Source organism: Sciurus vulgaris (assembly GCF_902686455.1).
Source record: "Sciurus vulgaris genome assembly, chromosome: 3".
Classification (NCBI taxonomy): domain Eukaryota; kingdom Metazoa; phylum Chordata; class Mammalia; order Rodentia; family Sciuridae; genus Sciurus; species Sciurus vulgaris.
In genome coordinates, this window is record NC_136463.1 from 70701331 (window position 1) to 70773419 (window position 72089).

Genomic DNA, 72089 nt, shown 5'->3' on the forward strand with positions numbered 1-72089 from the left:
GCCAATGTTTCACCTCCATGGTTTGAACACCACTACCGCTGTCAACACTGCAAATACTGCTGGGGAGGGAATCCACCTGCTCCTGTTACCAAAAGCTTGGTCCTTGTCCCTGAAGCCAATTCAATAAGGAGGACACAGTTTTAAGCAAAAAGGGAAAAAAGTTTTATTGCTTTGTTAGCAAAGAAGAAACACAGGGGTTTTTAAAGAGGTGTCTCAAGGGCTACATTCCAGGTGTGCCCTGACACAGGATGGAGGGAGAGGGAGGTTATAATTTACTTGCTAATTTGGAAAAAGGAGAAGAGTATGAAACATGTCCTTTTAAAAACAATCCTCAGAGCAGTAAGGACTATAGAGTGTGGTACCACTACTATATTTTCCCCATTGTCAATTTCTTGTTTCCTTTGCTGTGGAAAAATGGGCAGCAACATCTTCATTCTTCTTCCTGCTGAGTGTGGGTGAAGTCAGGGGAAGTTACCTAAAGTACTTGTTCTCTCAGGTGGGGCATGGACAATTAAGGGTATTTAGCATCAGAGATCAATGGTGGCAGTTTGTGGGTGACTGAACAAGGCATATGTATGGTAGGGATATTGTTATGACAAAAATAAACAAGAGAGCAAAGTATTACTTTTTGTAAACAATGAGTTAAAAAATAAAAAAGGAAATTAATATTTGAACCAGTCTCTGAAAATCATGAGGTCAATAATTCATTAAAGCTTAAGATGGAATCCAACATGCCATTGATTTGCTAATGAAGAAAATTTAATGCTTTAGAAACATTAATAGAATTGCTAGAAACACGCCGGGGTCCAGCCGGAGCAGGAGTCCATGGGTTCCACACTGGTAAATGGGGCACGGGGAGACAGCGTCGGCAATGGATGGAGAATGAAAGACACAGACTCTAGTTCTGGTGCAATCAATTCCACTTTATTCTGGGGAAGGCTGGGTTTATATATATTTTTCTTCAGGCTTTGATGACAGGTTTGTGATTAATAAAATCAAAGAAGTTTCCAAAGCATAGGCAGAAATTATTTTTACCGAAAGATTATGAGAAAACAGTAACCTTACAGATTATCCTTACCTAATCACAATTGTATTAAGAATATCTATGTCAATGAGCTAATACAATGATTATTTCCTTAATATCTAAACTCTATATGACCTAAGACTATTCTTATTATTTTTGCGGTAAAGTGATAGACAAATAATGCCATGTGACCATCTCTACTAGGTCCATCTGATTAATATCTAAATTGCTGAGTTAAGGGCTACAGGAGGGCAGCAGTCACAGTGGTTTCTCGTAGCCAAGTTTTTTTTACTGAATAAATTGCATTGTCTTATGTAGCTCTTTTTCCCAGAACAGGGAATTGTGTACCAACGTTTATTATAGGGGTGACCTATTCTTTGTAGGAAGGAAGGAATGTTGTGAAACCTTATTTTTTACCTTACCACCACACATAAACAAAACCATCATCTGGATTAAACCACCCTGTAGGAGACAGGGGGAGATCTATATCTACCTTCTCTAAGGGCTTGCCTTTAGGGGGGTACCAGGGCTTGCCATTGATAAAATAAGCTGGTCCATATCTAGTAGCTACTGTGGGAGGTGCTTTGTGCTTAGAACTTGGGGAAACTTTGTTATATATAAATTTCTGTGCCCCAACAGGTTCTGGCTGTGCCAGTAAATGCAATGTTTTGATTTTTAACATAATAAAAACATTCTTCTGTAGTGAGGTTAACATCACAGGGTTTCAACATGTGTTTTGTCTCCATGATGTTTTTCTGGAAATTTGTAGAATTATTCCCATTGAAAGAATGGACATTTTTTTAAGCTGTCTGTTTTATCTCAACTCCCTAAGGTCTCCCTCCCAGTGACGGGAACAAAGCCCTTAAAGCTGTTCCAGGAAACAGCCCCAAACAGAGAGTAAAAGAGTAATTGGAGCAAGATAGTATTCAGGCAGTTAAGACACCAGAATCTACTCCCTGTTGTAAAACAATGTGAAACATGTTGTATGTTATCAGCAAACCCAGACACCCTTTGAAATTTCCCAGCAGCTTTGTTCCCCTTTTCCCTTTCATGTGCGACCCCTCCCAATGTGTGGTCTCTGCCTTTATAAACCTACAAGATTTTTTGCTCAGGACTCGACTCCTGGACTCCTGTGTGAGTCACGAGTTGGGTGCCAGCATGCTGGAATAAACACCTCTTGCAGTTTGCATCAAGTGACGCCTCCTGCGGTTGATTGGGGTTGCCATCGATCCATGGGACAGAGTTGGGGTTTCCTTTTGGGGGGCCTTACATTTGGGGGCTCGTCCGGGATAAGACAGCCCCCGCTCATCCGCGGAGTTGACCTTGGAGGTAAGAAGGGGTACCCCGAAGTTGTCTGTCTTTGTTTTGTGTTTTGTTAGTTGTTCTGGTTCTGTGAGAGCGCTTTCGGTTTCGGTTTGGCAGCCCTTCAGTGACTCGTGAGAGTGGCTGAACAGTGGTCAGTAGGCATGCCTGGAGGGCCACAGGTTGCAGCCCTGGGGGACACCCCAAGGGTGGAGGAGAGCCAGGGACGCCTGGTAGTCTCCATCGGTAAGGGCGCTGATCCGGTTAAGATCGCGCCCGTCTGATTCTGTTGTGTGTTTGTGGTGGACAAGGTGGAGGAAGGGTTGGAACAACTGTGGGGTTCCCAGTCCGGGCTACTCTCAGGTGGACCCCAAAGGTTCCTTCTCCGGACTCCCCCTCCTGACAGCCCTGAAGGGTAACTTAGCAAAGTAGCTTCAGTCTCAAAAGTAATGAAAAATAAGGTCTCATAATTTTCTTTAACATCCAACCTGTCCCGATGAGATGGCTAAAATGCCCTAGGCACAAGGTTTCTGTTAAAACCTGTTAGATCCTTCCAGATCTCAGTCAAGGCTTACATTGAAATATAAATAAAAGAAGCCTAAAGGCTCAGTAGGAGACCAGTCTCAAACCCAGGGAAAGAAAAGGTAAAAAGAGTCTTTAAAACTCCAGCAAAGTAAATTTTATGGTACTTTACTAAAGTAATTAACGGCCATATCATTTTTCCAGGACTCTTGTTTTTTTTCTTTTTTTAATTATATGTTTTTTTGAGCTCATGATTTTTTGATCAGTTCTATTTTTATTCAACTAGAGTTTTTGAACATCTGTTACATTGCAATGGAGATTCACCTATAAAGTTACAAGGCCTTTGATTTTGGGTTATTTGTATGTTGTGCTGTCTGATGTCATGTTTTGTCTGTATCAAAACTGAGCGCTCCTAAAATTAAAATTTAAAAATGAATCCAGATACTTTTAATTCACGTGATTTAAAAAGGTTCAAATTGGGTAAACTAATAAAGTAAAATGTCTTTGAAAATAACTCGCAAGTCTCTAGGTGGTCAAGCTAATAAAATATTGATGTTAATAAAGTGTCTAATATCAATTGTTTCTAGGACTTTTCTTCAACAGGAAAGAGACAGCAAATACTGTTCAGGACACTTGTCTGATATCTTGGTTTTTTACAGAATAAGTGAATTAGAGTTAACATGTATGGGATTACTCAAATGTGTTTGTAGAGACATCTGATTAATTTACAAAGTTAAAATGCTAATTGTTAAATAACATCGAGTACTTTTAACTCCTTAAATTCCATGGGATATCATACCTAAACATTATTGGTGTTTTCATAGGTTGGTAAAGAAAAGTGTTTAAAATTGCTTTGTGTCATTACTAAAACCTAGGTTATTAAGAGTTATGTCCTAACAGGTAAAACCCCAACCTAGAGCATTCCATCTGCTAAGCTCCTAGGAGCTCTTAGATTTGGTTTTAGTGTTACCATCTCACTTCTCACAGTGTTTCAGATAGAGTACTATAACAACAAAGTATTTTATCTTCCTAAAATGGAGTAATTTATCTAAATTCAAAAATTTCATGAGAGTTGTTTCGGAATGTAAACAAAAAGGTGTCGACAGAAAGGAAAAAAGAAAATAAAAGGTTCTGGGTATGGAAATATATTTAGTAAAAGGAAAAAGGAAATGTTTCTGGGTAAGAAAGTGCTTGTGTGATGAAATACATGAGGGTCTAAGTAAGTACTAAGAAAGTCTATGTGTAAGTAAATGGCAAATTTCAACAAGTTTGCGTGTAACTAAATTGGTTATATGTATGTGAGACAGCTAAAACTATTTAAATGTTTTCCTAGGTAAAATACTAATGTTCTGATATAAACCAAAGTTTAATCTATATGGTAAAATGACAAGGATTTGAAACACTAATTTACTCTTAACTTTGTGTCTATTGTTTTAATCTTTAGAACAATTAGCATTAAAAATTGGGGTGTATACAATTATGGTTAAACAACTGTTGTAGAGTATTGTACAATGTTACAGAGTCTACATTTTTCTTTAAAAACTAAATTTGGTAAGATGAAAGTGTCAGGGTAATTGTGAAATGGTCACTAGTTGTATATTAAATGCGTTCATATTTTTCAGGTACACAAGTTTTTTAAAGCAAGGAATTTATTAAGCTCTGCTATTCTCCAGATTAACCTTGTCTGTAATGGTAATCTTAAACTTACAAAGAGTAAATTTTATTGGGGATTTATTTCTATCATTTAATGTTCTATTATAGCACCTGCTATCAATAGGGTATGTGTAAAATTTGTCACTTTTTACACTGAGATAAAGAATTTCAAATGTAAATGTATTTCTAAACATTAGAGTCTGATTTGTTTAAAGGTTAATATTGTGAAACATGAAAGAAACATGAAAACATTTTGCCACTTTATCACACAAAAGGAAAGTTAAAAGCTCTCTCAGCCTTTCTTTGATTCATGTTTTAGATACTATGTTAAATTGTGTTAATTATAAAGTTTATATAGGCTCAGGAAACAGTATATGTAAGCCACTTAATGATATTTAAGGAAGAAGCAAAGATCAACATCAGAATTAGAACACTTAAGATCTGTAAAGAGCCACGCCTTACCTGAGATACGGCTCTGCCTCCCACCTCGCTGTGTGTAGAATAGCTCCAAAATAAGTAAGACTTCAGCTTATTTAAAGTTATAGTCAAAAAATTGGTTCTTGTTGTAAAAGTACTGTGATCTCAAATAGGGGATAGAATGTGGTTCTCAATCAAAATTCAAGATAGCTATTATACAAACTGAATATATTTTTACTCTTGCTAATTTCATTTTGTAAAACTGTTACCTGCTAATGTTTTGCAGAAGTAGCTGCTTCAAGAACACACAACCTAGGTAACTTGTGATAATAAGCCATCACCTATGGAACAGATAGTGGTAACTTCCAGTACTAATACAGACTCCAGTTAGATAAAAGGGTAAATAACTGTAAAGTTATAGACATTGAAGTTAAAGCCCAGGACTCTTACTTTATGACTGGTGAGACTGGCTTGCTGGATGATAAGATCATACTTAGAGATTGGAGTTAAATACAGAGGTCAAGAAAAGTCCACATTTTTGTCTTGCCCTCAAAGTCAGCCTGAACCCAGGGAATAAGAGAACCTCTCTAAGGAGCATTGCAACGCTGGGTCACACAACCTCCTGATCAAGGAGATTGTTGAGACTAGAGGATGAAAAATCACTCAGTGCATTCGCTGCAGAGTGTCGCTGGCTCTTTGCGGTACAAAATCCGTGGATATTTGTCACCACTTGCAGCAACAACTTGCACGGGTCTTATGGGTGGTGGAGTGGAAACTGAGGCACTTCTATCTTTCTCTTTAGTGCACTGCTTTCTTGCTTGTTTGTTTATAGAGGATAGAGGAAATGACGTTTACTTGCTTTGAGAGGAGAGAGAGAGAGACTTTGCTTATCAAAGAGAAAGAGACTTTGCTTAAGAGAGACTTTGAGAGAAGGACAGGCTTTGATTAGAGCTTAGAGGAAGAGACTTGCTGTGTCTTAAAGTCCTGCATCCTGTGAACTAAGGGTACGTCTACCTAAGGTGCCCTAGTGATGCGTCTCAGTTCTCCGTTCTGCGATCTGCCTTCCGCCGCTGCCCCTACTCGCTGCTGCTGCACGTGTTCTTCTGCTTCTGTGTCCTAGCTGCTTTTCTGCTAATGGCTGCTGTAGCGTGTTTTTCCCTCTGACTGCTGCCGCGCGTGTGTCTTCCTCTACTGCTTTTCTGCTAATGGCTGCTGTCCGTCCCTACTAGCTGCTTCCGCGCGTGTCTTCTGCTGCTGTTTTTCTGCTAATGGCTGTTGCCGCATTTCCTAGCTGCTTTTCCCTGTGTGTGTCTTCTTCTACTGCTTTTCTGCTAATGGCTGCTGTCATGTGTGTGTCCTGCTGCTTCTCTGCTAATGGCTGCTGTGTGTTTTCCCCTCTAGCTGCTGCGTGTGTGTCTTCTTCTCTCTGGCTGCTGCCTCGCGTGTTTTTCTCTCTGGCTGTTTTCTGTTAATGGCTGCTGCGTGCCTGTCTCGCTCCGCCTACGCTTATATCACCTCCAGGAGGTGGAGAGCAGGGCCACGCCTCCCACGCAAAGATTAGGCGAGACGCTCCGAGCAGGCAATTAGTGCTCGAGAACACATGCGCATACATTGTGTGCGTGGACGAGAAAATCACCTGAGTGTGCTTATGTCAATTAACCTCCTCACTGCTGATGTGATCAGGCGCCATCCCAACGCCGCCAGCATGGCACAGCCCCCAACAGCAGAGGAGGGTCATGGAAAAAGGGAAACATCCCTTGATGCTTCCAAAGGAAGTCACCTCATCAAGAGACCCTGCCTAACCAAAGTCACTGGTGGAACTAGGAAGCCGCTCTTAAGTTCTCTATGAGTGACCCCTGTGGGAACTCAGCTGACTCTTTAACAAGACAGGAACCAGGTCAATTTGACCAGCTTGATCTTAGACACCCAGCAAAACAGTTAAAACCAAAATATAGCCATTCTTGGGCATTTAAAGGAAATAATAGTTAAATGTAACTTAAGATGTACACTTGTATTAGCCCACTAGAGTAAAGACAAGAATCTACAAATGAAAGAAAGTTTCTTCAGCAAATGTGCCTGATAACTATCAAGAGAAACTGCCAGAGTCAGAAGTTTTTAGTCAGTTTAAGGCCTGCCGACCTTCCTAAGCTACACAGGTAGACTTAATCTATGTTTGCTAGTATGCTTATCTATTCCTAAGTAACAGAAGTATAGAGATCTCTACTAAACACAGGTTATACCAATAAAGGAATATTTTACAAAATCAGATGACATTAAATAGCTTAGCCATATTTTCTGGGGACATCTATGACATTAAGAGTTAAATGTTGTGTTTACATTCCTGATAACCTGGACAATGTTAAAGTCCCCAAATAAAGGCCTTGTCCTCTCCAGCCTTTGCTAGGCCTAGTTATGGGAACAATTTCTCAGTTCTTCCACCTCCTGGTGAAAGATTAACTTCTGTCATTTTCATGATACTCAGTGGCATGTTTCAGATGCTGCAACATTTACTTTGTACTAATCTCATTTCAGTACTCATGTCTTTTTGTTCTTCTATCATAGAAGCACCCACCCTCAGATGACTTCACAACCTGCTCTTCCCCAACCAGACTTCTTCCTTGGACCCCTCGATTGACCCGATTTTTAAAAAAGGAACTCCAAACTGCTTGCCCCTCGCTGCCCCCTTTCAGCTTTGAAGCAGCCAGAACGACCAACGCCCCTTTTTATTTCCTTAACAAGCAGTTAGGAGTTCCTAAAGTTAAAGGGGGGAATGAAGCCAGAATTGGGAACAGGTAGTTAGTGTAGAAATAGGGGATCGGGTCAAATCAAGGAAATGGAGGCCATAAAGTCATCTGCCTCTGCAAGTTGGAGACTGCCCCTGGAAGAATGGAATGTCAAGGATCTCCGGAGGCCATTGATTACCAAATTTACCTGCCTTTATCAAGGACTGTTTATCAAGGACTGCAAAGAAGGGGCTGCTAATTGGTGCCCCCTGGGCCCTTGCCTGCCTGAAAAGTCAATGGCATCGCCACCTGCATTCACGCTTTGCATGTCAAGCCTTCACCACCACCAGACCCAACGTGGAAAGTGGAAAAATTGGACAACCCCCTCAAGCTCCGCATCCACCGTGTTCCTGCTCCTGTTGACGCACCTCCCGCCAATAAGTAGTCCCAACCCCCATGCCCCCCAACAACTAACATGGCAGGTCCTCTCCTAGACTGGAGATATAATATGGAGCACCACCAGGGAGAAACCCCTTTGGGCTTGGTGGCCGTCCCTAACCCCAGACATCTGCGCCTTAGTAGCTGGGTTAGATAATTGGGATATCCCTACCCTGACTTCTGACGAGGCCCGTAGATGTTGGCCAACATCACCCAGGCCTTTTGGGGGAACAGAATACCGCCTAGATGAAGGGTACAACCCAGAATGTAACTACCCACGCTCCCGTGACAATCTAAAACAGACCCCTTTCTATGTCTGCCCCCGGGATGGGAGGTCACAGAATATGGCAAGGAAGTGCGGAGGTATAGACCATTATTATTGCTCTGCATGGGGGTATGGGACTACTGGCAACACTTATTGGCACCCCACCTCCTCCTGGGATTTAATAACCATACAGCAAAATGTTACGGCAGCCAAATGTAACAACTAAGGGTGGTGTAACCCTCTGAACATCTCCTTCACGGAGTCACCTTCATCAGGGAGAGAGTAAGTGCTGTACAGGTACTAATGCTCAGGCAACAATACCAGTCCCTCCGCCAAGGAAATAGCTTTGGAGAAGAGTATATAGAGACAGAAGTTCCATGATTAGAACTTACCAAAAAAGAAAATGGGGAAATGAAAGAGTGGACATTTTTTTAAGCTGTCTGTTTTATCTCAACTCCCTAAAGTCTTCCTCCCAGTGACGGGAACAAAGCCTTTAAAGCTGTTCCAGGAAACAGCCCCAAACAGAGAGTAAAAGAGTAATTGGGGCAAGATAGTATTCAGGCAGTTAAGACACCAGAATCTGCACCCTGTTGTAAAACATTGTGAAACATGTTGTATGTTTTCAGCAAACCCAGACCCCCTTTGAAATTTCCCAGCAGCTTTGTTCCCCTTTTCCCTTTCATGTGCGACCCCTCCCGATGTGTGGTCTCTGGCTTTATAAACCTACAAGATTTTTTGCTCAGGACTCGACTCCTGGACTCCTGCGTGAGTCACGAGTTGGGTCCTCAGCGCTCTGGAATAAACACCTCTTGCGGTTTGCATCAAGTGATGCCTCCTGTGGTTGATTGGGGTTGCCGTCGATCTATGGGACAGAGTTGGGGTTTCCTTTTTGGGGGCCTTACACCATCACCTCTAGCAAGATCCCCAGACTGAAGTGAGTAATATATTATTAGGAAAACTCCACAGAATAACATCCAAGCTAGGGAAGCATACATCTGACATGCAATCCTTTTAGGATGAGTCTCTACAATCATCCTTCAGTGGAACTCGTCAAGCACTGCAAGGACAGCCAGGCGCCCCCACAGAAACATGTATAACATTTAGGTTTTTTATAAACCAGGTGCCCACTCAAGCTGTTTTTAAGAAATCTGGCTCTTTCTGCTTCCTGAGGGTGTGAGCTGCTTCCCTCTGCCACACCTCTGCCATGATAATCTGCCTTACCTCGAGCCCCAAGGAATGAAATCAGCCTTCTGTGAATTAAGACCTCTGAAACTGACCCGCCAACATGGGCCTGGTTTGCACCAAAACTGTGAAGAAGGCTACCGGGGTTATCATCGAGAAGTACTACACATGCCTGGGCAACGACTTCCATACCAACAAGCGTGTGTGCAAGGAGATTGCCATTATTCCCAGCAAGAAGCTCTGCAACAAGATCGCAGGGTATGTCACACATCTGATGAAGGGGATTCAGAGAGGCCCTGTGAGAGGCATCTCCATTAAGCTGCAGGAAGAGGAGAGCAAAAGTAGAGATAATTATGTTCCTAAGGTCTCTGCCTTGGATCAGATCATTGAAGTAGATCCTGACACTAAGGAAATGCTGAAGCTTTTGGACTTCAGCAGTCTCTCCAACTTGCAGGTCACTCAGCCTACTGTGGAGATGAATTTCAAAACGCCACGTGGAGCTGTCTGAATCTTTCTGCTATGCTGTAATATTTTCAGTAAACCTAGGACAACAACAACAACAAAAAGACATTACTGCCACTAGAGGAATGCTAAATACTTTACCCAGAGACACTGAGAAAGATGGCTGGAGGGCATCTCAGGAGCTGGTAATACCACACCCATCTCAAGCCCCAGGGACGAAAGGTGAAAATTCTCTTGAGAAGAGACCAGTGGGGCACCCTTCTTTCACGAGGGGCCTAGGAAGTTTATTCAATGTGCTCAGCCACCCAGACCCTCCGAGGCTACAGCAGCAAGGGTTCCCAGAGGCTTGGTTACTATTCGAGATGGTGGCAGATCTTGGTTTGAACCATGTAGGGTTGGTTCTGCAGGAATGCAGGATGCTGGAGTTAAGGGATCATGGATGTTTCTACCAAGATTTGAAATGAAGGCCTGGGAGGCCAGGCAAAGTGCAGCAGGGTCAGGGTCCCTGCGGGCACCACCTGAGAAGTCAAAGTGTGGAGAGATGTGGAGGAAGTCGAAGCTTCCGTGGAAACCCCCCAAATAAAGAAATGCCAGTAACATGGGACATCATCCTAGGAAAGCCACAGGAAAGGAGCAGAGGCAAGTCAACAGAAAGGCCACTTGGGCTGCGAGAAACAAGGCAGAGCTACACATGCCATTTGGAGAGAGTATAGTGCAAAAGGACGGGAAGCAGACCTCAACGGATTCAGAGAAGCCTTTCTTCCTTCCCCACTCGGGCACCCTTGGGGCCAATTTTCCAGATGGGAAAATAGCCCTCAGAGGGGATTTTTGATTTTATAGGGTGCAATGATATAATCGTTGGAAGCTGTGTACCTGCAGTTTTGACCATCAGGGGCTAGTCGTACAGGTTAAAATTTTAATTTTAGGAGGGTTCATTTAGGAGGGTAGTTGTAAAAAGGCTGAAACTCACTGGGGAGATAAGAGTCTGGATCCTGAGGGATAAGTACTCAAATCTCACCCATTGTCATTTAGGACTAATTCACCATGGGGGAAGGTCAAGGTTTAAGACCCAGCATTCAGTGTCACCCCTTTCCCCCAGGGCCCATTGTTATCAGGAAAGAATGCTCTGGAAGAGGTTTGCAGTTTGGCCAATTTCTCCTCCCTCCTTCCAAGCCTCACCATCCCTCCCTTTTCTTGGGGAGCTGTGTTATAGAATATTATTTTCCATAACTCTTCAGAGAGAAAATCAAGATGCCACGTGCTTCAGGTACAGGACATGGAGCTACACGTCTTGTTTACCCAGCTGGATTTCGGTCTTGCTTTGGTCCCATCCCTTCTTTCTATGCCCCTATTTTTGTAAATGGAAATGTTTACTCAGTACTTTTATATGTTGGATATTTGTAAATTGCTTTTAATTTTGTAGAAGCTCACAATGTGAAACTGCCTTGAGCCTCAAAGACTTTGGACTTGAACTTTGAGCTATGGGAACTCATGGAACTGTTGAGACTATGGGAACTCATGGACTAAATGTATTTGTATTGTCAGATGGTTGTGAGCTTTTGGGAGACAGGGGCAGAATGTTATGGTTTGGATGTGAGGTGTGCCCCAAAAGCTCACATGAGAGATGATGCAGGAAGGTTCAGAGCAGAAATGATTAGGTCGTATGAGACTTAACCCAATCAGTGAATGAATCCCTGGTGGGATTAATTGAAAAGGTAGGGTGTGGCTGGAGGAGATTGGAATTTGGGCGTGACTTTGGGTATATATATTTGTATCTATTGAGTGGAGACTCTCTGCTTCCTGAGGGTGTGAGCTGCTTCCCTGTGCCACACCTCTGCCATGATATTCTGCCTCACCTCCAGCCCCAAGGAATGGAGTCAGTCTTCTGTGGACTAAGACCTCTGAAACCGTAAGCCCTCAAATAAACTTTTTCTCCTTTAAAAAAAAAAAGAAAAGAAATCTGATGTCATCTGATTTCTGTAAAATAGCTTTCTCTTTAGCATTACCTCTGTTTTGCAGCTGGATTCCTTTAACAGTGTCATTTAGGCCCCTCTTGGTAAAGTTAGTCAGGAGTTTCATGTGCCACATGGCATCTTTTAGACAAATCTGAGGGATAAATATAGGGGCTAGATAATTATACTAGTGAAAAACAGATTTAGTTTGTCTAAGTAGGAGAATAGGAAATTTTTAAGTCTCATATTGACTCAGAACACACTTGTGACTCTGGCAGCATTTTGATAGTTATCAGGCACACCTATATAGGAACACTTCCTTTATAACCTCACAATTTTATTTACTTTTTGAGAGAACTGACATAAGTGTGCATCTCAAGATATATTAAAAGTGCCATTGTCTTTCCTTTTAAGTATGATTATGCTTTGGTTATACTCTCTGACAAGTGTTTAAGAACAAGTCAGTTGAAATTGACCTTGTTCTTATCTATTCTTAGGATCAGCTAAGATTTCTCAGATGTCACTCTTGGGAACCTGTGAGAAGCTTCCTGGCTTCTTAGTCTTATTTTATCAGTTGTGCCATCTAAGGTCACTGTCTTGCTGGCCATATGTGGCTTCCCTTTGAAGCATCAGGGACATTTCCCTCTCCAATGACACTCCTCTTTTCAGAATGTGCACTGGTTGGCTTCCTACTCTCTAGAGTCCTTTTTATCCCTCTGATTGGGAGGTAAGAAAATTCACCAGAGTTCCATGGTCCTTGGAGGGTTCCCATCCTTCCCTGAATCCTAGCTAAACTTCCAGGGCAAAGGCCAAAATGTTGGCAGCTTTTTCCTTGGCCTTTTACCTTCCTTGAATTTGTTCTCCAAGTTTTGTGTTTTAAGCATTCAGTAGACCAGTTTCATCAGTCTTAAAATTGAACTAATCAGTTATAATTTCAATTTTATAATTTTACATTTATAACTGTAAAATTTAATGACCCTTTCACTTAATTGGGGTCAGTATTAGTACTGGAAGTTAGCCTTATATCCTGTCTGTCCTATAGGATTGTCAAATTAACTCAGGTTGTTCTTTTAGAAGCAGTACTTCTGCAAAATTCTAACAGGCAACAGTTACAAAGTTATATGAGGAGAATATAAAATATATAAAAATTTATCTTTGGTATCTATTTACCCTCTACAAAGACCCTAACCCTAACCCTAACCCCCGAGCTTACAGAAAGGATCAACGGTAGCATCAATGGTATTGCCACATCTTAAAGGCCCAGTAACAGATACAAACAAAAACACAGAGGAAGACAAACAGAGAATTTCTGAAGGGTAATGGAAAATAATATCCCTGCAACAGAACCCCCAAAGGAAAATGGAGAGTGCGGCTCTGGAGGAGGGAGGGGAAACTAGCCAAGGAACAATGGGCCCCGGGGGAAGGGGGCAGATACCGAATGCTGGACCCTAAACCATGACCTTCCCCCAAGGTTAATTAGTCCTAAGAAGAAGCACAGCAAATAAATATCAATGGGCAAGATTTGAGTACTCATCCCTGGTATCTGGACTTTTATCTCCCCAGACAACACTGAGTTTCAACCTTTTTTACAGCTACCTTCCTAAATTAGAGTTTTAACCTGTTCAACTAGCCCCTGATGGTCAAAACTGCATGTATACAGCTCCCAATGATTACATCATTGTACCCAAATTCCCCTCTGTAACTGGGACCATTTTCCCATCTGAAAAGTGGACCCCAATAGCATCCAGGTCTGTGAAGGAATAAAGCCTTCTCTGAATCCATGAATATCTGCATCCCATCCTTTCGCACTTACAATTTCTGAAACCATGGCCAACAGATGGGAACTTTCACAACAGAAAGACCAGATGGGGGTAAATTCCCCCACGTTCTCAACTCTTGTTTACTGTGATTTCTACCCTAGTAGCACCACAGATGTCCCCCAAAAGAGGGATCAGATGTTCCCACAAAGAGGAACAAAATGTGTAGAGCCAAGGGTTTTGGTGTGCACACCAAGAGAACTTACCAGATGGCCAAGGTGTCATAACTTTGTGAGTTCAGTTTTCTTTTTCTCAATGTAGACCAAGATTGAGCAATGCATACAGTTCAGGGAGACAAGGTGGGTGTTCCCTGAATCAAAAGTGGCTTAGGAAGCTGCTGGGACAGTCCCTCAGTCCCTCCCTTTACTCACACAAATAGCTACTCTTGTTTGACCCAAGGTAAACTCACCCCTCCTAACTCTACAGCAACTGGAGATCAGCAAGTTCACCTGCAACTTCACATCCTCAGCATGAATGTGAGGTTTCTTGGAGTGCCAATGCTGCCTAAGAAAACCAGAGCAGGGACAGTTCTTGGGTCCCATGTGAGTGAGTTACCAATTTGTTAGAAAAAGCTTTGTCTTTGCCCCCTGTGCCAATCCAATAAGGAGAACACTATTTTTAGAAAAAGGGGGAAAAGTTTTATTGCTTTGTAAGCAAAGGAGAAGCACAGGGGACTCCTATCCCAGAGGCTGCCTACCCCAGAGAACACAGGGTTTTTACAGAAGTGATTAATTCTAGGTGTTCCCTGTGAGGGACTTATGATTCACTTGTTAGTTTGGGAGACAGCCATTCCTTAGATCTTTTGGCACCATCCCTGAAGTCTGAATTACTTGGTTCCTATGGTGGTGTGTGCTCAAAGACAAATAACTCTCAGACTAGGATGAGAAAAAGGAAATCTTGTTATTTTTTCCTCTAGGTTAGGGATGGGGGGACAAAGGGGAGGTGAAGAAAAAAATGTCCATTTTAAAATAAGCCTCGGTGGCAGAGCAGCAAGGGCTATATTCAGAGCATGAGGTGGACCACAGAGAAGATATTCCTGTGAGTAAAGGGAGTGACTGAGGAACTGATACCAGTCTTCAAAATCAGGATCAGGTTCCTGTTCCCCTAGTATTGGAGATTAAACACATGAGAAGTACTAAAGTAAGTATAGAAAGCAAGTTTTATTTAAGGAAAAGAAAGTACAGAGATAGCAAACTTCTCCTGAGAGAAATGTGTGTGTAGAAGGGCCCAGGGCAGGGTGAAGGAGGTGTGTCTTGCCCTTTTATTGATCTCAGATTTCCTCTCCCCCTCTCCACCTCCTCTTTCTACCCTGCATATGTGCCCAGAGGCACAAAAGAGCAGCCCCAGGGGGTAATCTCTTGAGTTGGAAAGTGGAGGTGTTAGCAGCAGTTTGAGTGGGGGAGTGCAAGATGGAGGAGGTAGAAACCCATTTCCTTTTCTCTGATAATTAGCACTCATCTTTCTGACCAGTTTATTATCTGTGCTGACGCCCTGTCATTTTTCCCTGTCAGAATCATTCCAGCAGCAACTGAAGCTCCTTTTGCTTTGGAAAATTCCTGCCATTTCCTCTGAATGTATGAGTTTCTCCATCAATTATTCTACTTTGAGAAAAAGGAAATTGAACAAAATAAAGTCACAACACCTTGGCCATCTGGTAAGCTCCCCTGTGTGCATGCCAAGACCCTTGATTTCACACATTTGGTTCCCTTTTGTGGTAACATCTGGTATCTCTTAATGGGAACATTTGTGCTACTGCTGGTGTAGAAGTCATGGTTAAGTGGAAGTAGGGACCCTAAGGGATTTCCCCCTCTTATCTATCTATCTGTTTTAAAGATTCCCATTTGTAGGCCATGGTTTTGGGAATCCTCTCTGGTTGTCTGTCTGCTTTCGTTTGCATATGTTACTGGCCTTTAAGACAAGTGCAATGTGAGAAATAGAAAGTCTGATGTTCCATTTTCGGAAGATAATGTTTAGCCTTAAACATAAAATTAGGATGTAAGAAAGGCAGCCAGAGGCAAAATAGAGCAGAATGGAAAGTTACACGATAACACAATAGCCTATGAATGTGGCAGAACTGAAATTCATACACCTGATTAGCCTCTTGACAAACAAGGTGGGGGAAGGTGTCAACCTAACCAACAAAGATAGAAATCTTTCTGTTAAGAAATAGCAACTCAGGTCCTGGGATGTAGCTCTGCGGCAAAGCGTTCAAGGGTCTGAGCTGCCTTGGGACCCGAACTGAGCTGCATTTTTCTTACACTGTGTACACAACTGCCCTTGTTGGAGGTTTCTGGCACACTCAGAGTTCTCACTTTGTGAATCCTTGCATTCACAAAGCCCTGGGTTCAACCCTCAGTTGAAAGAAAAAGAAAGAAAGAAAGAAAGAAAGAAAGAAAGAAAGAAAGAAAGAAAGAAAGAAAGAAAGAAAGAAAGAAAGGAAGGAAGGAAGGAAGGAAGGAAGGAAGGAAGGAAGGAAGGAAGGAAGGAAGGAAGGAAGGAACTTAGGTAAAAAATTAAGAGCTGCATATGCATCAGAATGCATTCACCCTAAGGCTTTCCTACTACAAGAGAAAAAGAGGTGGGAATATTTAAAGTTATATTTCTTTAAATAACTCAGTGGGAGACAGTAAAACCTAGGTAACATTCAGGAAGACTGTACACCTCATAGTGGTCAATCAATGAGGAACCAGAGGAGGGACCTTGCACTCTAGGGAATAAAATGCTGGTTGTACCTAATCTGTGTGTCTCTGCCTCCTGCCAACCCCCAGACACCCAGTTTTGCAAGACCATCATTAAAGTAAAGCCTCACTTTTTGCTACACCTTGTGTCTCTCAGTGCATTCTTTAGGTTTGGACAGGTGAGCATGTTTCTGACAACCTGAGGGTGTAAGGAATCTGGCTTCCCCACCGCCTGTCAATCTGCATTCACCCACCTCTCCGGTTACAGAAATTTCCGGCCTCCCCATCACCTGTCAGTCTGCATTCTTCCCGCCTCTCACGTTACAGGAATTTCCGGCTTATGCTGCCGTAATCTTCCTGCCTCCCACATTATGTTCTAATATGTCATTGGTCCATCAGTCAGTCTGTAAGAATTCTCCTCCGCGATTGGTTCCTCTCAGCCCGTGAAATTCCTATGTCTGAGAGAAACCTTGCGTCATGCTCTCTCTTTCCTTCTTCCCTTTCTCCTGAGCAGGCGTGAATCGTCTGCTTAAAATAAAAGTTCCTTGTGTGAGACCTGTATCTTTGGAGCGTTTCTGGGAGCTAGCGACGAACCATAACTGCCCCTAACATCTGGTGCCGAAGACTCGGGGATGGGTTTTTCCACTAACTAAGCAAAAGGAATCCCATCCGATAGCCCCAGTGCCCGTGGATACAGGCTCACCTTCCATTTACCTGGATGCCCAATTTTCTGCATACTACAACACCGGACTCCAGAATTGGTGAGTTCCCCTTAGGCAGGCCCCTGACCACTTAAACACATCTCAGCAGCCACCGGCTTCCGCCGTGGCAATGCCTCCCCTCCCCCCGTATCTGAGAAGCAACCATTCCTGCGGTTCCCTCAGCTACGGCTCGCGGTTTCCTCCCGCCGCCCTGCAGCTTCCTGCCTGCTGCTTCGGCAGCCCGATTGCCGAGGTGTGGGGGTATCTCCTTGGTCCCCATAGCTGGTCCTAGTTGCTGGGTGGACTCCTGATTTTTATGGTGCTGAGATTCTTTCTCAGGGTTTGAAGTTCTTTTATTTCCTGCTGCGTCTCACTCCAAATCCTGATCAGGTCTTCAAATTCTCTCGGTTAATGCCTGGTTAAACATTGGTTTTTTTGATAACCACCAAACCTCTGTTTTAACCTCTCGTTGCCTGGCACCGTGGTCTTGGGACGCCAAAATCACTAGCCAGGTGGGTCTCAGCTTACCATGGGATTCAGGACATCCAGCTCAGCAGACTCGCCCCTGAGATGCTTATTAAATCATCTCAAACCCCTTCACCTATTCCCTGAATCAGAGCTAAATTGTCCTTTAGATAGTAAGTCAGAATGGTCTATTTATGACACCCTAAATTCTAGCTTTGTACTAGGTATAATTATATGCCTAATTGTACTAGTTATAATTAAGTACATATGTGAGCAACCTGGTGAATGGAAAGGAACTTTTCCCCTTCATGTTTTTCCTTTCTTTCTTGCTGCTTCTCCTCCCCCTTTTAATCCTTTCTCTTCTAAGTTTAATCCAGCTGATGAGTCATGTCCTTACAGATCTCCTACTGCAGAAGTTCCTGTTCATTCCTCTCCTTTGCCTCATTCTGTTTCTCCTTCCACTCCTCCATTGAGCCTACCAAGTTCCCCCACCACGCAGTCTCGTACACACATTCTAGCTTCTTTACGGGAGGTAACTAGCGTGGAGGGAGTAAAACCCGAACTCGTTCTCTTGGCTAATTCCTTATTTTCAAATCTTTCTCTCTTAGCTCTCCCTGCAGGCTCAAGAAATTAAAAGGACCTAAGCATCAAGTTTTTGCTAGAACGTATTAGCCCCTTTCAGATTCAGATCTCAGTCAAGGGTTACATTGAAATGTAAATGAAGAAAAGCGCAGTAGGAAACCAGTTTCAAACCCAAGAAATAAAAAAGTGTAAAAGTGTCCATTTTAAATTTCTCCCGGGCTACAACTCAGAATACTTTTCTCCCTTTCAACTTTTCTCTCCTTCTCATTTTCTCATGCTTTAATTAATAACCATTATCATTTTTCTTCCAGGACTTTGTTTTACTTAAATGCTATATTTTTGAGCTCACATTTTTGATCCTACAGACCTAGGTTAATGATTTTTGATCAGTTCTTTTTATCCAACTCGAGTTATTTTTGGACATCCATTATATTGCAATGGAAATAAATATTACAAGGCCTTTGTTTTGTGTTAAATATAAGCGTGCATAAAAATTAAAATTTTAAAAGTGGATCCAAATATTTTTAATTCACGTGATTTAATGAGGTTCAATTTAAATTGGGTAAACTAATAGAATTAACTCACAAGGCTCTAGGTGGTTACACTAATAAAAAATGTTTATAAAATGTCTAACATCAATTTTTCTAGGAATTTTCTTCAACAGGAAAGAGACGGCAAATACTGTTGGTACACTTGTCTGATATTTTGGTTTTTCTACAATAAGATGAGTGAATTGGAGTTGACATATATGGGATTACTCAAATGTGTTTGTTAGAGACATCTGATTAATTTATAAAGCTATTCCATGGAGTAACATACTTAAAAACATTATTCTTTGTATATTAAATGTGTTCATATTTTCCAGGTACACAACCCTTTAAAGCAGAAAATTTATCAAGCTGCTGTTCTCCAAATTAAACTTTGTAATGAAAACCTATCATTTAATGTTCTATTATAGGACCTGTCATCAATAGGGTATATGTAAAATGACATTTAAGAAAGAGTGTAATATACAGTAGCAAAAATGGAACAACAGTGACTAAAATTGGGGTCTCTGATGACCTCATGTGGCATGCCTGGTGCCTGGGAGTGTGCCTGTGCAGGGGCACAAGACACCTAACTGCTGTGGCAGTACATTGATCTCAGGCACACAGCTCTTGGGCAGGAAGGAATTCTTTTGCTAGATAACCAGTGTTTCATCAGCTCCCTTCTCTGGTTCCTGCCCATCTTACAGTAACTTTGGAATTGCTGACATAACACTTTAGAGCCACATTTCCATCAGAGAACAGAGCTCCATCTGATCTCAGTTTAATCTTCAAAATCTGTGTTTATATACTCCTTTGCCCCTCACTGAAAAGCCCACGTTACCTGAGATAAGACTCTGCCTCACCACCCTGCTACACATTACAATGGCTCCAAAGTAAGCCTGATTTTAACTCATTTAAAGTTGTGCTCAAAAGTTTAATGTTTGTTGTAAAGATTACTGTGATCTCAAGTGGGAACTCAGCCAAAATTCAAAATAGCTATTGCACAAACTGAATGTTTTACTGTTGATGACTCCATTTTGTATTTTCCTTATAAACTCTAATTGTTGCCTGATCAATATTTTGCAGAAGTACTGCTTCAAGAGGAAACATCATAAATTAACTTGGAATAGTAAGCCATCACCTATAGAACAGATAATGTAAACCCCAATTAAATAAAAGGGGGTAAATAACTGTAAAGTTATAGACATTAAAGCTAAAGCCCAATACTCTTACTTTATGACTGGTGAGACTATCTTGCTTGATGGTGAAGATCAAACTTAAAGATTGAGATTAAATACAGAGGTCAAGACTGTTCACCTGTGCCGCGCCCAGAGCTGCTGGCTAACTGAGCGCCCCCGCCCCGCCTGGACGCCCGCCCACCGCCACCGTCATGCCCTTCTCCAATGGCCACAATGCGCTGAAGCTGCGCTTCCCTGCAGAGGATGAGTACCCCGACCTGAGCGTGCATAACAACCACATGGCCAAAGTGCTGACCCCCGAGCTGTACGCAGAGCTGCGCGCCAAGAGTACACCAAGCGGCTTCACGCTGGACGACGTCATCCGGACTGGCATGGACAACCCGGGCCACCTGTACATCATGACCGTGGGCTGCGTGGTGGCGACGAGGAGTCATATGACGTGTTCAAGGCACTTTTCAACCCCATCATCGAGGACCAGCACGGCGGCTACCAGCCCAGTGATGAACACAAAACGGACCTAAACCCAGACAACCTGCAGGGCAGCGATGACCTGGACCCCAACTACATGCTGAGCTCGCGGGTGCGCACAGGCCGCAGCATCTGCGGCTTCTGCCTTCCCCCACACTGCAGCCGTGGGGAGCGCCGGGCCATCGAGAAGCTCATGGTGGAAGCCCTGTTGAGCCTGGACAGCAATCTGGCGGGCAGGTACTATGCGCTCAAGAGCATGACCGAGGCGGAGCAGCAGCAACTCATCGACGACCACTTCCTCTTCAACAAGCCGGTGTCGCCCCTGCTGTTGGCCTCGGGCATGGCCCGTGACTGGCCCGATGCCCGTGGCATCTGGCACAATGACAATAAGACTTTCCTGGTGTGGATCAATGAGGAGGACCACCTGAGGGTCATCTCTATGCAGAAGGGGGACAACATGAAGGAGGTGTTCACTCGCTTCTGCACTGGCCTCACCCAGATTGAAACTCTCTTCAAATCCAAGAACTACGAGTTCATGTGGAACCCTCACCTGGGCTACATTCTCACCTGCCCCTCCAACCTGGGCACAGGGCCGTGGGCAGGTGTGCACATCAAGCTGCCTCACCTGGGCAAGCACGAGAAGTTCTCAGAGGTTCTCAAGTGGCTGAGGCTTCAGAAGCAGGGCACAGGTGCAGGGCAGGTGACACAGGCAGCCCTCCCACCTGGGCAGACTTCTTCCACCTTGCTGACCTGGCTGTCCTCTCCCTATCCCCAGGTGGTGTGGACATGGCTGCCATGGGTGGGGTTTTTGACGTCTCCAATGCAGACCACCTGGGCTTTTCGGAGGTGGAGCTGGTACAGATGGTGGTGGATGGAGTGAAGCTGCTAATCGAGATGGAGCAGCAGCTGGAGTAGGGCCAGGCCATTGATGACCTCATGTCTGCCCAGAAGTGAAGCCTGACCCATACCACCACCAGCCTGCTGCTTCCTAACTTATTGCACGGGCAGTGCCCACCATGCACCCCTGATGTTCACCGCCTGGCGGCTGAGCCCTTAGCCTTGCTGTAGAGACTTTTTTGTCCCTGGGTAGAGTTTATTTTTGTGGTGGCTGAGCTGTTGCTGATGCTGAAATAAACTAGGGTTTTGGCCTGCCCTGAAAAAAATAAAATACAGAGGTCAAGAAAAGTCCATATTTGGGTCTTGCCCTCAAAGTCAGCCTGAACCCAGGGAACAAGAGGACTTCTCCAAGGAGCTTTGCAACTCTGGGTCACACAACCTCCTGACCAAGGAGATTGATGAAGCCGCTGGAGGAAAAGCCACTCAGTGTATCTGCTGCAGAGGAGGGTCATGGAAAAAAGGGAGACATCCCTGATGCTTTCAAGGAAAGCCACATCATCGAGAAGACCCTGCCCTAACCAAATGGCACTAATGGAGCTAAGAAGCTGCTCTTAAGTTCTCTATGAGTGACCCCTGTGGAAACTCAGCTGACTCTTTAACAGACAGGAACAGGTCACTTTGACCAGCTTGATCTTAAACACCTAGCAAATCAGTTAAAACCAAAGTATAGCCATTCTTGGGCATTTAAAAATAATAGTAACTACCAAGAGAAACTGCCAGAGTCAGAAGTTTTTAGTCAGTTTAAGGCCTACAGACACAGGTAGGCTTAATCTATGTTTGCTAGTAACAGAAGTATAGAGAGATCTCTACTAAATGTTGTGTTCACATTCCTGATAACCTAGATAATGTTAAAGCTCCCAAATAAAGGCCTGTCCTCTCTAGCCTTTGCTAGGCCTTGTTATGGGAACAACTTCTCAGTTCTTCCACCCCTGGTGAGGAATTATTGACTTCTGTCATCTTTATGATATGCATTAGCATGTTCCAGATCCTGCAACATTTATATTGTATCAATCTCATTTCAGTGCTCATGTCTTTTTGTTCTTCTCCCATAGATGTACCCATCCCCAGATGCCTTTATAGCCTGCTCTCCCTGCAACCGGACTTCTACCATGAACCCCTCAATTGACCCGATTTCTAAAAAGGAACCTCCAAACTGCTTGCCCCACGCTGCCCACTTCCAGCTCGAAGAAGTCAGATCGGTCATCACCCCTTTTCCCTACAGCAGTGAAGGAGTTCCTAGTATTAGAGGGGTAAATGAAGTCAGAATTGGGGACAGGCAGTTAATGCAGAAATAGGGGATCAATCAAATCGAGAAAATGAAGTCCATGAAAATCATCTGCCTTTGGAAGCCTGGGAGGAGAATGAACTTTTTACATCTCACCTGCAAAACCAACCCCAGTCACCTAGGCAGTAAGGAGAGAGAAGACTTCAAAACGAACTGGAGAGCAAGATTTTTTTATTTTTTATAAAAAAGGAAATGGGGGAATGTAAGGAATCTGGCTTCCCCCACCACCTGTCAGTCTGCGTTCGCCCGCCTCTCCGGTTACAGGAATTCCCGGCCTCCCCATCACCTGTCAGTCTGCATTCTTCCCGCCTCTCACGTTACAGGAATTTCCGGCTTACGCTGCCCTAATCTTCCTGCCTCCCACATTATGTTCTAATATGTCATTGGTCCATCAGTCAGTCTGTAAGAATTCTCCTCCGCGATTGGTTCCTCTCAGCCCGTGAAATTCCTATCTGAGAGAAACCTTGCATCATGCTCTCTCTTTCCTTCTTCCCTTTCCCCCGAGCAGGCGTGAATCGTCTGCATAAAATAAAAGTTCCTTGTGTGAGACCTGTATCTGTGGAGTGTTTCTGGGAGCTAGCGACGAACCATAACTGCCCCTAACAGAGGGCGCCTCTGGGATCTCTGTATTTGTGAAGTTGAACTCTGGTAGGGAGAGGAGACACCTTTCATCCCACTTTGAGTGTCCTGCTCTGCCCAGATGTGCCATCCCCCACAGAGACCATAGAAAGACCCGAGACTATTTTGGATGGCAGTGAAAGCAACACTGTGAGTCGGGGAGACAAAATAAACCAAACCAACCAAAGCAAATCAAACCAATAAACAGGCACTAGCAACCAAGCGAACTCATTCACCAGCCAGGATAGGAAAAACAGGAGTAGGAATACTGCCTTGGTGATTGGACATTTTTGGAGGATGAGTATTTGTGACTGAGATGTGTCTTCGGATGTGAAGTTGGTGCTAAGTCCTGATCCATAGTTCCATTCTTTTGCAAGGGAAGTGGCTGGAGCACTCCAGACAGGGGAACTCACACCTGAGATTCTGTTACATGGATAACCAGAGCGTCCACTTGGGGCTGGGAGGGAGAGAGAGAGAAATGGCGCAGGAGCTTCCCCTAAGTAGTGGAATTTTGGGACTAACAACGGACCAATGACTGAGAAGGGGACTCTCATGCTGACTAGTGGACCAATAACTGGCTAGGATGTACACAGACTGACAATCTAGGTTGTAAGATGGGAGGGGGAGAAATGGCTGCAGCATAAAGGGCGGGGGAGCAGTTTATATTATACACAGGAAGCTCAAAGAATGCAAGAAATCCCTAGTAAAGGGGACTGAGCAGGCAGGGCGCCCAGGGTGAACAAGAAATCTCCAAGAAGATGGGTTGAGTACCCAGGGCAGAGGGACTCAGTTATAGGAACCTACAAATAATGGGGAAATAGAATAAAAATTTTAGGCCTAGGGACAAGGAAGGAAAATGGAAAGATGTAAAAGTCTTTCCCTGAAAAGCTTTTTCCTGAGAAAATTTTGAATTTCCATATTCTTTATTTTTTTTTTCTTTAATTCTTTGTTTTTAATGGACAGAAGAGTCCATTTTGGACTTCCACATTCTTTAACATTTTGTTCTCATTAGTCTGGTTTTGTCTAACAAGTTTCTAGCTCGCCATTTTTCTTTCTGCTGTTTTTTCCCCAGAGACCAGTTATTCAAGGGTCAATTCTAAAATACACTAGGAAAGGAAAGAGATGTTCTCCTTTGAGGAGCTGTAAGCAGGGAAAATAAACTATTGTCATGATGGGACTAAATACGCCCCCTTGGGGGATGAATGGCCACCTGAATCTTTGATTTCAGCATCCACTGGGCTTACAGACTCTATTCCTAAAGTCCCCATTTGCATAGGCCCTTTCCATGTCTGAGTTATTCTGTAAAATCTGTGACAGCCTCTATTTTAATTTCTAAACGGTCAATTTACATTGGTAAGAACAAATATATCTTTAAATTACTAGCCTACATGTTTTTCTAGGTGGTCAGCCAATCAAGAAAACATTAGTTTCTATAAAATTTTAAAAATACAATGTCCTTTGCTTCTATGGGTTTTTCTTTGACAGGAATAACTGAAATAAAGTGTGAATTATTGTTGTCTGATACTTTGGTTTTCATGGGTAGCCTAAGTTAAAAATGGGTAATTAGATTTAACATAAAAGGGATGCAAATTTATATATGTGCCTCTTAGAATAGATTCTTGATTAATTTTCAAATTAAATTCTGAAACATTAATTGCTAAATTTAAATTTAAGTACTCTTGGCTTTTTAAATTCCATGAGGAAAAATATCTTTGGGTCTATTAAATGTATTTTTATAAGTCAGTATGTGAAAAGAACAGTTTTAAGGTTACTTTTCTTCTGGGCCTAAAGTAAAAGCAAAGTTATTAAGAGTTAAAATTCTAATAGGTATAATTCTATATGCAAGAAATACGAAAAATTTCAACTGAGTTTTGATTGATGTACTCTAAAAAAGGAAAACTATTTCATCTTATTAAAAAGCAAATTTGTCTCAATTCAGAAATTTTATAACAATTGTTTCAGAATATAAATTTAAGAGAATTAGCACAAAGTTATTTAAGGGTTTTTCTAAGGTCAAATTTTTGTGTATTGACATGAGTAAAGTCTAAAACATTGATCTGCTCTTATAAACATATCTGATTCAAAATAAGTCTCAATGGCAGAGCAGCAAGTGCAATATTCAAAGCATGAGATTGACCACTGTTGTATGCTTATGTCCCAATTAAATATATTTAAATATATGCATCTCCTAAAGCATTTATCATTTCATTGTGGTAAAACCACCAAATTGTTTTCTCTTCTAGGTTACTAGGGATTGAACCCAAGGACTCTTTACCACTGAACTATAGTCCCAGCCCTTTTAACTTTTTATTTTTGAGAGAGGGTCTCACTGTTGCCCAGGATGGCTTCAAACTGTGATCCTCCTGCCTCAGCTCCCTGAGTCTGTAGGATTACAGGTGCACAGCACCATACCAGGCTAATTTTTTATGAAATTTGTTTTCTTGAATTTCTAGAGAGAAATATGATTTATGTAGTTTTTCTATCTTTACCTGGTCTTCTCTCCTGTGACACACAACAATTTTCTCTGGAGACTTCCTGGCTCTGTCCTTCTCCCCACTTCTATAGTGTCACCTCTCTCATGACCCCTACTGTGACAGTGTCCTGCATTGAGTCTGTCCATCAGCATAGGGAGAACTTTATGACAGCTTAGAGGGAAGCACAGCCACTGTCCCACCAAAATCTAATTGTGCCCTTTAAATGGTGTGTGCTTTCTGATTTGTTTAGCTTTAAAGTTATTTTTATTATATGCACATTTTTAAATTATTTAATCTCTGAATTTATTTTTACTGATTTTTTACGTCAATGTATTCTGATAATTAAATTTTAGGTTATAAATTATTTACATGAGCTGTCTTTGGTTTTGAGTTATTTACATTTGAATCATTTGACTTGAATCATTCATTTTCCTTTCATTGATATTTATTTATAGTACTTAGAATAGAACCCAGGAGTGCTTTATACTTGAGCTACATTCCCAACCCCCTACATCTCTTTTCCTCTTCTATTTATTTATTTATTTGTTTGTTTTATTTTTTTAAGACAGGCTTTTGCTAAGTGACTGACTCTGGTTTGAATCAACCTCCCAAGTCAGTAGGATTACAGATGAACACCACCATGCCTGTCTATCTTTGCAACTCTTGCACCTTCTCTCCAATGCTCTCCCTTCTGTTGTCCCCAGGGGTGGCAAAAAAACTCTGTTGCTGCTGCTCAATTCACAATAGCTAGATTGTGGAACCAACACATTCAAATGATGAATAAAGAAACTGTGGTATATATACACAATGAAATATTAGTCATAAAGAAGGATAAAATTATGGCATTATCCATTTGTAAATGGATGAAATTGAAAAATACCATGCTAAGTGAAAGAGGCCAAGCCCAAAAGACCAAAGACAGAATGTTTTCTCTGAAAAGTAGATGATGATTCATGAGGGGGAGGTGGTGGTGGAGGAAGAGAAGAATGAAGGAATTTTGGATGGTGTAGAGCAAAATGGGGAAGGGGGGTGGGGAAGGAAAGATAATAGAATGAGACAGACAGTGTTACCCTATGGGCTACAGGTGCAGCTCAGTGATAGAGGCACAAGGCACTGAGTTCAATCTCTACCACCAAAATTAAATGAATAAAAATTAATTAAAATTCCTTTTTTCAGATGGGTGAGATGGTGCATGCCTGTAATCCCAGCTACTTGGGGAGACTCAGACAGGAAGATCCCAAGTTTGAGTCCATTCAGGGCAACTAAGTGAGAAACTATCACAAAATTAAAAGAGCTAGGGGTGTAGCTCAGGGGTAGAGTACCTGTGGGCTCTATTCCCAGTAATGGAGGAAAAAAAAAATCCCCTTTTTCTTTCATCTATTGTGACATGATAACATTTAAAAAAAAAAAAAAAAGCTTCTGTTGCTCATACCAGGCTACTGCTCTGGGTTTTCTCATACCTGATCATACCCTGATAATTGGTTCTTTTCTTTCTTTCTTTCTTTTCTTTCTTTTCTTTCTTTCTTTCTTTTCTTTCTTTCTTTCTTTCTTTCTTTCTTTCTTTCTTTCTTTCTTTCTTTCTTTCTTTCTTTCTTTCTTTCTTTTTCTTTCCTTTCTTTCTTTTCCCCAATGCCGTAGATTGAAACCAAGAGCACTATACAACTAAGCAACATCTTCAGCTCTTATTTTTTATTTTGAGACAGAATCTTCATAAATTGCCAAGTGTATCCTCAACTTGTGATCCTCCTGCCTCAACTCCCAAGTTGCTGGGATTACAAGTGTGTATCACTGTATCTAGCTGAATATTGGTACATTTGTAAATAGGAACCTTGAAAATATACCAACTTAAGTGTACAAGTTCAAAAGTCATACCTTATAATATTCATACAAAGTAATGAATGCATTCCTCTTTCATCTGTATTAATCCTACTATTCTCCCAATCTACTGCACTCATTAATTTAATTATATTTTTCATATTTTGACTCATTTTTTTTTCTTCTGTGTGTTCTTTTTTTGTCTCATGTCTTCTTGCTATTTATATCCATAAGGATACATATTGAGCTTATTAAAACTGTGTTGTCTGTCTTTGCCAGCATGATACAGTTTCTGCTGTATTTCCCATGTGCAATCTACTTCTGAGGTGGTTACTGACTGTGGTATAAGTGTACGTGTTCACCGAATTAACAGCTGCTTTTTTCTCAGTCTGCTAACATGCCCCTCGAAAGATTAAAGTCCTGAGGAGCTGAAGGGGAGGGCCCCAGGCACCACAGCACTTCTCTTTCTCCCGCACCCTCTTACCTGCCGGGCAACTCCAATAGCCAGGGCTTCAACTCAAAGGCTTGTAAGAGAGGCTGGGATGCGGGTCAGTGGTAGGACAATTGCCGAGCTTATGTGAGCCCTTGGGTTCCATCCCTAACAATGCACTCGAGCACACACACACACACACACACACACACACACACACACACAGCCTGGAAGAAATCATAGTGGGAAATAAGAGTGGAGCAGGAGAACAGTCTTCCTCAGGCCCATCCTCCACTGCCCTACCCTCACCCCCAGCTACAGCCACCTCCAGGTTCTGATTTTGGTTACTTTCTGAAGTCCACATTTTCTTCTCTCCTCCACGGCTCATCCAGGTTTGATTTTTGAGACAGGGCCAGCAGCATACAGGGAGACCTGAAAGCCCCACTGCTGAGTTTGGTGAAAGTCATGCAAGGGCCACCCCGAGCCCCTGGCTCACCAGTCCTGCAGATCTGTTCGCAACCCTGACCTCCATTTTATTATTTGGGAACCTCCCTTGCTACCAACCAGAGGGATTCCTACACTGCACTTGGGGCAGGGAAGCCAATGTCTCTAAACTGTGGCCTCCAAGGGAAAGTCAGACAGGGCCTGTGGCATCTGGAAATGACGTGCACAAGTGGGAAGAACAAACTCTTGTGATCTCTCTCCAGATCTCAGTGTGAAACCCTCCTCTACAGGTTACTATCTATGTGACCTCAGACAAGTAACTGGGCCATGTGGGTTAGACTTTGGATTCTAGATCTGTAAAAGTAGATTGAACCTGGATAATAGGAGTGCTGAGGTGGGTCCCAGGTAGTGGGGAGTTGGGCTGAAGCTGTGATCCAGTAGGTCTACAGAAGTTGTCATATCGGTGAACACCAGGCCAGGCGGCATGAACCACCCTGCGTGGAAGGAAAGTGGCAACGGGAACCGTGAGCCAGCTGAGGGCTAGGCCAGCAAGTCCTGGGCCTTCCAAGCCTCAACCACACAAGCTGAAGCAAGCCCACAGGCACTGGGGCCCATGCTTACAGAGTCATGGGGAGGGTGGGTACAGGGACACCAGGGTTCCAAAGACTGCTGACCCAAGACCACAGACCTCAGGGCCCTTTGCCCTTCACTTGAAACTTCTCCAGAATCGCCTCTGTGATCTGTGGGCCTGGAAGACACTTGCTCATGCTCATCTGCAGCAAATCATCCTGCTCCAGGAGTATGAACTTCTTCCTCCACACACCGAGGTTCCAGCCTCACCGTGGCTCCTTCTTCTAGAAGACTGCATACCTTGAGGGCAGGACTGGGGTCTGAGGACAGTGACTGAACTCCCAGATGACCAGCCTGGTCTCCTGGATGTCCCCTCAGCTGACCCTGCCCAGGGAGGAGGGAGGCCTTCTGCTACTGAGCAGCTTGAAGCCCAGTGGGGCATGAGGTGTGGCACTGACAGGTCCAAAGCAGGAGCCAAAAGCTTCTTGGGTTGTTTTTATTTCATCAGGCCTGGGCCTTAGATGGACAGCACATCCCAGAGATGGAAGCATGGAAGGACAGTTCAGAGCTCAGCAAGGGCCTTTGTAGAGGAAAGCTGGGCATTGAGGTGCTGTGAGCCTGTCACTGAGCATTGAACAAAATCAGCCACAGCAGGAGGAACTGAGAAGTCAGCAGTGCAGTCATCCTGGGCTTCAGAACAGGGCCTCTAGATAAATCAGGGTTCAGAGAAGGTGGTTTTTCTGCAGGAGGAGCCTGGCCAGGATCAGGTGCAGGATTCTCCTGCTTATGCTTCTTAATCCATTCAGCAAAGTAGCTGACATTGGTGAAGACACTGGGACCAACAGGAGAATGACATTCTTCACTCCAGCTGGTCAGTCCAATCAGGTACCAAATACCTTCCACAGGGCAGACAAGGGGACCCCCAGAATCTCCCTAAGCAAAGAGACAAAAGACATGAATAGTGGGACCAAGATATGCATTTTCCCATATGTAGAGAACAAGGTGGACATGAGGGATCTCCATGTCTGAGCGGTGCTCATCAGAACCATGGGCGTAATTTTTAAAATCCAGGTACAGAGGAAACCCCTGGCTCAACATCTCCAGGGCAGGACCCTAGAGCCCCATTCCACAGCTGGCAGTCTCAGACCTACAAGAAAGCACCATGCATCCAATGATGGACTCCCATCCACAAGTATGCCCTCCACCCTTCCATCCACATGGGAGAGATGCCCTTGAGGTCCATGGGGTGGGTAGGTGGCTGGCCCAGAGGCCTGGCCCACGGACTTTGGCTGAATCCTCTGCCCAGCATGGCATCTATGCCTTTGTCTTTGATTTAATAAGGTCTCTAGTGTTTCTTCAATTCCTTGGTTGAGCTTCTTTAGCAAATGCCAAGCTGTTGAATGTGCTAAGGGTGAAAAGGTGCTGCTGGGCCCAGCTTGGGGGTCAGCTGGCACCACAGGGAGCTCCCAGGTCTCCAGAAGAAGGCTGGGTACTGTTAAGAGTGGCAGGGCCCCCAGAAGGGAAGGTCTCTGGTCACAGGTGAAATGCTTTTATCTCACAGGCCAAAAAAATGGAACTCTAAGAAACATGTTGCCCTCCAGCCATCTGTCAAATCACACCCCTGAGCAGCCTCTGCGCAAGCAGTGCTCCATGAGTCACCAGTGTGGCAGTCCACATGTCCCCACCCCTGCATACGTGACATGTGAAAAGGGGGCCACAGAGGCAAGAGGAGGAGGCCCAGGAGGACTGCACCAACTGGACCATCAGAACTTCTCTGAGGAGACTGCGGGGAGTGGAGGCCTCAGTGTGGTCAGACATGGGGGGAGACATGGAAGTGCTCAGCAGGGAGGTGAGGGGACCCAGTGCAGATTCTGAAAGGATGGATGTTCTGGGGCTGCTGGGGCCAGGCCAGCAGCAAGGTTCTAGGACGGGTGAAGATGCAGCTGTAGGAGAAGGGGTGGCAGTGTCTGATGGGAAATGGTCATCACACAGGGGTGCCATGCCTGACCTCCTCTTCAATAGGTTCAAAATGCAAGGCAAGAACAGCAGACTGAGCATGGAGTGGTGGTTGGGTCTCGGTGTCAGGAGAGGTGAAGAGTGCAGGAGAGGTAGGAGGGACCTCCTGCAGCATCTGACAGACAGGTAAGGATGGAAAGCAAAAAAGAGCGCATGCAAACACCCCAGAGGCGAGTCCTGCTGGGGAGTGAGGACGGAGTAACGGGAAGAGGTTGTGGGGGCCGGAAGTGAACGTGTGAGGGGTTTCATGACATGTCAGAGTAGTATACTTCTGAGCTGCAGGGACAGCCAAGGCAAGAGCAGGAGCAAGAGGGAAAGTGCAAAAGAGGAAGGGGAGGCTGCAAGAGGACACCTGGGGGCCACAGCTCTCAAGGAGGTCAGAGCCTCTCCAAGCTTGGCTAGGGCCATGTATCCTTAGTGTTGTCCACTTCCTCTCTGGGCTTTAGTTTCCCACCATGAAATGGAAAGTTTACACAGCGAACATTCATAATCATGCATCCCATGATGGACTCCTATCCACAATATATAAAGAACTCCTATGATTCAATACAAAAGACAGATGACCCCATAGTTTGGGGTAGGGGGACTTGTACACACTTCACAAAAAAAGGGCAATAACATATGAAAAAAGTTTGCAATAAACATGAAAAATATTTATCTTCATTATAATCTGCAGAGAAATGCAGATTAAAAATCACATACAGGGGCTGCAGTGGTTAGAGCAATTGCCTACCATGAAACACTGGGTTTGATCCTAAGCACCACATAAGAACTAAATGAATAAAATAAAGGTATTATGTCCATCTACAACTAAAACAATTTTTTAAATAAAAATTATACAATGGATGATGGACACAATGGATGATCCAAAATACTGGCAGCAATGTGCATTAAACTTAACCCTCACTCTCTGCTGGTGGGAGTGTAAATGAATACAACCAGTTGGAAAGCTGTTTGGGGTATCCACATGAGAGGAACATATGCATACCTCATGACATAACAATTCCACTGCCAGCGTGACTCCCAATCAAAATGTGAACCTAAAGAGAAATGCAAATCAAAACTACACTAAGATTCCATCCTACCCAAATTAGAATGGCGATTATCAAGAATACAAGCAACCTTAGGTGTTGGCGAGGATGTGGGGAAAAGGTAAACTCATACATTGCTGGTGGGGATGCAAATTAGTGCAGCCACTCTGGAAAGCAGTGTGGAGATTCCTTACAAAACTTAGAATGGACCCACCATTTGACCCAGCTATCCCACTCCTTGGCCTATACCCAAAGGACTTAAAATCAGCATACTACAGAGATACAGCCACATCAATGTTCATAGCTGCTCAATTCACAATAGCCAGATTGTGGAACCAACCTAGATGTCCTTCAATTGATGAATGGATAAAGAAACTGTGGTATATATATACAATGGAATATTACTCAGCTATAAAGAATAATAAAATTATGGCATTTACAGGCAAATGGATGAAATTGGAGACTATCATGCTAAGTGAGATAAGCCAATCTCAAAAAACCAAAGGATGAATGATCTCACCGATAAGTGGATGATGACACATAATGGAGTGTGGGAGGGAGGCAAGAATGGAGGAAGGAGGGACTGTATAGAGGGAAAAGAGGGGTGGGAAGGGTGGGGGGGAAGAAAAAATAACAGAATGAATCAAACATCATTACCCTATGTAAATGTATTTTTACGCAAAAGGTATGCTGTTACTCCATGTGCAAACAGAAACAACATGTATCCCATTTGTTTACAATAAAATAAATTTTAAAAAATGTGAAAGACCTATACAATGAGAACTACAGAACTAAAGAAAGAAAACCTTAGAAGATGGAAAGATCTCCCATGTTCTTGGATAGGCAGAATTAATATTGTCAAAATGGCCATACTACCAAAAGTGCTATACAGATTCAATGCAATTCCAATTAAAATCCCTATGACGTACCTCACAGAAATAGAGCAAGCAATCATGAAATTCATCTGGAAGAATAAGAAACCCAGAATAGCTAAAGCAATCCTTCACAGGAAAAATGAAGCTGGGGGTATCACAATACCAGAACTTCAACTATACTACAAAGCAATAGTAACAAAAACGGCATGGTATTGGCACCAAAATAGACAGGTAGATCAATGGTACAGAATAGAGGACACGGACACAAACCCAAATAAATTACAACTTTCTCATACTAGACAAAGGTGCTAAAAATATGCAATGGAGAAAAGATAGCCTCTTCAACAAATGGTGCTGGGAAAACTGGAAAACCATATGCAACAGAATGAAATTAAACCCCTATCTCTGACCGTGCACAAAACTAAACTCAAAATGGATTAAGGACCTCGGAATCAGACCAGAGACCCTGTATTTTATAGAAGAAAAAGTAGGTCCAGATCTTCAACATGTCAGCCTAGGACCAGACTTCCTCAACAGGCCTCCCATAGCACAAGAAATAAAAGCAAGAATCAACAACTGGGATAGATTCAAACTAAATAGCTTTCTCTCAGCAAAGGAAACTATCAGCAATGCAAAGAGAGAGCCTACAGAGTGGGAGAAAATCTTTGCCACTCATACTTCAGATAGAGCACTAATTTCCAGAATATATAAAGAACTCAAAAAACTCTACACCAAGAATACAAATAACCCAATCAACAAATGGGCTAAGGAAATGAACAGACACTTCACAGAAGAAGATCTACAAGCAATCAACAAACACATGAAAAAATGTTCACCATCTTTAGTAATAAGAGAAATGCAAATCAAAACTACACTAAGATTCCATCTCACCCCAATTAGAATGGTGATTATCAGGAACACAAGCAACAATAGGTGTTGGAGAGGATGTGGGGAAAAAAGTACACTCATACATTGCTGGTGGGGATGCAAATTAGTGCAGCCACTCTGGAAAGCAGTGTGGAGATTCCTTACAAAACTTAGAATGGACCCACCATTTGACCCAGCTATCCCACTCCTTGGCCTATACCCAAAGGACTTAAAATCAGCATACTACAGAGATACAGCCACATCAATGTTCATAGCTGCTCAATTCACAATAGCCAGATTGTGGAACCAACCTAGATGTCCTTCAATTGATGAATGGATAAAGAAACTGTGGTATATATATACAATGGAATATTACTCAGCTATAAAGAATGATAAAATTATGGCATTTGTGGGCAAATAGATGAAATTGGAGACTATCATGCTAAGTGAGATAAGCCAATCTCAAAAAACCAACGGATGAATGATCTCGCTGATAAGCGGATGATGACACATAATGGGGGGTGGGAGGGGATAGTGTTAGGGTTAGAGTTAGGGTTAGGGAAGGGGGCAAGAATGGAGGAAGGAGGGACTGTATAGAGGGAAAAGAGGGGTGGGAGGGGTGGGGGAAAGGGAAAAAATAGTAGAATGAATCAAACATTACCCTATGTAAATTTATGATTACACAAATGGTATACCTTTACTCCATGTACAAACAGAGAAACAACATGTATCCCATTTGTTTACAATAAAAAAAAATGTGAACCTAAAGCTCACACACACCAGGATGTTCACAGCAATGACATTCACACAGACCCCAAATGGAACCTGCCCAAATTCCCTGCATATAAGAATGGATAAGTAAAATCGTGTACTTACATAGTAGACTGGATAAATGTCATAAACATGATCTTGAGTAAAAGAGATCAGGCTAAAGCTTACATTCTATATGTTTATATTCAGCTAATGTCCAAGCACAAACCCATGGTGCTTGAAGCCAAAAAGGCACCATTCTAGGGGAGTTAGTGACAGAAAGGGGCCAAGAGTAGAACTCCTTAGGTACTGGTACGTGAATATATCCATCTCTAAAACATCGTCAAACAATACGAGTTATATCTCCTCTTCTCTCCATGCTATATTTTGACAACATTTTTTATAGACACAAAGAAAATGGATGGGATATAGTGGTGCATAGGGGCTGTAGGTACAAAGAAGACATAGATGGAGGGACACAGACAGCACAGCAGCAAACAGGTGGCCAAGCTCAGCTGGAGAATCTAAGCTGGCCTTACTTACTCGGCAGATGGACCTATCATTTATTGGGTCCCCAGCACACAATGCATCCTCGTGTATACCAACAGGTTTTGAGCCAGGCTGAGCATTGTTGAAAGGTTTGAAATAGTCTTTACAGACATCAATGGGTACAAGAGTGAGCTCTGCCTCCTGTAGTTGCATGGGAGGTGGCAGGAATTCTGTGGGAAAGGATTAAGACATGAAGTGCTGCCCAAACTGAACTCTCCTCTCTCTCTCTCTCTCTCTCTCTCTCTCTCTCTCTCTCTCTCTCTCTCTCTCTCTCTCTCTCTCTCTCTCTCTCTTTCTCTCACACACACACATTCTCAGCCTGTCTATTGATGGAAGGTGCTCACTTTCTTCAGTTATCATCCCCCAGCCACTTATCCAGCAGGTAACTGCAGGGTCCGGCTTTACAGAGCTTGGTGGGAGGCAGGCAGGTAGAATGTGGGAGTTGAACTTCACAGGTATGTGCAGCTGCATCAACGTGATATCGCTCCCTAAGAAATGATGCTTGTCGAAGTCTGGGTGGACAAAGACCTTGTGCACACTCTTCTGCAGGCTCACACTACTGGGGTTGCTCAGTTGGTTGTACCCTAGTAGGATCTGGTAATCAGCTGGCTTGTGAGACCTGTTGGGGGTAGATCCTTTGAGTGCTGCAGAGACACTTGGCCCTAACTGCCCACCCACCTGGCAGACAACCAGACCTCACCTCATTATTTCAGAGAGGTTTTTTCCTCCTCCCTTCCTAATACTGTGATAGCCCTTCTGTTGAGGTGAGTTTTATTCTGTCCACAGCCCTAGGACATTAATCCTTTGAAGGCTTTAAATAACTTTTCTAGCATGCTACAGAATCCAAGGAACAGAAGATCTTATTGCTGGAAAGAAACATTTGGAGGGGAATAAACTTGGCTCATTTTCATCCCTGATCAAACCCTCTTAAGGCCCAACAGGCTTCTCCAAGTCCCCACGTCCCAGGCCAACATGACCCATCCCTCCAATCCTCACACACCAGCCTCTCTACAAGCTGGCTCCCAACTTGGGCACAGGCACCCGACAAGTAGTGGTGGAGGAAATGGAAGAATACATAGAAACTTCCTGTTTTTGAAACACTAGTGACCTCCCAGCCCACATGTCCTGCTTGTGTGGTCCCCCTACCCAGATTCCTCATGCCTGGAACCTTCTCTCCCAAAGACCCTCCAGTTCCACGCTTCCACTCTGAATGGAAACATGTGAGCTCTCCTGCCATGTCCACGGGGTCTACCATGGAAGTTAGGCTTGTGCCTTGCTTTCAAGGTGGGTCTTGCATCTCCACATCTCCCATGTGGGCTTTAAATGGGGCTTGATACTCCTGGGTGCTGAATACATGAGTAATACCCAATTGGGATCTCAAAGTCAGCTATCCTACAGCTGCGGCTTCTGGGTTGAACTGTGATGTCCTCCTTTCTCTCTCTGGCCACAGAGTGAGTCAGTCTCCTGATGATCTGCCTCGCTCTCTCAGGGCAGAAGTTATTTACTCACCCCTTATGCCGGTCTGGGGGACGGTGGTGCCCTCATCTCTTCCTAAGTACATAACACTACAGGAGTGGCAGGAATCCCTGGTGCTGGCTAAACATAGGGTCCCAGGACAACTCCAGAGAGGAATGTAGTGGGATGTGCAGGTGGCCAGGACCCAGGGGAGCCTCCAGGGAGTGTGCTCTGGATAGCTTGTGGAGAGCCCTGGCTAGAGGAGGCCAGCTGCAAGGCTAGCCCCAATCCACCTGCCCTGGGACACAGGGCCCTAGGACTAGCATTCTGACTAACACCTGGAGCCTGTGCTGCATGTGTGGCCAGGGACAAGGACACAGTCACTACCATTTGCACAGGAGTTAACAAAGGTCTGATGATACCTGCTGACACTTTCTAGAGGCATCCAGGACACAAAGTACACCCTGCAGGGAACGAGATTTTGCTCCCTAATGTTTATGGAAAATAAGAAGTAGAGGTGCATTTCAGAACTAAAGTCTGATTTCTGGAATTTGTCGATAATTCCAACTAGAGTAAATTAATTTCCAGTTAGCGCCATCTTGGTAGGTTTAACAAAATGGGAGGGGTGGGGAGTGCAGAGCAGCCTTAGGGTGTGAGATGAAGTCTGAGGCCTCTGCCTGGAAGATGCCCACAGACAAGCAGGGATGGCGTTCCAGCTGCACAGCACCATTGCCAAGGGCAGGGCAACAGCACAGGGACACCAACTATCCCAGAGCAAAGCCTGGATAGTAAAGTCTGGGCACCTTCACTTTCTAGCCTGCCCACCTTGTGCCTCCCTCCTGCAGTCCCTTTCTAGTGGCTGGGGCCCCACAGAAGGAAAATGAACCTTTGGAAGCAGTGGGCTGCAGAGGCCACCCAGTTGCTGTCAATGAGGACAGCTCCACAGACAAATCTGCCTCTGAGAAGTAGAGCAGCCTGCCATGGCCACCGTTCAGGTCCTGCAATCTTTCCACCAAAGATCTTCGGGGATAATTTGTTCCTGCCACATACTGTGGGGGAGACAATTCCAGCTATGAGGCACCTGCATTCAGGACACCAGCCCTTGGTGCCCCCAAATATCAGTTGTCAACAGGATCTCGGGGACATTATGTCCCCTCCTCTCATTTGCCAAGTAGGAATATCCAAGGCCCAGGATGAAGTGACATTGCCCTCATTACCAAGCAGTTTTACATTGGAGGAGAAAGGGGCATATCAGCCTGATGCTGCAATAGTCCCCACAGAGCAGAGGTCCAGGGAGGGAAGTGGATCCTGGGCAAGACTTGTCTCAGACCTTATTTTACCTAAGGAACAAAGCCCTGTTTGAAGACAGTAGATGTGACCCCTGACCTTGGCTGGATGAAAAGGAGGTGTGGGTACCCCACAGAGCAAATTAATGCAGGACCTTGGCCCTTAGACTGAGATGCCATCCACAAGGGAAGAACCAACAGGGGAGAGGGAGCACCCTTTGTGTGTCCCCACTACCCAGGCCTTCTCAGTCCCCCTCCCACTGCCCCCTTTTCTCAGTCCAAAGGCCTCCAGGCTGCCTATGCCAGAGCCCCTAGAGCTAGACTTGGCCTGACTCTGGTCATCCTGAAAGATGTCGGGGCGGGGCGGGGCATGAAAATGGTTGGGAAGTGACTGGGCGCACCCCTCTAAGGCCACCCCTTGCCCATTCCCTTTTACTCTCCAACAGGTTGGGCACAGTGTCCTGGGCTTGAAGTGTCAGGAAGCGCAAGCAGAACAGGAGGGCAGTCAGCGTATAGGCCCCCTGCGTGCCTAGGCCTGATTTTTTAGCCCCGGCCCTGGCCATTCTGTGTGCCGCACTGAGCAGACTCCGCACTTGACCAATCACGCGCCCCGGGCAAACCGCACGTGCTGGCAAACTGCCTCGGTCAGTCCAGAGACTCCAGGGACCAGACCTTGCCGGTGGCTGCCCCTTGGGGAGGTGGCAAGCCAAATGTGCCAGAGCCCCAGGCTTGCAAGAGACAGTCACTACTGAGAGCCCCTAGATTGATGGAAGAGACAGGTTATCATAGGGCCCCTCCCTCTCACCTCTAGTGACACATGTACCTTCCAAATGTAAAATACATTTTACCACGACCTGGTTTCCAAGAGTTTCATCCTCTTATAAGGTTCACTCACCAAATGTCATAATCCAAACCTAAAAATCATCATCTCATCAGTTTAAAGTCCATAGACTCATTATCAAAAATCCTCTAAAGCAGCATTGACGAGTTTCCCCAGCAGTAATCTATTAAGTATAGAGCTCTTGAGCACAATTTTTGGGGGGTGGGGGTAATGGGGATTGAACCCCGTGGCAGTTTACCACCCAGTTACATTCCCAAGCCCTTTTATTTTGAGGCAGGGTCTCACCAAGTTGCTTAGGTCCTCCCTAAATTGCTGAGACTGGCCTCAAACTTCTCCTGTCTGAGTCTCTTGAGCCACTGGGATTATACGGTGAGCATAATTCTTGAAATATTTCCAAACTAGGGCCTTGTGCGAGCTAGGAAGCTGCTGTACTACTGAGCTACATCCCCAGTCGTTTTTATTTTTTATTCTGAGACAGGGTCTTGCTAAATTGCCCAGGCTGGCCTTGAATTTGCGATCCTCCTGCCTCAGCCTCTGGACTACTGGAATCACAGGTGCGTGCCACCATTCCCAGCCCCCTGGTTCTTTTTTGTTTTCTTTGTGATGTCCCTTGAAGTTCTTGCAACTGTCACCCACTGTCCAATTCCAAGTCATTGACATGTATTTAGTTATAGTAGTTCCCCCTTGTCTTGGGTCTTGCTTTCCACAGTTCTGGTTACTCATGATCAACTTTACTCCAAAATATACTAAATGGAAAATTGCAGAAATAAACAATTCCTAAGTTTAAATTGCTCACCATTCTGAGTTGCTTGATGAAATCTCACACTGTTCTGCTCCATTCCACTGAGGATGTAAATCATCTTTGTGCAGCATATCTCAGCTATCAGATTAATTGTCACAAATTATAGTGCTTGTGTTCAAGTAGCCCTCTTTTATTTAATAATGGCTCCAAGTGCAAGATTATTGCTGCTGGAAATTCTGATATACCCAGGAGAAGCTGTAAAAGGTTTCCTTTAGATGCAAAAGTGAGAGTACAATACAATATTTTGAGACAGAACCCATATTTATATGGTTCTTGCCATGTATCAGTCTCCTCTCACATTGTGATATAAGCAGCAAGAAGAAACCAGGTAGCTTGATATTTGCATTGACATATAATTAAATAAGTTTGAATTAAAGAGAAATAAGATTACAAGTTCAGAAAATAAAAGGGTAGAGATATAAGTTTCTCTGATGAAGAGACGCAGGGCTCTTCAAACATATACCTCATGGATAAGGGGGGAACTAATGTATTTGTTACGGCCGTACTCCATTCCTGGAACCAGAGTTTCTCTTCTTTTTTGTGTGAGTCAATTTCTGTCACTGTGATAAAATACCCGAGGTAATCAACATTAAAAGTCAAAAGGTGTATTTTGGCTTATGGTTTCAGAGAGTTTCAGTCCATGCTTGCTTGGTAATGTTGCTTTTGGACTTGAGATAGCACAGTACCTCATGGCAAGAGCTCATGGTAGAGAAAGCTGCTCACCTTATGGTAGCCAAGAAGCAAAGAGAAAGAGAGGAAGGGGCCAGCATTCTATGATACCCCTCAGGGTATGCCCCACAATGACCTACTTAGGCAGTCCCTACCCCCTAAGGATTCCATCACCTCCAAAAATCACCACAAGGCGGGTACCAAACCTTCAACACAGGGCCTTTGGGGGATAATCTAGATCCAAACTATAGCAGTTTTCTAATACAATGAGCTATAGTTTAGCTCTGGCATGTCTCCCAGATGGCCATGTGTTACAGGCTTAGTCCCCAACCTGTCACTACTGGGAGGGTACTTTAAAAGGTGGGGCCCAGTGGGAGGTCACTGGTGGTGTACCCTTGAGAGGACCTCACCTCTTCTTCCTTTGGTTTTTTGATTCTCAGCCATGAGTGGAAAAATTTTGTCATGTGGTACCACCATGATGTTCTACTGTGGCAACAAAGCCCAAAAGTAACAGGGCCAACCAACCATGGACTGAAACCTCCACAACTGTGAGCCAAAATAAACATTTTATCTTTATAAACTAATTATCTCATCTATTTGTTACAGTAACAGGAAGCTTATTAACATACTGTATAACAAATCACCAACCCAGGGTTACCTAGTGGCTTAAAACGTAACAAATTCATGGCATGGCTCAACTTGGCTCTCCATTCGGGGTCTTATGTTCGATGTATCTGTTGGCTGCAGGTTCATTGAAGGTTCTTGGAAAGAATCTGCTTTCAAACTCATTTAGTTTGTTGGCAAAAACCACTTGTGGTTCAATGACTGGGAGCCACTCTCAATTCCTAGATGCCACTCATGACTTTTCCCATAGGCCTTCTTATAATATCACAACTTAATCCTGTAGCACTATCAGAAAGATCCCTGGTATCAAATTCTCCTTAAGCTTTTGATCTGTCTGTGAGATCTGAACCAGATCAAAGGACACACATGATCAGGTCAAGAAACCAAGGAAAATCACCCTTCCCTAAACAGTGATGTCCCACCTTAAAGTGTCATACAACATGTAATCATGAGATTACATAGCCCATCATCTCTGCAGTCTCTCACACTCTCAAAGGAATTATATAGTGACGTCAGTCATTGAGGTATCAACCCAGAATAAAGTTAGTTCAGTTAAGAACAAATAAAATTGTGTTTATTGGAGACTAAAAAGAGTTGCAATCTAGGAAAACATAGATTCAAGGGGTCTTGAAAATGTGCTCTGAGCTTTTACAAAATTTCAGCTGTGTTTATAGCTTTAAGATGCAGTGGGGACGCCAGAAATGGTGACATGTGCCTGTAATCCCAGCAGCTTGGGAGGCTGAGGCAAGAGGATCTTGAGTTCAAAGCCAGCCTCAACAATGGCAAGGCACTAAGCAACTCCGTGAGACCCTGTCTCTAAATAAAATACAAAATAGGACTGGGGATGTGTCTCAGTGATTGAGTGCCCCTGAGTTCAATCCCCAGGAAACAGAGGGGTGGGGGTAGGAAGGAAGGAAGGAGAGAGAAAGAGATACAGGGGGTTATAAATTAAATAATTTGTCGGGAATTATGGTTGGTACTGGTGAAAGTTAACTGGCTTGTAAAAATGGTTTGGGTGAAAGCCAAGTCTCTATGTAGTACTGAGGGAAGAGATCTATTGTACAGAAGGTCAGCAGAAGTTAATAATATTTCAAAGGGCACTCAGAGGTGTCTGTAGCCCAGTTCAAAGGTTTGACTGTGAACCTACCTGACATCTAATTAACAATGGCCTCCCATCTTCATTTTCCTTTCCATCTTTTTTTCCTTTCTTTTTATTATCCTTTAATATTTTCTTAACCTTAAGAGGAAATTTTCAAAATCTTTCAAAGAACATTTGTAGTGCTTCAGAGGTTTATATGAATGAAGTTCTAGATTTCTTTTCACAGTCTATTTACTCCTAAATTAATTGATAATTATAATGAGCTATGACTGTAATCACAATTTCTATATTTTAGATAAGAATTTAAAAATAGTGTTCTGGATTCATTTGAAATAATAGAGACTTATTGTAAAAGTCATGAAAAGAAACAATTATCACACTCACAAAAACAAAATTTAGAATTTTGACAATTCCAAATTTGTGTGAAACTGGCTCAGTGATTGCCTTCTTTTCATGATTAGGAGGGATATAGGAAAATATGTGCAATCACATACTATCATTTGAGTGTTAATAACCATAAGAAAGGAAATGAATAGCTTCTGCCTGGCTACGGGACAAACATCACCTATTGCCATGTTCTGCATAAGTCCAGAGTTGAGTACCTACAGTCCATTCTTCCCTCTAATCCCATTAATCCATCACACAGATCGCCATCAATTTGCATTTTGTTTATATAACATTTTTGGTTCATATTCTTTGTTCTGCTTTCTTATTTAGCAGTATTGGTTTGGGGAAGTGTATATATATTGTGCTAATTAGATACATCTTTAAGTTAATTTTATGTGTCACAGGCTATTGTCTATGCCACAGGTCATTGTCTAGTATGTCTTTGTACATTTCTCCCATAGGAAGCAGTCTGTAAGCCAGGCACAGTGGTGCACACCTGTAATCCCAATGGCTCAGGAGGCTGAGGTGGGAGGATCATGAGTTCAAAGCCAGTTCCAGCAACTTAGCAAGGCCCTAAGCAAATCAGCAAGACCTTGTCTCTAAATAAAATATGAAGAAAAGGACTGGGGATGTGGTTCAGTGGTTAAGAACCCCTGTGTTCAATCCTGGTACCAAAAAAAAAAAGCCAAAAACTTGTATACCAAAAACTGTAAAACATTCTGAAAGAAATTATATAAAAACAGACACAAATGCAAAGACATCCTATGTTCATGGATTGGAAGACAATATCCTTGAGATGTGAAAATCACCTATGGTGATCTACAATTGCAATGCAATTCTTACCAAAATTCTCCCCGTATTTCCTGAAGAAATAGAAAATTATAAATCTTAAAATTTGTCCATCCACAGATAAATGGATAAATGGTATCTGCAGACAACGGGATATTATTCACCCTTAAAAAGAAGTGAAATTCTAACACATGCTATAATGTGGATGAACCTTAAAGACATTATGCTGAGTGAAATAAGCCAGACACAAAAGGACAAACACTGTATTCTCCACTTATGTGAGGCCCATAGAGAAGCGAGATTCTTAGAGACAGAAAGTAGAATGGGAGGAGGAGAAATAGGGGAGCATGAACTGAAATTTATTTCTATGCATGTGTGAGTCTGTCAGGATGAGTCCAACTACTGTGTACATAAAGCTGTAGTTAAAAAAAAAGGAAAAGAAAGTAAAATGGTCATTTGTAGGGACTGAGAGAAGAGAATTCAGGTTGAAAGGGTAGAGAGTCTCAGTTTGGGAAGATGATAAACCTTCTGAAAGTGGCAGGACAGGGTAGCACATGCCTGCAGTCCCAGCTGCCCAGGAGGCTGAGGCAGGAGGATCAGTCAAGCTCAGAAATTAGAGACCAGACTGGGCAACGCAGAGACACCCCACTTAAAAAACAAACAGTTCTGAAGAAGGATGGTGGTAATAGTTGCACAAGAATGTGGATGTATTTAGTGCCACTAAACTGTCCTTAAAAGTGGTTAAAATAGTGCATTGTTATGTATCTATTATCACAACTTTTTTAAAACTGAATAAAAAGGTAATATTCCCTCTCCAATATGGTCAGAGATGTAGAGGATAAGATGAAGAAATTTATGGGGAATCTGGAGGGAGTGGACAGAGTGGGGAGGCAAGAAACATGATGAGGGCCTCAGAGAAGGCCTCTGTGTGGGGACAGGCAGGGTTCCAGAAGGCAGGAGCGACAACTGGGCAGGGCCAGGACAAACCAGGCAGGTGGTCTAAGGACAAAGCCAGCACGTTGGGGAAAACGTCTTCAGGGAAATTTGGGAAAGGAAAGGCGCTTTGGAGAGGCTAGAGTGTCAAGGATCTGCTGTCCACCATCTGAGCTGCTTCTAAAGGCATCCTCAGATGTCCTGCTCCTGGTGGGTCCCAGACCTAACAACTACCTCTACCTGCATCCACTCCAAGCAATTCCAAACAGGGTGCAGAAGGTAAATTGAGTTCAGGCTGGACATGGAACATCGGTGGGTCCACCGAGGACAGGGTATGGGTGGAGTCATGTTGGACACCTGGGGTGCTGTGAATAAAGACACGGCCCTGGGCAGGCTGTGGGTGCTTGGAAAGAGTTGCACACCCTGAAGTCTCACGGCTGCCCTTGTAATAGGCTGGGCTTATCCCACTTCACAGAGGAGGAGCCAGCATCACCCAGAGCAAAGTGACCTGCGGGAAGGGTCAGTGCCAGCCTGACCCCAGTCATCAACATTAGAACCACACCAGTAACTGCTATCCACACAGTTCTCTGCACAGACTGCTGGCTGAGTGCCTGCACTCACCCAAACTCAGCGAAGGGGAGACAGACCTACATCTCTTTCCATTCTCTGCATTTTCCTGCTCAGTAAGGTTTCCCAGGAATAAGCTTTGCCACAAGGTGGCAGCATGAACCTATTTGATATAGTCAACCAGCTTGCACTTTGTGGTTATTCTTTTTTTTTTAGTTTGCATGACAGTAGAGTATATTTTGACATATTTATACAAACATGGAGTACATCTTATTCTAATTAGGATCCCAGTCTTGTGTTTGTACATGATGTGGAGATTCACTATTGGCATATTTATATATGTACATAGGAAAATTAAGTTCAGATTCATTCCACTGTCTTTCCTATTCCTTCCCTTCATTCCCCTTTGGCTAATCTACTGAACTTCTATTCTTCCCCTTCCCCCATCCTTGCTGTGCATTAGTATCCACACATCAGAGAGAACATTCAACCTTTTTTTTTTCCCCCTGGGGGCAGGGGATTGGCTTATTTTGCTTCATAATAGTCTCCAGATCCATTCATTCATAGGCCAATGTCACAAAGTCATTTTTTATGGCTGAGTAATATTCCATTGTGTGTGTGTGTGTGTGTGTGTGTGTGTGTGTATACACACCATGTTTTCTTTATCTGTTCCTCTGCTGAAGGGCACCTAGGTTGGCTCCAGAGCTTAGCTATTATAAATTAAGCTGCTATGAACATTGATATAGCTGCAGCACTATAATATGCTGATTTTAAATCCTTTGCGTACATATCAAGGAGTGTAATAATTGGGTCAAATGGTTGTTCCATTCCAATTTTTCTGAGGACTTTCCATACTGTTAAGTGGTTGCACCAATTTGCAGTCCTACCAGCAATGTGAGTGTACCTTTTACCCAATGTCCTTGACAATATTTATTGTTCTCTGTATTCTTCATTGTTGGCATTCTAACTGGAAATTAGAATGAAATTTCAGTGTAGTTTTAATTTGCATTTCTCTAATTGCTAGAGATGTTGAATGTTTTCCCGTATATTTGTTCATCATTTGTATTTCTTCTGTGAAGTGCCTATTTAGTTCCTTTGCATTTATTGATTGGATTATTTGGTTTTTTTTTTTATTTGCTTTGTTTGGTGTTAAGTTTTCTGAGTTTTTTTATATCCTTGAGATTAATCTGTATCTGAGGTGCAGGTGACAAAGATTTTCTCCCACTCTGTAGGCTCTCTCATGTTCTTGATTATTTCCTTTGTAGTGAAGAAGCTTTTTAGTTTGATCTTAGTAATTGATTCTTGCTTTAACTTCTTTCACTTTAGCAGTCTTGTTGAGGAAGTTGGTTCCTAAGCCAACACGATAGAATGTTGGGCCTGCATTTTCTTCTAGCAGGTGTAGGGTTTCTGATCTAATGCCACAAATCAGCATCATTTCTTGTTAAAAACAGAATGCTCAAGATAAAACTATTGTGAGGGAAATCATCTTTCCAAAAGTCAATTATTCTAGTTGTAACCTTCAGCATATATTAAGTGAATCAAGTAAAGTTGATGATAAGAGAAACTTCCTTTCCCTCTCAACACATTCCTAAATACAAGAACATCGGTCTTCTAATGATCCTGAGTGGAAACACTGCTAATTCATCACCTTGAACTGGCCCATTCCCAGAGGTGGAAGGAGGAGTGATGTATGTGATGGATAGCACTAGTCTTCCATCCATTGGTCCATGCTTGCCTGTCAGTGAGATAATGGTGTCAGTAATTAGTAAATACATAGAATCTCACTTTTTGGCCTGGACTCTGTACAAGAGAGGTGGAAGGCAGGTGAAGACCCTCTATGTATCATCTGGTTAAGTGTATATTCTGTTGACCAACTTTCTTTATATTCAGGTTCCAAAGTCAAGAGCAGGAAAAAATATTAGAAAATTCTTTTTGGTCAAAGGGTCAGGTAATACTTTCCAAACCAGCTTTGTGAGGAGTAACACCTATAGACATTGATCTGACCTCTTCATTTTATTTTTGAATTGGTTTTGAGCTGAAAGAAGAGAGACATGTCATTATATTACATACCCCGAAAACCCCAACATGCATGAATCCATTTTAATAGAATCCAGATTGCCCAGAAACAGATAAAACTGCTTACCCCTGCCCAGCAGTGATTACTATACTTGCAAATCCATTGCTGACCAGAAACAAAGTCTTTATGCATGTGGCTGGTGTTCAAATGCCCAGGTGTTCAAAGCATTAGATTTCAATCAGGACATGGATCCCCAGGATACCTGAGAGGAAGAGGATGGAACCGGCAATGATTTTCATGTCTTTCCAGTAAGAGAGTGAATGTATCTTTTGTCTGGTGCTTGTAACCTTTGTAGGACCAGAGAGTACTAACCAGATAAAGAACTCAAAACCTGGGTCACAATAAACTCTTAATAAACCACTCAAATATGTTAAATTCCTGCTCACCTTAGAAAACATTCTAGGTTTAATTGCTCAGAATAGTTTATGATAATGACAAGTAGGCAACATAGAGAAAGAATGAATATTGAATAATTGTAGGTCTTATCCAAGTGTATATGGAGCTACAGAGACAGCTTTGCAAAACCGAAAGCATTGAAAATCATTATTCCTGGGTAATTTCTGTGCCTGTTGTTTTTGTTGGCTTGTTTCTTCTCCAACAGCCATATTCTCTGTTTATACAGCATGGAATTAGTGTTACAACATTTGGAAGCAGGAAAGTACATAGGCTCTGGTGCAGTAGGCAACTTGCTCCTTTGTCCTGAAGGTCCAGCTTTGCCAAGGCCTTTCTGCAGCCAGCAGAAGGTAATGTACTGAAGGAAATCCTGTACTTGTGTGTGCAATTGCAATACATGATCTACAGATATGAAAATTGAAGCTCAAATGTAAGAAAAAAATTATTTTTACCCTCATGATAGAAATAGATAAGCATTGCAATTTTTAGGACTTAGGGCTAATACTGAACCATTTAGAAAATGATGACAAAAACACCTAAAAATATATTTCTAATATTTAATGTGCTTCATCTCTGGCTTCTTAAATTCTTCAGCATTTGTCATTAATACTAATAAAAAATCCCTGCAAAATATTCTCAGATTGACACCTATTTGCACGTTATAAAATGAAGATTTTCCATTCAAATCTCCTATGCCCACCTCTCTGTCATAACAGAACAAAAGGTCTTTTTCCCCCGTCACCTCTGCCATCCCACAACCTCAGTCTTTTTTTAAAGTCCCACATCTTTAATAACTACATTCTGGACGTGGGGGAAAAAGATCTTGGACAGAGCTCAGCCCCCTCCAGCGGGAAGCACCTCTCTAGGTTAGCTTCTCGGGGCAGACCGCCCAGTGAGAGCCTCTTGACGCAGAGCCAGCCACAAGTCCCCAAGCCAGCAGAGACCTCCGACTGCTAGCAGCTTCTGGGACCAGGGCTGGGCAGCCAGAGACCTCTCCAGGCAGCCTTGTCCCCCTCCAGCTGAAGGCTTTTTCCACGGGGCGATCCAAGATGGTGGACTAGAGGGTGACTGCATCTCCAGTCACTCCAGAACCCAGGATTCAAGAAGGGGAGGAATTGAGGGACTCGGACTAAAATAGAGCCTTGGGGTGAGTCTCCCCCACCCAGTGAAGCTCAGCTGGGCGGCAGGCCCGGATTCGAGCAGCTTATTACAGTAGGACAGTGCAGATAGTCTCCCACAGGCAGCTCTGTGCACTCTGGTGGTGGGCTCCTCCCACAGGGACAGATTCTCCAGCCTTGCGGAGCAGGCCCCCCAGTGAGAGCCTTTCTGCACAGAAGCAGCGTGGCCAGCTCCGGCCCACCCACAGGTTGCTTCAGAGACCAGCACAGGGCGCCAGGGACTTCCCCAAGCAGCCCAGCACCCTCCGCGGGAAGCGCCTCAGTAGGCTAGCTTCTCGGGGCAGACCGCCCAGTGAGAGTCTGTCTACACAGAGCCAGCCACAAGTCCCCAAGCCAGTGGAGACCTCCGACCTGCAAGCAGCCTCTGGGACCAGGGCTGGGCAGCAAGAGACCTCTCCAGGTCTCTCTCCCTGGAACCAGTAGCGGGATAGGGGCAGCTTTCTTCGGAAGCACTGCATTATCAAGTTAATCCAAGACTTCAGGCTACTGAAGGCTGGTAGGTGATACACTGGAAATCTACAGGGACACTATAAGCCAATAGAGGAAATCTACATATCACAGAGTCCCACTGACATCTGACCAATATGAGAAAACAAGGGAAGAAAATGTCCCAAACAAACCTAGATACTATATCAATAAAACCCAATGACAGCACAGCAGAAGAAATGTCAGAAAGGGAGTTCAGAATGTACATAATTAAAACAATCAGGTAAGCAAATGAGGAGATGAAAGAACAAATGCAGGCATTAAATGAATGCACCAATCAAGAGTTAAAAGAGCAAATAAGAGAAGCAAAAGAGCATTTCAATAAAGAGTTAGAGATACTGAAAAAAAACCAAACAGAAATCCTTGAAATGAAGGAAACAATAAACCAAGTTAAAAACTCCATAGAAAGTATAACCAATAGGATAGATCACCTGGAAGACAGAACCTCAGATATTGAAGACAAAATATTTAATCTTGAAAACAAGGTTGACCAAACAGAAAAGATGGTAAGAAATCATGAACAGAATCTACAAGAATTATGGGATATCATGAAGAGGCCAAATTTAAGAATTATTGGGATTGAGGAAGGCCTAGAGAAACAAACCAAAGGAATGAACAATCTATTCAATGAAATAATATCAGAAAATTTACCAAATCTGAAGAATGAAATGGAAAGCCAAGTACAAGAGGCTTATAGGACTCCAAATGTACAAAATTACAACAGACCTACACAAAGGCACATTATCATGAAAATACCTAACATACAAAAAAAAGACAGAATTTTAAAGGCCGCAAGAGAAAAGAATCAGATTACATTCAGGGGGAAACCAATAAGAATATCAGCAGATTTTTCAATCCAGACCCTAAAAGCTAGAAGGGCCTGGAACAACATTTACCAAGCCCTGAAAGAAAATGGATGCCAACCAAGAAATTTATACCCAGCAAAACTTACTTTCAGATTTGACGATGAGATAAGATCCTTCCATGATAAACAAAGCTAAAGGAATTTACAAAAAGAAAGCCAGCATTACAGAACATTCTCAGCCAAATATTCCATGAGGAAGAGATGAAAAACAACGATGTAAATCAGCAACGGGAGGAACTAGCCTAAAGGAATAGCCAAATAAAGGAGAAACCAAATCGTGTCAAAAAACAAAAATGAGTCAAATGACTGGGAATACAAATCATATCACAATGATAACCGTGAATGTTAATGGCCTGAACTCATCAATCAAAAGACATAGACTGGCAGATTGGATTAAAAAGAAAAATCCAACAATATGCTGCCTGCAAGAGACTCATCTCATAGAAAGAGGTACCCATAGACTAAAGGTGAAAGGATGGGAAAAAACATACCATGCACATGGACACAGCAAAAAAGCTGGAGTAGCTGTCCTCATTTCAGATAATGTGGACTTCAAGCCAAAACTAGTCAGAAGGGATAAAGAAGGACATTACATACTGCTTAAGGGAAGCATAAATCAGCAAGACATAACAATCATAAATATCTATGCCCCGAACATTGGCTCATCCATGTACGTCAAACAAATCCTTCTCAATTCCAGAAATCAAATAGACCACAACACAATAATACTAGGTGATTTTAACACACCTCTCTCACCACTGGATAGATCTTCCAAACAAAAATTGAATAAAGAAACCATAGATCTCAATAACACAATCAACAATTTAGACGTAACCGACTTATATAGAATATATCATCCAACAAAGAACGAATACACTTTCTTCTCAGCAACACATGGATCCTTCTCCAAAATAGACCATGATTTATGCCACAAAGCTACTGTTAGCAAATACAAGAAGATAGAGATATTACCTTGTACTCTATCAGATCATAATGGACTGAAATTAGAAATAAATGACAGAATAAAAAACAGAAACTTCTCCAATACTTGGAGATTAAAGAATACACTATTATATGATGAATGGATAACAGAAGACATCAGGAGGGAAATTAAAAAATTCTTAGAAGTAAATGAGAACAAAGACACATCATATCAAAATCTCTGGGACACTATGAAAGCAGTACTTAGAGGAAGATTTATTTCATGGGGCGCATTCAACAAAAGAAGTAGAAATCAACAAATAAACGACTTAACATTACAGCTCAAAGCCCTAGAAAAAGAAGAGCAGAGCAACACCAAAAGTAGGAGAAGACAGGAAATAGTTAAAATCAGAGCCGAAATCAACGAAATTGAAACAAAAGAAACAATCGGAAAAATTAACAAAATAAATAGTTGGTACTTTGAAAAAATAAACAAAATTGATAAACCCTTAGCCACACTAACAAAGAGAAAGAGGGAGAAAACTCAAATTACCAAAATTCAGAATGAACAAGGAAATATCACAACAGACATGAGTGAAATACAAAACATAATTAGAAGCTATTTTGAAAATCTATACTCCAACAAAACAGAAAACCTCGAAGATATCAACAGGTTTCTAGAGACATATGAATTACCTAAACTGAACCAGGAGGACATACACAACTGAAATAAATCAATTTCAAGCAATGAAATAGAAGAGGTCATCAAAAGCCTACCAACAAAGAAAAGTCCGGGACCAGATGGGTTCTCAGCCAAATTCTACAAAACCTTTAAAGAAGAGCTCATTCCAATACTTCTCAAAGTATTCCATAAATAGAAGAGGAGGGAACCCTCCAAAATTCATTCTATGAAGCCAATATCACCCTGATACATAAACCAGAGAGAGACACATCGAGGAAAGAAAATTTCAGACCAATATCCTTAATGAACATCGACGCAAAAATTCTCAACAAAATTTTAGCAAATCGTATACAAAAATATATTAAAAAGATAGTGCACCACGATCAAGTGGGTTTTATCCCAGGGATGCAAGGTAGGTTCAACATCCGGAAATCAATAAATGTCATTCACCATATCAACAGACTAAAAGTTAAGAATCACATGATTATTTCAATAGATGCAGAAAAAGCACTTGATAAAATACAAGCATCCCTTCATGCTCAAAACACTAGAAAAAATTGGGATAGTGGGATCATTCCTTAACATTGTGAAGGCCATCTACACTAAGCCCATGGCCAATATCATTCTAAATGGTGAAAAACTGAAAGCATTCCCCCTAAAAACTGGAACAAGACAGGGATGCCCTCTTTCATCACTTCTATTCAACATTGTTCTTGAGACCCTAGCCAGAGCAATTAGACAAACCAAAGAAATTAAAGGGATATGAATTGGAAAAGAGGAACTCAAACTATCCCTGTTCACTGATGACATGATTATATATTTAGAGGAACCTGGAAATTCCACCAGAAAACTCTTAGAACTCATAAGTGAATTCACTAAAGTAGCAGGTTACAAGATCAATGCTCATAAATCCAATGCACTTTTATACGTAAGTGATGAATCTTCAGAAAGAGAAATTAGGAAAACTACCCCATTCACAATAGCATCAAAAAAAAATAAAATACTTGGGAATCAATCGCACAAAAGAGGTGAAAGACATCTACAATGAGAACTACAGAACACTAAAGAAAGAATTTAAAGAAAACCTTAGAAGATGGAAAGATCTCCCATGTTCATGGATAGGAAGAATTAATATCGTCAAAATGGCCATACTACCAAAAGTGCTACACAGATTCAATGCAATTCCAATTAAAATCCCAATGATGTACCTTACAGAAATAGAGCAAGCAATTATGAAATTCATCTGGAAGAATAAGAAACCCAGAATAGCTAAAACAATCCTCAGTAGAAAGAGAGAAGCAGGGGGTATCGCAATACCAGATCTTCAACTCTATTACAAAGCAATAGTAACAAAAACGGCATGGTATTGTACCAAAATAGACAGGTAGATCAATGGTACAGAATAGAGGACATGGACACAAACCCAAATAAATACAATTTTCTCATACTAGACAAAGGGGCCAAAAATATGCAATGGAGAAAAGATAGCCTCTTCAACAAATGGTGCTGGGAAAACTGGAAAACCATATGCAACAGAATGAAACTAAAACCCTATCTCTGACCGTGCACAAAACTAAACTCAAAATGGATCAAGGACCTCGGAATCAGACCAGAGACCCTGCATCTTACAGAAGAAAAAGTAGGTCCAAACCTTTAACTTGTTGGCTTAGGATCAGACTTCCTTAACAGGACTCCCATAGCACAAGAAATAAAAGCAAGAATCAACAACTGGGATAGGTTCAAACTAAAAAGCTTTCTCTCAGCAAAGGAAACTATCAGTAATGTGAAGAGAGAGCCTACAAAGTGGGAGAATATCTTTGCCACTCATACTTCAGATAGAGCGCTAATATCCCGAATCTATAAAGAACTCAAAAAACTCTACACCAAGAATACAAATAATCCAATCAACAAATGGGCTAAGGAAATGAACAGACACTTCACAGAAGAAGATCTACAAGCAATCAACAGATATATGAAAAAATGTTCAACATCTCTAGTAATAAGATAAATGCAAATCAAAACTACACTAAGATTTCATCTCACCCCAATTAGAATTGCGATTTTCAAGAATATAAGCAACAATAGGTGTTGGCGAGGATATGGGGGAAAAGGTACACTCATACATTGCTGGTGGGGTTGCAAATTAGTGCAGCCACTCTGGAAAGCAGTATGGAGATTCCTCAGAAAGCTTGGAATGGACCCACCATTTGACCCAGCTATCCCACTCCTTGGCCTATACCCAAAGGATTTTTTTTTTTTTTTTGAGTTTTGTCTTTTTTTTTATTGTAAACAAATGGGATACATGTTGTTTTTCTGTTTGTACATGGCGTAAAGGCATACCATTTGTGTAATCATAAATTTACATAGAGTAATGCTGTTTGATTCATTGTTATTTTTTCCTTCCCCCCACCCCTCCCACCCCTCTTTTCCCTCTATACAGTCCTTCCTCCCTCCATACTTCCCCCCTCCCTAACCCTAACTCTAACCCTAACACTAACCCTTCCCTCCCCCCATTATGTGTCATAAATTAGTGCAGCCACTCTGGAAAGCAGTATGGAGATTCCTCAGAAAACTTGGAATGGAACCACCATTTAACCCAGCTATCCCACTCCTTGGCCTATACCCAAAGGACTTTAAATCAGCATACTACAGAGATACAGCCACATCAATGTTCATAGCTGCTCAATTCACTATAGCCAGATTGTGGAACCAACCTAGATGCCCTTCAGTTGATGAATGGATAAAGAAACTGTGGCATATATATATACAATGGAATATTACTCCACCATGAAGAATGATAAAATTATGGCATTTGCAGGCAAATGGATGGAATTGGAGGATATCATGCTAAGTGAAATAAGCCAATCTCAAAAAACTAAAGGACGAATGATCTCGCTGATAAGCGGATGAGGACATATAAGGGGGGGGTAGGAGGGGTTAGCATTAGGGTTAGTGTTAGGTTTAGGGTTAGGGATAAGGAGGGTGGTAAGAATGGAGGAAGGAAGGACTGTATAGAGGGAAAAGGAGTGGGAGGGGTGGGGGGGAGGGGAAAAATTAACAGAATGAATCAAACAACATTGCCCTATGTAATTTTATGATTTTTAATTAAAAGAAAATAAAAGAAAAAAAAAAGATCTTGGACAAGCTCCTGATGTCCAGAAGGCTTGGACAAAGTGGGACGGGGCACAGGATTAAATGTCATAGAAAGTCTAAGCCATGGGAAAGTCCATTTGCTTAAGGGGCCAGTGCATTCCTCTCTATCTGTGTGAAGGCAAACAGAAACTGTGCCAAGAATCCTGTGGACACAGCACTAGAATGGCACAGAGAGGCATCCTTAGAGATCAGCATGTCCACATGCTTTATCCTCATTTTCACTAATCTCTTCCTTCCTTTCTTCCTGTCTTAAAAAGTGGCCTCATTGGATTCTTTATGATTGAATGTCTTTCTTCATCTTCAGGACCCTAAAAAATGCTGATGCCTCTGCATGGAACACACCTGTTGCCTTCAGCTGCACATCTAGACTAATTCTTACTCTTCCTTCTGTACCATGCACTGTCAGTCTGGTATGACAGATGTTTCTTTCTTGGCTCTGGGCCACCTTTTTTCGCTGTCATTTTTCCCTGTACTTTTTCAGCAGAGTAAACAGGACAACTTGTAATTCCACACATCTGACCTAGTCAATGGATACATTTTCCCCAGCACTGGAATAGAAACCCCATGGGAAGAATACATTGAGTGCAGTGCCTGACACCCAGCAGTTGCCCAAAGCACATTGTCCTCAAATGAAGAAAAGAAAGAAAAATCACTAACACTCAGGAGGGCCATAGTCTAGAAAGTGGAATAGTGGATGACTGGGATATGAGAGAGTAAGGAAAGATAAACTCACTTAACTTTATGCAAGCCAACTCTTGTTCTACCAAAATTATGGCACCACCCAATAGTTTTCAAAAGTCTTACAATATCTTCCAAGTAAGGTACTTTCTTTCATTGTAACTTCACAGGGAGGTATGTTCATTTAAAGAAAATCATGAACAAGATTGTAGCATTTTTTACTTATTTTATTTTTTGGTACCAGGGATTGAACCCAGGGATGCTTAAACACTGAGCCACATCCCTGGCCCTTTTTATATTTTATTTAGGAGAGGGTCTTGCTAAGTTGCTTAGGGCCTTGCTATGTTGCTAAGGATGGCTTTGAACTAGCAATTCTCCTGCCTCATCCTCCTGAGCCACTGGGATTACAGGCATGTGCCACTGTGCCTGGCAGCATTTTGACTTTTTAAACAAATAGATTTTTATTCCTTACAGGTTCAATGCAATACCCAATCAAAACACCAATGAAATTCTTCACAGAACTAGAAAAAAAAAAGTCAAAATTCATTTGGAAGAATTAAAGACCCAGAACAGCCAAATTCTAACCAAATTCCAAACCAAAAGAGCAATGCTGAAGGCATCACAATACCTGACTTCAAATTATACTACAGAACTATAGTAACAAAAACTGCATGGTATTGGCATAAAAACAAACACATAGACCAACAGTACAGAAGAGAAGACACAGAGACAAACACACACATCTACAACACATCTACAGTCATCTGATCCTTGACAAAGGTGCCAAAAACATGAACTGGGGAAAAGACAGCCTTTTTAAGAAATGATGTTGAGAAAACTGGTTATCCATGTGTAAAAGAATGAAACTAGACCCTTATCTCTCCTAAACTCAAAATGAATCAAAGACCTTAGAGTTAGACCAAAAACTATGCAACTTCTAGAAGAAAACATAGGGTCAACACTCCAGCATATAAGCACAGGCAATGACTTTCTCAGTAGGACCCCTAAGTCTCAGGAAATAATGCCAAAAGTTAATAAATGGGATGGCATCAAATCAAAAAGCTTCTGCAGAGTAAAGGAAACAATTAGGAATGTGAAGAAAGGAACTCCAGAATGGGAGAAAATCTTTGCTAACTACTCTTCTGACAGGATTAATATTTAGAATATATAAAGAACCCAAAATACTTCACACCAAAAAAATAAATAACCCAACTTATAATCGGGTAAATAATTAAACAGTCACTTCTCAAGAGAAGAATTTCAAATTGTCAACAAATATATAATAAAATGTTCAACATCATTGGCAATTAGGGAAACAGAAATCAAAACTACACTGAGGGTTCATCTCACATCAGTCAGAATGGCAGCCATTCAGAAGACAAACAATAATAAATGCTGGAGAGGGTGTGGAGGAAAAGAAACACTTTTACACTATTGGTGGGATTGTAAATTAGTACAACCACTGTGGAAGTCACTGTGGAGCTTCTGCTCAAAGGACTAGGCAAGGCACCACCATATGACCCAGTATACCATACCTTGGTATTTATCTGGAAGAATTAAAGTCATCACATACAGTGACACATGCACACCCATGTTGACAGCAGCACAATTCATAACAGCCAAACTATGGAACCAAGTCCGGAGTCCATCAATGGGTGAATGCATAAAGAAAACATGGTATATGTACACAGTGGAGTACTATTCAGCTGTAAAGAAAAATGAAATTATGGCATTTACAGGAAAATATGAGGAACTAGAAACCATTATATTAAGAAAAATAAGCCAAACTCAGAAGGTCAAGGTCATATTTTCTCTCATGTGGAAGCTAGAGAGGAAAAAGGAAAAGAAAAGGGGGGTGGTGCAGGGATTCCATGAAAATCAAAAGAAGATCAGTAAAGAGACCAAGGGGGTAGAAAGACAGGGGGAGAGGGGAAGTGCTGGGAGTGATAATGGTAAAATTATATTGTTATATTGTGTGCACGCATGAATGTGTAACAATAAAGGCCATCATTATGTACCATTATAATGCACCAACAAAAATGTGGAAAGAGAAAAGAATAAACTAGCTTGAAACTAAATAACAAAAAAAGTAAAATAATTTTTATGCTTGGTCAATTTTGTGAGTTTTGTTTAAGTTTTGAATTCTTCTTTATGAATAAAAATATTCACTATGTTCTAAACTAATTATAATTTGTTCACTACAAAACTGGGAATGTCTTGGGGAAAAATTATGCTACTATTAATACAGAATGTATAAATCAGAGGACTAGGGACACAGCTTAGTAGCAGAGTACTTGCCTGGCAAGCAAGCACAATACCCTGGGTTCAACCCCCAGTACCAGATGAACAGAGTGTATGAGTTAGGAAGGAAAGACTAATTTAAATGAAATTTGGAAAATAATATTAAATGAATTATTAACAGATATATATTACCATGGCATTTCCCAAAAAAGGATAATATAGACCTTCTGATTTCAAAAGGGTCAATGAAAGTGTTAGAATAAAACATGATAGGAAGTGATAGAATAGAATGTGAAAAGTGCCTTTACAAGACCAACAATTTTAGGGAGGGAAATATAAGAATGGGCATTTAGGGTGGAGCTAAAATATGAAAGAGTATAAAAGGTATGTAAGTGGTCTGTGAAAATACTGTCCCAGTGTGAAGAGAGATTTCTGTGCTCAAAATAGCTATTTGTACTCTGATATCAGCATTTTAAAATCTGATACAATGTGAATGTTGTAGTTGGAAATAATATGACATTAAATAGGAGTGAAAACCTGACATTTAAATTATGTAAGATATTGTTGATTTTACAATTCAGGAAGTTAGTGGGGTTTTTTGTTGTTGTTGTTGTTGTTGTTTGTTTGTTTGTTTTTCTTCACTGAGAACACCAAAAAATCAGGTACACTCAAATACTGTTGCCGCCCACGGCAACAATCCCGTGGATATTTGTTACCGCCTGCAGCAACAATTGCGTGGGTATATAAATATACCTAGCTTATTGAGGAAAAAGAGGCTTGCTTGATTTTAGAGGAAAAGAAGCAGCTAGCAGAGAGAAGAAGCAGCTAGCAGAGAGAAGCAGCTAGCAGAAAGAAGAAGCAGCAAGTGAGAAGCAGCTAGAAGCAGCAGCTAGCAGAGAGAAGAAGCAGCTAGCAGAGAGAAGAAGCAGCTAGCAGAGAGAAGAAGCAGATAGCAGAAAGAAGAAGCAGCAAGCGAGAAGCAGCTAGAAGAAGCAGATAGCAGAGAGAAGCAGCAGGAAGCAGCAGCAGCAGTAAGAAGAAGGCAGATCGTAGAGCGGAGAACTGAGAACACACCTCTAGGTCGTAGATAGATAGCACCTAGTTCACAGGATGTGGAACCTACCTCTAAGAAGAAGCAGAAGAACTCTAAGAAGAAACAGATCTCTGATAAGCATAGCAAGCCTCTCTTTCTCTAAAACTTTCTCTATAAGCAAAGCCTATCTTTCTCTCAAAGCTTCTCTTCCTCTAAAATCAAGCAAGCCTCTTTTTCCTCAATAAGCTAGGGAATAAGCGAGCAAGCAAGGAAGTAGCACAGAAATAGAAGTAGTTTATTTCCAGTCCACCTCCGATAAATACCCACGCAATTGTTGCTGCAGGCGGTAACAAATATCCACCGGATTGTTGCCGGGGGTAGTGACAAAATACAGTCTACAAACACATAAAAACATGAGTACTAACATATAAGAGGTATAAGAGGAGGGATTTATATACTTTGAAAAGTAATTCAGCTTCAACTTTTTTCTTTTTAATAATGAAGTCCCTCAAACATATTTCAAATACTATATTTATCAAAATTTTATTTGAACACATATGCTGAAACTTTACTTCATTTAACAACAAAAACAACGGTGTTAGCTGATTTCACAATATTCTTTGTTGAGAAAGGGATCAAGGGGGTCATGATCTGGTTCTTTCCTTAATCTTAGGTTGATGTTATCTAACTAATAGTACCTGAACTATAGCCATATAATGTTCTCTAACAGTATCTCTCTCTAGGCTTCTTTTAATTCATCTGAAAAATAAATCCTGCAAGTAAGCAGGCATATAAGCACTGATTAACTAGACTTACAGTATTCTAAGACTTATGGATCCTTCAAAGAATTCAAGCCTGGAGGAAAACAGGACTGAGGGTGAAGGTAAGTTCATGGAGTTTTTAGATTAAAAGCCACAGTCCCCTTTTCCTTCCCTGTTTGTCTCCTTTCATCATTTCTTCTATCTTACCTCAGTAGTTTAATATCTAAGACTACATCTAATCTTTTTTAGTTCAACTGATAGTCTTTGTAATTGGTGGGGAAAAAACCTTGACATTTATAAAGTCCAAATAAAGATAAGTAATTTGTTTTCAAACGATGGACTTGGAAGGATTCAGCACACACAAGACTAAGAATTGGGGGGTACAGACCAAATGCACATTGATCCAAAATGATCAAATTCTAAGAATGCTGAATTAGTTGGGAGTGAATTTTTTCCCATCAGTAGTTTCACAAATTACAGGCTATGGTATTTACTTGAAAATGATAGAATTGTCTGGGAGAAGAGTAACATTTTCTAAATTTTTTAATGGTGTTGAACCCTTTTATGAACTTTAATTAATTTTTCAGTTACTAGGATCAAGTGGGAAAAAAGAGTAAATTGAAAGAGAGATTTAGTGGATATTTTTCAATTTTCATGCAGATTCCCATCATCTATATCTCATTTTCTGTCAAATATGTGTTCTTTGCTGGATAATGTTTTGATATCTTTATACAAGTTTTATGACTTCAAGTAATTGCTACTGAAAAGTTGTTTAATTTGGAATATCAGAAATCACAGATACACATATATATTTATATTTTATATAAGTATAAAGTCACCATATTTTCTCAAATCTAAGAACACTTAATTTTCACATTATAACATTTCTTAACTTAGCATGCCACCTACAATGGATTTCAAAAGAAACTTGTCAACCATTTCTCTTTTTTCCCATCACAAAGTCTGATTTTAAATCCATGGTCCCTTTTACAGGTATTGACGTCTTAGAATTGAGGAAATAGAATAGAAGCTGTGGATTTCATCCTGGCTGGTGCACATGATAGTATGAGGCAATATATTATCTCTGTGACCTCTGATTAACTCTGTTCAACTCCAGAGCTGCAAACACTCCAAGCATACTGTTTCCTGATCCCAAAGAAAGAACCTGGTAGACTCAATGAAGAGGGACAGCTGCACCTCACCTACAAGCAGGGGGAATATATAGGAAAGGTCTAATGCCCACTGCTCAGATGGATCTTCTCAGATGATTTGTGAGTACTACTTCCCCTTACTATACAACCAAGGTCACTGTTTAAATTCAATCCTAAAGATTCGAGACAAGGTTAAGTGGCCCCTTTCCCCCCTCTCCATTTCCTTCATTATCATGTAAAGACTCCTTATCTAACTGCAAGCTTTCCTAGGCACTGATTAGTGTTTAACCCAATAAATTCTAACTTCTGTGAAATTCTGTGTTCTTATCTACAAAATGGAGATAATATTACCAACCTGACAAACTCTCAAGGTTAGTGTGAGGGTCAAATCAATAGATATGGTAGGTAACAAAGCTTCAGAAAAAAAGCTCCTGGGACATGATAAAATTTGAGGCAAAAGGTGTGTTCTATAAACCCATGATTATGTCTCAGTGTTTTAGTGAGCCTGTGACCTTCACAACTTTCTGGATTTCCTCTTCTCCCCTTAGATGTGCCAGGAAGGCTAAAATGGGCTGGAGGGGTGTATTTCTCTTTTCCCAGGTTAAGTACGCAGAGTGGTTACTTTTCTCCTCTCTTCAGTGGGTTTTTTTTTATAATCGTCACCCTGACACACTGGCAGGATTCCTGAAGATAAAAATCCATGAAAGTGTGGGGGTCACTTAAAACTGGGTCTTCCCAGTCTTGGGGGATTTTATTTATGGTCTTGAAGTACTGAGGATTGAAGCCAGGGCCCTGGGGCACGCTAGGTATATGGTTCCACCATTAAGCTACATCCCCAGCCCTTTTCATTTTATTTTGAGACAAGGTCTTGCTAAGTAGCTCAAGCTGAGCTGGAATTTGAAATCCTTCTGTCTCAGTCTTCCTGAATGGCTGGGATTATAGGGATGTGCCATTGCACCTGGCTCTTAAACTAGGATGCCCATTAGTCTCCAGCAATTAGTCAGTTACCCTGTAAATTCCCCTACCAGTTAACTGGCTCCAGGAGCAACTTCTGAGTCTGGTGAGCTGAAACCTTTTACATGCTGGAATAGAAACCATTATATTTTAATTAGTGTGCTAAACATTAACAATTGTAGAAATAATTTCTCAAAAAAGAAGGCATGAATGAATGATTAAACAAGTGTGGGTAGTGCATTTCTGGAAATAGGACCTCAACCCTGAATAAAATCTTCCTGGATTTACAGAAAGAAGTAGCAAGCAAAAAGGGGTGAAAAACTGAGAAGGCACTTGCTGAGTGGGACTGTAAATTTGGTTCTCTTGATGCGAATGCAGTGCATGTGTTGGCACCTAGGTCATTTAAAAGTTGGAAGTCAGCCCAGAGGCTCAGGAGGCTGATGCAAGAGGATCTCAAGTTCAAAGCCAGCCTCAGCAATGGTGAGGCACTAAGCAACTCAGTGACACCATCTCTAAATATAATACAAAATAAGGCTTGGGATGTGGCTCAGTGGTTGAGTGCCCCTGAGTTCAATCCCCAGGACTGCCCCGCTGCAAAAAAAAATTTAAAAAGTTGTAAATCGATTCTATTCTGGAGAGGGGAGAAGCCCAGTCTGTTCAGGTGAAAAAACAGGAACCCTGGCCACTAGAGTAAAGCAGACAAGGCATCAGCAAGAGCTAGTCTTGGTGGAACACATCTGTAATACCTGCGACTCTGGAGGCTGAGACACATGGATTGCAAATTTGCGGACAGTCTTGGCAATTTAGCGAGACTCTGTCTCAAACATTTTTTTTAAGGAAGGACATTAAAGTTTTCTTCTGAAATTATCTCTGGCCACAACAATAAAATTTAACAAATATTCACTGAACAGTCTTATTTCTGTCATCAACTGTATAATACATATAGTATTACAGAACTGACCACTAGGATTAAAATCCACTAGAACATATTTCATGTGAAGTGATGATAGCAGCCTTTCACAGAAATTTTCACATACATATACATACAGTTCACATTCAACTATTTTCACATATTTTCATTACATACAACTACACCATATTACAATCACATGTCTAAGTTGTTGCTCGATAAAAACCCAAGCCACTTCCTAGACATAAGTGTAGCAATTGAGTTGAATATAATTACAACTAATTTTGCATATGTACATAACAGAGATATGTTCAAGCCCCTAAGAAACAAAGAGTTCACAAATACTTGTTTTTTAAATGCTACCATAGCATTATGTTGGGTAATATGAAAACCTTTACCAATAAATCAGGTTTTTAAAAAGTTTTCTGCTTACCAGAAATATTCTTAATGAAAAAAATTACAAAAATGAATGCTCTTTTTAAAATAATTCACACCTGTATTTTAAGATTCTAATATGGCCCAATGTTACTGATACCTAAAGTGTTTTCTAATATTCTAATGGAGTAATTTAATATGACTCCAAACCACCCATTAAGTTTAAAAGTGGCTTAAGTGCCTTGCACCCAAATTGAAAAAATCTTGGCCATCCTTACTAGAGCCAGGCACATATAAAAGGAATATACTATGGTTCATACCAAATGCCTTGTGATTAATCACACCATTAACTTAAATGCTTCAAGGCCAATTTTTAGAAATATAGTTTTTTGTCTAGTGTTAAAAAAAAAATCCTTTAAAAAAATCAGTCTGGGATCTGGGGTTGTGGCCCAGTGGTAGAGCACTTGCTTCGCATGCGTGGGGCACTGGGTTCAATCCTCAGCACCACATAAATAAACAAACAAAATAAAGGTATTGTGTCCATCTACAACAACAAAAAAAAATTTTTTTAAATCAATCTGATGTTAAGATACAACGAAGGTCATCTTTAACCCCTTAAACACAGGAATTCCCTGTGTAATTAGCCAGTGGTTATCTTGTTCAACACCTGATGATGATTCATGCCTTATGGTTTCTATTAAGGCCTGCAACTAGATATTTAAGACAGATTATCTTTGCAGAGGTGGGTTCCATCTTTACTGCCCAGCATTCAAGGAGTTATAGAGACCAAAAAATGCATGCCCTACAATATGGCATTCAGAACAAAAGGCACATTGTTAACTCTAAGGGCACAATTTCTCCTCTACTGTTAATCCACAGTCTTGCATCACTGTTGTTCCACTGCTGTAACAATACACTTAAGTGGCAATGAACACTCTGGTGGTGCAAGAAACAGAGCCAAGTGAGAGTGCAACCAAAGACAAGATGACACTGTGCTATTCCTAAATCTGACAATAGCTCAGACATCCCTAGACAATGGTAGCCTGTGAAACCCAGGACTGTTTCCAAGCCCACTCCTAGTAGCCTAGCAAAGCCCTTTAGGTTTTGAAAAATCACAAAAGATGCAACATTTTTCTTCCTCTGATAGTACAATCAAACTTTAATTTTTAAAAGCAGCTCTGTCACTAAATGATGAAACGTGGTGGCTCTCATGAATATAGAAACTTTCACTGTATTTGGGTAAGAAGAAAAAAAAATGCCCGTAGCGCTGCACCTTATAGTTTGGCTTAAACATTTCCTGTTGCATTTGTGAATAAAGATAGTCACAAATGCATTGCTGGCATCTTAAGAACGAATTTTGTGTGGTACAGAAATATAAACATATTTTTATAATTCAATGTAAATTTTTATGTATAATAATTTTATAAAGAAATTAATAATGTCAGGCTCAGTATCATATATTTGAGCCACAATGCGAAAATGAGAATGGTAATAGAAGAGAAGAATTATAAAGGGAAAATGACCTGTATGTGTTTTTATTTATTTTAATGACCTCAAGAAGCTAAGCATCATTCAGAGACTTATGGTTTTACAAGGTCACCATAACAAGTCTTACCCTTGGCTTAATGCTTAAGGCCTTTAAGCCAAAATCTCAATAAATACACAATGTTTAAGTCCTATAAATCACTTATTGGGGGTTTCATCACATGAGCATTACTTAAAATGCATTTTACTAACATATTGCACTTTCATGGATTACACATAAATGTGTACAATATGCTAAAGAATTTGACTAGGGGAAATAAGGTATAATTTGTAAATACAGAAGTACAAATTAATTTATGAGTGACACCTTTAAATAGTAAATATCAATGTCACTCTTACTAATAAGCTGATCTTATTACTGTTTTTGGCGAATATCTGAAATATTTCCTGAGCATATTTTTCTACCATCAACCAGCAAAGCTTCAAGAAAAGTAAAATGCTTTTATTCCCCCAAAAACTACAATTTTTTTATCTTAATGTAAGAGAGGATTCATATGAAAAGAACTTAACTGGAAACTTTCTTGGCCTCACTGGGGACCATGCTTTATTACTTGTAAATCAATTTACAGGCAATACAATATCTGTGCGTATAAAAAGTTTTTTATCCTGATTTGTACTGCCCCAAACCTACTGTCCAAACAGGCAGAAATTTTTCTATATTAAATTGCACATATTCTAAAAATATTTTTCCATGTGCCTTGAAATTGATATATATCACTGCTTTTACCCTAGTGATAAAATACTAAAATTTTCACTGTGAAAATAATTATTATTAAGAAAATATTCTTTTACCTAACTCTCGGTTAGTTTCCCATGAAAAACAATTAGTACAATCCAAAAGAAAGTAAAATAAAATAGAGGAATGCAAATTCTGTGGTTCTTCTACAGATGCAAAGAACAAGTCAAACCATTTAATGGCCTTACTGAATGGTCACTGTGATTTCTGTTCACCAAGAGGGTTTTCAACCATGCTTTAAAAAAAAAAAGAGAGAGAGAGAGAGAGAGAGAGAGAGAGAGAGAGAGAGAGAGAGTTGATTCTATCCCAGGGTAAAGGAACTTTGCAGTGGCACCTGAAAAGTGTGAACTCACTCCAACCTACTAAATCTTCTTTGGAACTATGGAAATGCCCACCTTCAGTAGCTGGATTGCTGTTTTTTTAAAAACTGGAATATGAAGCAGTGGTCACAATCACACAACTGAGATGTCTTTCTGAATTAACAGACTGAAGGAAAACAAACCAAATCCAGACTAACAGATGTGTGGTGAAAGAGGAACAGAGAGAAGAGCAGAGAAGTGAGGAACAGTCATGGAATACATTTCTAAAATTAGGTGCATAGCCAATCTTGTGATAGGAGGCTTCCTGACAAAACAGTTTGCCCATCAGAGTAGAAAATTTGAAGGAACACACACATTTCAGTTTCCACTTAGCCACCAAAATGCAGCCTTGCTTAACTTGTAAAATGTCAGAATGCTAACTGGGCAATTTAAACCTTGGGGATCTTATTTTGTATTTGTTTGAATCATTACTTCAGGAACAAATCTCTCCAATGCATTTTTTTTCTTAAAATATCACTTTCATCCTGACCACTGTCCTCCCACCACCACTACCACCCAAATACATTTATGGGAAAAAGAAGCAGGACATGCTACACCTGTGCATGAACCTGGAGAAGGGCAGAATACAATATGAACCAAAAAGCAAAGCAAATGTCTTTAACTAACCTATAAATGCATGGCAGTCATGAAGTAATCAATGGCCTGACACTGATGTCATTACTCCATCACACTAAATACTGTAAGGCTCATTGTACTTGTAGAAAACAGTTTCAGAAAGTATAAAAACTTGAAGCATTGTCCCCATGTATTGTATAAAAACAAAACAAACAACTGTCTTACATTAAAATTAAGTGATGAGCCAGGTGCCATGGCACACACCTACAATCCCCGCAACTGGGGAGTCTGAGACAGGAGGATCTCGAGTTCAAAGCCAGCCTCAGCAACACAGTGAGGACCTCTCAGCAAGACCCTGTCTCTAAATAAAATATTAAAAAGGGCTGGGGATGTGGTTCAGTGGTTAAGTGCCTCTGGGTTCAATTCTAGTTACCAAAAATAAGTAAGTAAATAAATAAATAAATAAATAAAATTAAGGGGTAAAACTACAAATGAGTCTGGCTCTTGAGCAAACAAAAACAGGCCTGAGCAACTCATTTTCAACCTAATAAGGCTCAGCTATGTCATATCTTACAGATTACCAGTCAGCTATCAATGTTTGGCAACACTGTCTTCTGCTGAATATTCCCATTGGCATCTGTCCTTTGTGCCAATTTCGTCCTCAGTTTAGAAGCTGAACTGGAAGGTGGAAGTAACTTGGGAATCCATGTAATTGATAGCACCAGTACTGTCACTTATCCTTTTCACTGAAGTCTTCCCCCCAGTGGGAGGCTTTGCCAACTGCCTCCTCAGTCAGGGGTGCCATAAAGACTGGCCTGGGATCATGCGCACCGCTGGATCCCATTCTAAATACTGCTTAGAAGTTAAGGAAAAGGGTATCATCACATCCCTTCAGTGCGTCTCCCCGCTCCCTGCTCTCATGCTCTCAGGTGGGCCCCTCAATTTCCCTCTCTGGAATTGACCTCCATTGAAGACCACAGAACCGTCTCAAAGAGTCATGACAAAGGAGTAATGGGGAAAGGATAACCCTTGCAGCTCACAAAATTTTTGACTCGTTTGGATGCCTCCAGCAGTTTCTAGGAAGGCATGCCCAACAGTTCAGTCATACAGGCCAGTTGGTCCCTTTCATCCTCCCCAGATAGGAGGGGGTAACCTGTCAGGAGCTCGGCTAAAATACATCCCAGGCTCCACATACCAATGGGCATGGATACCTGGCTGAGAGTCACTTTTAGAGCCTGGTTAAACCATGATTGGATGTACGTGCAGACCCACTGATGCTCATAACAACCGTAACCAAAATCAATCACTTTAATACTGCTTCTACTCTGCTGCTTTATTTAACAAAATGTTCTCGGGCTTACAGTCACAGTGAATGATTCTGTTTTTGTGCAAAGAGCATCTAAGCACTGCAGAATCGAATAAGCGAATTTGTGGGCCCTGGAATTTATTCTTGTTGATAGAGGTTCATACTCAGCATTTCAAAGGTCATGCAGATGTGGCTGCCTAAGGTGAAATTCTTTAACACTCATGGTGTTGTCCTTGTCCTGCTTCCGCAGGTATTCTAGAATTTGGATCTCCTCTGTGGCCTGCCAGTGAAAGGGCATGCCATTCTGCATCATCTTCAGGGCCACATGCTGGCTGGTGGACTTTGTGATAATAAGCCTTGACAACCTGACCAAATCTCCCCTTTCCAATGACCTTGAGGGTCTCACACCTGTAAGCCACGTGATCGTGGGGCACCTGCACATATAATCCCTGGTCATCAAGATAGCTACCATTGTTGGGTCCACCTGTTATGTCCTGGATTTTCTTTGCATTTGGACCCAAGTAATAAATTTCAGGGTAGGTAAAAATCTCATGGTGTTCAGGCTGTTAATTTTTGCATGTGTTGCTTTATTGCTTGTTCATGAGTCATAGGGGTGGCTTTTACCTGCCCCATGCCTTCTTCAGACTTCACAGAGGTGGAACTCCCCTGCCATCTGTGCTCTCCAGCTGCCCCTCTGGCACCACTGTCAAACCCGTTGTACCACTGTTGTAAGCCCATTTGGTTGTGTCGTGAACACTGTCCTCTTGCTAATGTTATCCTCAAAGAGCTGCTGCACTGGACCTGTTCATGGCTGTGGCTGCTAACATGAAGGTGATCATTCATTGTGTGCTTACTGCCACCAATCCGGTGGGCTGCAGCGGCAGGGTGGCTGGCCGGGAGAGGAGACCGACGAGGCGGGAGGGGCCGGTGCCAACTCCACTCCGCCCCTCACCGAGTCCCCAGAGAGCCCGAAGCTGGCGAACAGGGCTGTTCTCCAGCCCCGGCGGGAGCGGCGGCCCAAGGTTTCCTGGTTAACTTGGACGCTGGAGAGGAAAATGCATTTCGGGGCTGCCGTCTCCGCAGCGGGACCAGCGGCTACTTCTCGCGGACGCCGCCGCCTCATGGCCGCCCCTTACGCGGGTCCTGGACGCCTCCTCGCCCCAGCTACAGCCAGACGCGCAGTCCGCTGCATGCCCTCGGTCCCAGGCGGTCGCCGCTGCCGTCCTCTTCCGCTGGCAGCTGCAGCATCCCCGGCCCGTAGGCTTGCCTCGCCCTCCCCGGCGCTCCGCTGGCTCCCGGATTCGGTCTCAGGGACCCGCAGCTCCGGGCCTCCCGCACGCGCACGCCCCGCGCTCTCACACACAGGCCCCTAACATTTGTTTTAAGCAGCTTGGGTGGCGGAGGCCGGAGGATCACGAAGCCAGCATCTGCAACTTGGTGAGGCCCTAAGTAACTTAGCAGGGTCCTGTCTCAAAAAATAAAAAAGTAAAAACGGGCTGGGGACGCCGCTCAGTGGTAAAGTGCCTCTGGGTTCAATTCCTGTACCCACTCCCCCCAAAATTAATTAATTTAAAAAGTTCGGGGGCGTGGTAAAGAGGCGGTGGTTGGGGATGTACTTCAATGGTAGAGCGACCCCTGGGTTCTATCCCTAGGTCTGAGAAACATCAGCAAAAGTAGAGAAAGCTAAAGCGTCAGTGACTCTTCCTCCTCGTCCCTGGTTCCCCAGTGCCTTTGGGGACCTCACCGTACTTACTTCCGTAGACCCAGGTGCAGCCTCTGAGCAGTTCCCGCCAAGAGAACTACAGCACGTGCTCCCAGCCCTCCCCTCCCGCCGCGCTCCTTTCCCCTCTTCCCCCCTCCCTCCTCTTCTCTTCCCCGCCCACTCTAACCTTCGACCTCCGGCTCCCGCCTCATCTCTCCTGCCACTGCCCCACTCCCCTTCTCTCTTCACTCCTGGAGAGGACTAGGGAAGAGGGGTTACAGCATGTAGGAAGGACCGGCTGAAGGCAACTGATGATAAATTTTAAATATCTTAAATGTTATTTAACATTTCATTAAAATCATTATTCACATCTATGTTATAGATGGATTTAATATAATTAGTAAGCTGTTGATATACAGTTATTTGATGTGGTGACAGTGATCACTTTCAATCAAAACACAGAAGGAAGGGGCCCAGAGTTCAAAAGTTCTCACTTTCTTCAGATCTGAAGTGGGGAGGAAATTCCCAATTTGGTCTGAGGAACTGTAAGGGCGACAAGCCAATCTGTCAGTGACTTTTCAAGTTGAAGGAAAAGAAAACACTTAGTGTGTTCCCATACCGGGAGTCGAACCCGGGCCGCCTGGGTGAAAACCAGGAATCCTAACCGCTAGACCATATGGGAACTGTTAGTTGTCCCCTCCCAGGTTGTGTATGTGTCATTTACGTGAGCCTATCCTCCACACCGTCCACCACAACTGCGCATGCGCACCCCCCCCTTTACGAGAATCTGTCCGGACTGCGGCTGCGCGAGCCGGAAGCTTGGGCAACCCGGGCTCTCCTCAAGTCCTGAGAAGCCGCTTATGAAGTTGGAAGCTCAGACTCCCGCACCCCGTCTCCCTGGAAGCCGAATTTAAGGCAGAAGCTCGGAGGGCAAGTGAACGCCGCTTTGCTGAGCACTGTCTTCAGCCCTGTTAGCAAAGGTCGCAGTTTCCCCCTTACAACAGCACTATATGATCAACGTAATAACTGAAAATGTTCTTTGAGTACTCTCTTTGGCTTCAAGATTTCACTTTGTGGATAGCAGGATTTTTAAAAATCTTAACCGCTTAGGGGCAGAGAGAGGGACGGAGAGGACATCTCTCTACCCGTCCCCACCCCGTCACAGTACAGTTTCATTTGAGTGCTTCCAATAGGCTTTTCACATGCTCAGTAAGGCTGAAAAGGTTGATCCCCTTCCCCAACACAACGGCACATGTATTACCTGCGTTCAAGTAGAAAGGTTCAAGAATTAAAACGCATGATGCCCATGAACTAAGGTGAATGAAACACAATGGCAGCTCCAAAATTAAAATTCCTATTTACACTAGTCACATGCAAAAGAAAAGGTGGTATCTCAAATTAGGAGTAGGGTGGATTGATCAACACTGTATGCACACGGAAAAGTTGGGCACAGGATTTACTTCATACCCCAGTGAACCCACAAGTTTATGAAAGCACCAGATATTTTCCCTATTGTCACATTAATTACAAACCCAAATCCCAAAATCCTAATAGCTAGCTGATACATTCAACTCTACTTTAAAATTGATAAAAGAAACATAAGAGCTTGAATAAGGTTCTCACGTCAATCTTTCATTATTATTCCGTACAACTGATGTAGTTTTATTTTACAAATAAAAAATTTGGAGGAAAAAAAAAAAAAACACCACAAGCAAAGTTAAAAGACAAACTGGGAAAGAATATTTACATCTCACATTATGAACAAAGGATTACATACCACTATCCCCCACCCCTGGCAAACAAACAAACAAAAAGAAAACAACAGAAAGAACCCCTAGATAATGCTAAAAAGATAAACCACCTGGTAGAAAAGTGAAACAGAGTTCCCAGAACAGGAAACAACTGGCCCTTCAACAAATGAAGAAAGTCTTTGCCTCACTCCTGGTAAGATAAAGGCAGGTTTCTGAAACATAGACAGTCTCTTCCTAAAGATCCCTTGAAAATCTAGGCCAAACCTTTTTCACTTCCTGGTTGAGACCCTGCTAAGGGCTACCCATCTATTCATGTGTTTATTTTGTCTTTGAGACAGAATCTTGTTATGTTGCCAGGCTGGTCTCAAACTCAAGGCCTCAAGTGATCCTCCTGCCTCAACCTCCCAAGTAGTTAGGACAATAGGTGGGCACACATCACACCCAAGTAGGTGTTTGTATTTTTATTAACTCAAATCACATTGTCCTGGTATGTTGGTCATCTTTTCCTCTATCCAAGTCAGTTTTAAGGATCTGGTGACCCTGAAGCAATACCTCTTATCCTTCCCTGCCACTGGTTGTGCAGTATTTCATCATCCAGGAATGACACTACAGTTGGCTAATCCATGAGGTTGTTCAACTGTTCACTAACATGAACAGCCATGTACCTGCTCTTGGGGCAGGGTTGGGGGGTGGGGAGGGTTGTCCTATGAAGAACATGGGCCTAAAAGTGGTTCCAAAGAAGGTGACTTTCAATATTACTAAGTTTGGGAAGAAATATTTACATCTCATATTGTGAACATAGGATTAAAAACTTTGAACTTCACACCTAACAAAGTCAAAAACATGAAGACCAATGACATTTTAAGGAGGGACATAAGCTGGAGTGGAAGTTGGAGCAGGAGCTATTTATGAAGGAAGAATGCCTGAGAAAAGACAGCCACATCCATGAACAGCTGTGCTGAGTGCCTGCCTCTGTGGACACAGGTCAGGCAGCCCCAGGTTCCAGCTGTTTGAGTTTCTCCTGGATCTCCCGGAGTTGGCTTCGACCCCAGTCAATACGGGTCTGGAGGCTGGCTATATCTGCAGCTAGCTGCAGGCCTGGGGGAAAAAAGAGAAAATGTCACTATGGTATGACAGTGTGACACATGACTCAGAAGCCTGTGCCCAACGCACCCCTTCCCCCCCACACGGACTACAAAGACTCAGGGCCTCTCTGGTCTTCACACAATTTCTAAAATGTTCTTGGTATGGCAATTCATTGGTTGCTCCCAAACCTCACTGGACACTCATACCCTCACTTCTTTCAGGTCTGTGATAAAATATCATCTCTTCAGAAGTCTTCCCTGCCCTCTTTAACATCCACCAGAAATGAAAACCTCACGGACGGTAACACTTTCTCCATGGCCTCATTCCCTTCCTCCTTCCATCATGGCGCTCCCTCCCTGCTCTTACCCAATCTCCCTCCACCTTTTTTCTCTGTCCCTGAATGTGATCCACACTCTGGATTCTTCTTTGCCAATGTTTCTGCTATCTAGTCCTCCCCATCACAAAGTCTCCAGTCAGTCCTCAGTCTTCAGCTTCCCATTCCACAGCAGGGGTGAACACACATCTATGTCATTGCTCCCTCGAGGAAACAACTTTCTCCTTTTGGCTTCTGGGACACCCCACTCAATGGGCACTGTTCCTGAGTCTCCTCTCCCACACTTTCCATTCATACTCCCAGGGCTTCTTTTGATCTCATCCTGTCTCAGCTTTAACCCTGTGCATCTGTGTTAACAAATTGTGGATTTAAACACTAGCATTCTG

The 72089-nt window shown here is 42.3% G+C and overlaps 3 protein-coding genes, 2 long non-coding RNA genes and 1 pseudogene across 6 annotated transcripts in view; 3 read left to right on the plus strand and 3 right to left on the minus strand.

Annotated features, from left to right (window-relative positions):
* Positions 1–9627: 9627 nt before the first annotated feature.
* Positions 9628–10080, plus strand: LOC306656910 (small ribosomal subunit protein eS17-like). Its single transcript, XM_079132491.1, has one exon. The coding sequence runs from the start codon at positions 9630–9632 to the stop codon at positions 10032–10034; it is 405 nt and encodes a 134-aa protein (XP_078988617.1). The 5' UTR covers positions 9628–9629; the 3' UTR covers positions 10035–10080.
* Positions 10081–18802: 8722 nt separating this feature from the next.
* LOC306658594 lies at positions 18803–21669 on the plus strand. The gene is made up of 3 exons (XR_013763096.1): positions 18803–19218; positions 19691–20012; positions 21551–21669. It is a non-coding gene; the product is annotated as an uncharacterized lncRNA (long non-coding RNA).
* On the plus strand, positions 20025–21525 carry LOC306658593 (creatine kinase B-type-like). The gene is given in 3 exon segments (XM_079135723.1): positions 20025–20323; positions 20326–21066; positions 21153–21525. Coding segments are annotated over 3 exon segments (1104 nt in total). The 5' UTR covers positions 20025–20100; the 3' UTR covers positions 21293–21525.
* Positions 21670–44641: 22972 nt separating the features above from the next.
* Positions 44642–46637, minus strand: LOC306658521. The gene is made up of 2 exons (XR_013763071.1): positions 46594–46637; positions 44642–46485 (listed from the first exon to the last, which is right to left on the minus strand). It is a non-coding gene; the product is annotated as an uncharacterized lncRNA (long non-coding RNA).
* A 19471-nt stretch (positions 46638–66108) lies between these two features.
* On the minus strand, positions 66109–67982 carry LOC306658522 (dual specificity tyrosine-phosphorylation-regulated kinase 2-like; annotated as a pseudogene). The gene has a single exon. The product of its transcript is annotated as a dual specificity tyrosine-phosphorylation-regulated kinase 2-like (transcript).
* A 1883-nt stretch (positions 67983–69865) lies between these two features.
* LOC306657639 (coiled-coil domain-containing protein 115-like) overlaps positions 69866–72089 on the minus strand; it is a 4528-nt gene continuing 2304 nt past the window's right edge. The window contains exon 5 of the mRNA XM_079133822.1: positions 69866–71381. Coding sequence (XP_078989948.1) covers positions 71269–71381 — 113 coding nt within the window. The 3' untranslated portion in view covers positions 69866–71268. The remainder of the gene's footprint in view (positions 71382–72089) is intronic.

Coding starts and splice junctions, on each gene's coding strand:
- LOC306656910 (XM_079132491.1), top strand. CDS start 9,630: ATGGGCCTGGTTTGCACCAAAACTGTGAAGAAGGCTACCGGGGTTATC.